This window comes from Polyodon spathula, chromosome 23 (assembly GCF_017654505.1).
Source record: "Polyodon spathula isolate WHYD16114869_AA chromosome 23, ASM1765450v1, whole genome shotgun sequence".
In the NCBI taxonomy this organism is placed as follows: domain Eukaryota; kingdom Metazoa; phylum Chordata; class Actinopteri; order Acipenseriformes; family Polyodontidae; genus Polyodon; species Polyodon spathula.
The window spans coordinates 1882900-1954988 of NC_054556.1; the positions used below are offsets into that span (position 1 = coordinate 1882900).

General features: G+C 43.8%; 1 protein-coding gene and 2 non-coding genes across 7 annotated transcripts; all 3 read left to right on the plus strand.

Moving 5' to 3' along the window:
• The first annotated feature begins 7662 nt into the window (after window positions 1-7662).
• LOC121298176 (cyclin-dependent kinase 17-like) lies at window positions 7663-45232 on the plus strand. 5 transcript variants are annotated; one of them, XM_041225095.1, is made up of 18 exons: window positions 7663-8335; window positions 19173-19351; window positions 22461-22622; window positions 31112-31245; window positions 32896-33021; window positions 35475-35531; window positions 36222-36336; window positions 36741-36835; window positions 37255-37317; window positions 39028-39151; window positions 39788-39908; window positions 40986-41083; window positions 41180-41285; window positions 41573-41615; window positions 41832-41922; window positions 42238-42315; window positions 42958-43075; window positions 43839-45232. In XM_041225095.1, exons 2-17 carry the CDS (start codon window positions 19222-19224, stop codon window positions 43056-43058), a joined length of 1644 nt encoding a protein of 547 aa, XP_041081029.1. In that variant the 5' UTR covers window positions 7663-8335; window positions 19173-19221; the 3' UTR covers window positions 43059-43075; window positions 43839-45232. The 5 variants fall into 5 exon arrangements, with proteins under 5 accessions (XP_041081029.1, XP_041081032.1, XP_041081031.1 ...); XM_041225098.1 differs by lacking the exon at window positions 22461-22622 and having other exon boundaries at window positions 7676-8335; XM_041225097.1 differs by lacking the exon at window positions 42958-43075 and having other exon boundaries at window positions 7678-8335.
• LOC121298505 lies at window positions 38718-38859 on the plus strand. Its single transcript, XR_005947286.1, has one exon. It is a non-coding gene; the product is annotated as a small nucleolar RNA SNORA57 (small nucleolar RNA).
• Window positions 40247-40384, plus strand: LOC121298516. The gene has a single exon (XR_005947295.1). It is a non-coding gene; the product is annotated as a small nucleolar RNA SNORA57 (small nucleolar RNA).
• Window positions 45233-72089: the final 26857 nt, after the last annotated feature.

The following is a 72089-nucleotide window of genomic DNA, read 5'->3' on the forward strand; positions in this document are numbered from 1 at the left end:
TACCTGTTATGCTTTCTGTTTCAGGTTCAACATTGCCAGATCCTGCATGGAAATCCTGCTGAACTTTATAACCATCCCAGTGCAATGTCAATGGTCCCTTCTCCACTCCTCTCTTCTCCTCTGCTCCCATCTCCTCTCCTCCACTCTTCTCTCCTCACCTCCTCCTTTCCTCTCCTCTCCTCTCCTCTCCTTTCCTCTCCACTGTGTTCTATGGCTTTTTATTCCTATCTGATGGTAATGTGGATTCATATAGGGATGGAAGCCATGCAACACGCTGGGTGATGCTCAGCCAGGATTCTCTGAGAAGAATGGCTCAAGATCCTTGAGAAGAAAGTCATGGGATCCAGTGCCACTCTGTGCCGATGACACTCAATCTTTTGTGTTCATTTAAACTGACACACTGCTGCAGATATTCTGTCTGAAACAGTCCTTTTCCCAGCCCTGTTTACAGTCAGTTTTCTGAAGCAAACTCTGTGCAGCTGGCCAGTTTCGGGGTGATGGGATCGAAAATCCAACAGACCTGGGAACAGTATTAGAGATAGAAATGCATGGAATAATATTTCTATTGTAATATAAATAAATGCATAAATGGTGACCTCTCTTTCATGATGGCTTGGTTAAACCAAATGATGGGAAACAAGTTTCTAGGACTGCCGCCATGGGCCTGGCATGCAGCTGGCACCTATGAGAAGAGTCATGGCGTTAGTTGCATTGAAAAGGCCCCGCTTGTCTCAGAGAAGGGTTCCATTGCTGAACTGAACAGCAGGATGCTGCTCTTTCTCAGGGACGCACCACACTTCTTGTCTGACCGCATCCTTCAAATTGGTTTTGACATGTTTATTTCTTTCCACAGCATCATTGCAATGTAGCAAACTGACCTCCTGGTCACCCTGTCCTGCAGACAGTAACCCTTTACGAGGGTACAGGGTTTAATCCCTTGTGGAGCGCAGCACAGCAGCTGCATTCTTACCACTTTCCACTGTGCGTAACGACAAGGCATGACTTACTTAATAAGATTGAAATATAATGCTGCTGTGCATTCACAATTTCTGCAACTGCACCTGTTTTCAAAAGTTCCCTTAGCCCTTTAATTACATTTATTTTCATAATGCACCTCCCTTAAACTTTTATCTTAAATGAAGGGGCATTTTTTTTTTTTTTTATATTATTAACACCACATTCACATACTTTATATTCAAACTAAGCATTTGTAAGAAGAGCATAGAGCCCCCACGCACATTGTGATGAGGTGCTGATAGAATGAGGTCATCACTAAATCAAACAGCGCCGTGCCCACTCACATCATACCCTTCTCTGTCTTCTGCGCATCTCATTCGCTTGGGTTTTCTTATGGCATTTTATGTGCATGTTCAGCTGATCCTACTAATAACAATAATAATAATAAAAACATTGTTGTACATTTTGTTACCGTTATGGAAATGTGATGCGTTTCAATGTTTCCTTAAGGCTCTTGATATAAGAAAAGTACGAATCGGAGCCACATGTAAGCTTCCAGTGCTGCACTGATCCTAGAAGGATGCAGGTTTCAGAGGAGAGGTAAACCTGCATGAAGCTTCAATAATTCACCTGCACATCAGTCAGTCAATTTCACTGTTTTGTGGTGGTGGTGGTTTTTGGTGTTTCAGCAACCCTACAGCTTTCGGTAATGTAAACCAACTTAACAGTCAACGACACATACTTTCCATTAGCTAACCTATAGAATCCCAAAGTAATCGGACACCAGTGGTTTATATTTCAATATAGTGGAGAGATTGTGCAGCTTTAAACACAACTTGGCTACATCTTGTTAAAGTTTACCATAGCCGAGTCTAGTAATAGTAAAAGCATAGTTGATCATGGGTAAGCACTGTCAAGCCCAGAGAGGTATACTAAAGCATATTAAAGATCAATGACAAACCCTGCTAAATGTAGAAACAGGGTGAACACCTGGGTACCTGCAGATTTACTGTGTTCAGCTTCACAAGGGACATCCTTTCTCTTTGTCATTGTCACTTCAGCACCTTCTCTCTAATCCCTTCACACTTCTTATGCTGATTGCTCACTGTGGAAACAGGCTGTGTGAAAACCAGATACAAACAGCAACCTCTGATCACACACCAGATACAAGCAGCAGCCTCTGATCACACAACAAACAGCAACCTCTCATCACACACCAGATACAAACAGCAGCCTCTGATCACACACCAGATACAAACAGCAGCCTCTGATCACACACCAGATACAAACAGCAGCCTCTGATCACACACCAGATACAAACAGCAGCCTCTGATCACACACCAAATACAAACAGCAGCCTCTGATCACACACCAGATACAAACAGCAGCCTCTGATCACACACCAGATACAAACAGCAGCTCTGATCACACACCAGATACAAACAGCAGCCTCTGATCACACACCAGATACAAACAGCAGCCTCTGATCACACACCAGATACAAACAGCCTCTGATCACACACCAGATACAAACAGCAGCCTCTGATCACACAACAAACAGCAGCCTCTGATCACACACCAGATACAAACAGCAGCCTCTGATCACACACCAGATACAAACAGCAACCTCTGATCACACACCAGATACAAACAGCAACCTCTGATCACACAACAAACAGCAGCCTCTGATCACACACCAGATACAAACAGCAACCTCTGATCACACAACAAACAGCAGCCTCTGATCACACACCAGATACAAACAGCAGCCTCTGACCACACACCAGATACAAACAGCAGCCTCTGATCACACAACAAACAGCAACCTCTGATCACACACCAGATACAAACAGCAGCCTCTGATCACACACCAGATACAAACAGCAGCCTCTGATCACACACCAGATACAAACAGCAACCTCTGATCACACAACAAACAGCAGCCTCTGATCACACACCAGATACAAACAGCAACCTCTGATCACACAACAAACAGCAGCCTCTGATCACACAACAAACAGCAACCTCTCATCACACACCAGATACAAACAGCAGCCTCTGATCACACACCAGATACAAACAGCAGCCTCTGATCACACACCAGATACAAACAGCAGCCTCTGATCACACACCAGATACAAACAGCAGCCTCTGATCACACACCAGATACAAACAGCAGCCTCTGATCACACACCAGATACAAACAGCAACCTCTGATCACACAACAAACAGCAGCCTCTGATCACACACCAGATACAAACAGCAGCCTCTGATCACACAACAAACAGCAGCCTCTGATCACACACCAGATACAAACAGCAGCCTCTGATCACACACCAGATACAAACAGCAGCCTCTGATCACACACCAGATACAAACAGCAGCCTCTGATCACACACCAGATACAAACAGCAGCCTCTGATCACACACCAGATACAAACAGCAGCCTCTGATCACACACCAGATACAAACAGCAGCCTCTGATCACACACCAGATACAAACAGCAACCTCTGATCACACACCAGATACAAACAGCAGCCTCTGATCACACACCAGATACAAACAGCAGCCTCTGATCACACACCAGATACAAACAGCAGCCTCTGATCACACACCAGATACAAACAGCAGCCTCTGATCACACACCAGATACAAACAGCAGCCTCTGATCACACACCAGATACAAACAGCAGCCTCTGATCACACACCAGATACAAACAACAGCCTCTGATCACACACCAGATACAAACAGCAGCCTCTGATCACACAAATGCCATCTGAAAACAGTAATCGTCTACTGCTGGCAAGAACATAGCCGTTGAATCTGATGAAGTTTTTGTCTTTACATCTTCACTGAGTAAAGATCTGGAACACCTGTTAATCTTAACTGATTAAGCCAATAACTGGCTCAAAGAAGTAACTGAGCACTCAGTTGAAATGAATACCAGAAGACCCAGTAGCTCTCTGGGACCAGGGTTGCAGACCCCTGCAGTAGGCAATGGTAGTTTTTATATTTTGGAAACCACGGTGTTTTTAACATTGTTTACATCAGTTTAATAGCATGAATGGTACAGAGCTCTGTGAAGCTGGGCTGCACCGTCCTCTTTGCAACAGCCTCGTTCAGCCTGCTTGTGTCTGGAAACCGGGTATAACAGCCCCACAGCGGTTCAGCTAAAGGGGTACTCACACTCAAACAGAGAATGAGCGCATCTTCGTTTACTGCATCGCCACGCCTACAGCTAACAAGCTGGGAGAAAATGGCTGGCTGCAGTGAGAAGCTGATTGGCTGAGATATTTTGTGTGAGGTTTGTGTAATAAAGGATTAAAAAGAAATGCATGGGATGACCAGGGGTTTGTATTGAATATTTTAGCTTGCACTGCCCTCTAGTGGCCAAGGTTTCTGTACAGTTTTCAATGACTGATCTGTAAATGATAGTTGGGGGCTCTGTTACAGTGTAGAGGGGTACAGATTGAGGGAGAGTTGGGGGCTCTGTTACAGTACAGAGGGGTACAGATTGAGGGAGAGTTGGGAGCTCTTTTACAGTACAGAGGAGTACAGATTGAGGGAGAGTTGGGGGCTCTGTTACAGTACAGAGGGGTACAGATTGAGGGAGAGTTGGGGGCTCTGTTACAGTATAGAGGGGTACAGATTGAGGGAGAGTTGGGAGCTCTGTTACAGTATAGAGGGGTACAGATTGAGAGAGTTTTACACAGATTAAGAGGGGTATTTGTATTCATATTTAGTTGGGGGCTCTGTTACAGTATAGAGGGGTACAGATTGAGGGAGAGTTGGGGGCTCTGTTACAGTATAGAGGGGTACAGATTGAGGGAGAGTTGGGGGCTGTGTTACAGTATAGAGGGGTACAGATTGAGGGAGAGTTGGGGGCTCTGTTACAGTATAGAGGGGTACAGATTGAGGGAGAGTTGGGGGCTCTGTTACAGTATAGAGGGGTACAGATTGAGGGAGAGTTGGGGGCTCTGTTACAGTATAGAGGGGTACAGATTGAGGGAGAGTTGGGGGCTCTGTTACAGTATAGAGGGGTACAGATTGAGGGAGAGTTGGGGGCTCTGTTACAGTATAGAGGGGTACAGATTGAGGGAGAGTTGGGGGCTCTGTTACAGTATAGAGGGGTACAGATTGAGGGAGAGTTGGGGGCTCTGTTACAGTATAGAGGGGTACAGATTGAGGGAGAGTTGGGGGCTGTGTTACAGTATAGAGGGGTACAGACAGGGTGAGTTGGGGGCTCTGTTACAGTATAGAGGGGTACAGACAGGGAGAGTTGGGGGCTCTGTTACAGTATAGAGGGGTACAGACAGGGTGAGTTGGGGGCTCTGTTACAGTATAGAGGGGTACAGATAGAGGGGTACAGACAGGGTGAGTTGGGGGCTCTGTTACAGTATAGAGGGGTACAGACAGGGTGAGTTGGGGGCTCTGTTACAGTATAGAGGGGTACAGACAGGGTGAGTTGGGGGCTCTGTTACAGTATAGAGGGGTACAGACAGGGTGAGTTGGGGGCTCTGTTACAGTATAGAGGGGTACAGACAGGGTGAGTTGGGGGCTCTGTTACAGTATAGAGGGGTACAGACAGGGTGAGTTGGGGGCTCTGTTACACTATAGAGGGGTACAGACAGGGTGAGTTGGGGGCTCTGTTACAGTATAGAGGGGTACAGACAGGGGGCTCTGTTACAGTATAGAGGGGTACAGACAGGGTGAGTTGGGGGCTCTGTTACAGTATAGAGGGGTACAGACAGGGTGAGTTGGGGGCTCTGTTACAGTATAGAGGGGTACAGACAGGGTGAGTTGGGGGCTCTGTTACACTATAGAGGGGTACAGACAGGGTGAGTTGGGGGCTCTGTTACAGTATAGAGGGGTACAGACAGGGTTAGTTGGGGGCTCTGTTACAGTATAGAGGGGTACAGACAGGGTGAGTTGGGGGCTCTGTTACAGTATAGAGGGGTACAGACAGGGTGAGTTGGGAGCTCTGTTACAGTATAGAGGGGTACAGACAGGGTGAGTTGGGAGCTCTGTTACAGTATAGAGGGGTACAGACAGGGTGAGTTGGGGGCTCTGTTACAGTATAGAGGGGTACAGACAGGGTGAGTTGGGAGCTCTCATAGGTGCTCCGTATAGAGGGGTACAGACAGGGTGAGTTGGGGGCTCTGTTACAGTATAGAGGGGTACAGACAGGGTGAGTTGGGGGCTCTGTTACAGTATAGAGGGGTACAGACAGGGTGAGTTGGGAGCTCTGTTACAGTATAGAGGGGTACAGACAGGGTGAGTTGGGAGCTCTGCTATATTGAAAAAAGAGGAAGGCCTCAGTAATTTGCTGTGCAAATTCTACTTTGGAGACTGCAGTTCACAGATTGCAGGGCAGGTGGCAGCGAAGGCTTAAAGAAGGACGTGATTCTGCAGGGAAATTCATTTAACACTGTTAACATTGGGCTGTGCTGAGCTGCTGTGGGCTCTGAATTGGGTGTGAAATGTGGACCGACAGCAACCCGTTAGGGGAGCATTGATTAAATCTACCTTTACTTACGTCAAATCAAGTAAAGTGAATCTAAATACACCCCATCATCTGTGTCTGCTTACATATCATCACAATGAATGAACCAGCTGGACCTGTATCTTTGATGTACCTGCCTGCTTGGGAGTGCATAACCATACTGTAAAGCTGACAGCAGCGATGTAAATAAGACTCCCATCGCATAGCTAGTTCAGTCCATTCCTGGTTTCACTATGAGTTCAATAAAAACACCTGAGCTTGTTGCCTATATACACCGTGGCTAATCAAGCTTGCAGTAAAACCTGGAACAAGAGAGGCTGCTATGCAACAGGAGTCTTGTTTCTATCCATGACTGACTCCCTTGAATACATACTGTATATAAATGAGTGCCCAATCCAATCTGCTTAATCTGTGCCTCTGTCTGTTTTCCAGGGATTTAGTTAATCCGTCTATCTGTAGCCGTGTAATCTCTGTGCAGCATCTCAGATGATACCTCCAATTTCTTTTATTTGCCAGCAAGCTCATTTTTCTTCCCTCCTTTTCTTCCATTCTCAAGAAGTTTAGTTGGCAATCAGGTTGCCAAAGCACAGTATGTTTTGTGGGTCCAGGCGGTTTACAAATAGGATTGCTTTGCCATAAATAGGATTGCTTTGCCATAAATAGGATTGCTTTGGGATCACTTTAGGCAGCCAGTTTGGCTGTGAGTTTTCTTTAAAACAAAACGTGTTCCAGTTTTCAAATGGGCTCAGATTGGTTTATGTAATGTGGTATGTTTTATACATAGCTTAATAGGCTTGGCGCACAGTAGTGAACAGATGCGTTCCTTGGAATACAAACCAGAGAATCTGTTTTTAATCAAGGCCCCGTCACAACTTCCCACACACAAACCCTCTCTCCTGTGTGTGTGTGTGTGTGTGTGGGGGGTGGGTCATGTGAGTAGTCCAGACCCGCTGAGAAACTATCAGAATCATCTAAGGAATACAATAAAACAAACATGTAAAAATTAAACAGTGGTGCCATTGCAAAACACGAGAGCCAAGATATTCCAGCGTGGGATGGACCTTCAGTCTGGTGGCCTGACTGACACAGCTGACAGGTCACTGTCTGTTTCCCTGGCCAGGAAAACCTCAGCTTCGGTCTGATTACGGTGCTAAACTAACACACAGCGGCATGCATTGCGATTGCACGCCGTGGGTGTGTGACTGTGATATATACACCAGTGACAGCCGCGACACTTTGTGTACAAGCGCGATGGGGCTTCTTTCCTGTACCCTGTCCTGTTCAACACCGGCCGGGCAGTACCGCCTCCAGGCTCCACTCTAGTGTCTGAGTGAAGAAACTTTGTGGTGTTGCGCTTTGTCTCTGTTTCCACCCCGCCACTGGGATTGCTGTGCAAAGATCGGTTACAGGAATGTTCCTACCTGCAATGCCGTGCTGGTAGAGGCGGGGAAGCATACTATACAGCCTTGCTGTGCTGATTTCCAGGAACCCTAACTGGAACAGAACGGAGATCCTGCTTGCAAGCTCTCGCCCGAGTACGACCCGTCTGGAGTTTGACACGCGTTGAAGCTGTCTGTCCTGCCAAGCACTGACTCGGCTCCACTGCTGATCGGTGCATGACAATTGAAAATAATTATATTTTTTTTTTTTTATTGGCCGCGGCGATAGATGGGTTTCGTGCAGACTACTGTGTCTTGAGTTATGTGTAGTCCGTGTTTTCCGGGATCATGACGCTGCCAGCCTCCTGAGTTTTATTAGTCGTAATAACACGGCAATTTACTGGTAGTGGAACCAGCCCGAACAGCAGAAGCGAATTATTCCAAGCAGCGCGACCCGAGATCCGATTCCGCCATCTCTCACAGTTTGCACGCTGGTAAGTGGTACCTGTGAAGTCTGGGTGCCTTTTTAAAAAAACAAATGCATTTCATTGGTATGTTTGTAGGCTACTCTCCTGGTTTTATTTATTTATTTTTTTAATTTCATTATTATTATTATTATTTATTTACAAATAATGCTGTTTTGCAAATGTCCTTTGTTTTTTCTGGTTTCATTCCAAAACATAAAGATTAAAGCCGGACTTGTTAAGCTTTGCTGTGCAGTGTATGCATGTTCACAGCGCGGTGCGTTGCTTGCAGGATTGCTCGGGGTTTGTTTTGTTTGGGTTAATTGTTTCTAACATCACGTCCTGATTAAACAGGTAAGCAGTGTGCAAGATGGTATGTGCGGTGAAACTTCAGCACGCAATACCGGGTTACTGCGTGGGAGGGTTCGTAGCCTAAAGTTAGCAAATTAGAAATGACAAAGCGACGGTTTTAAAAATGATATGACGCAGAAATGCTATGTTGTTTTTGGGCACACTTTTTTTAACGCAAGGCCAGGATTGTGAATGCACTGCGCCGTATTGGAGGGAGCGCCGCTGGCTTCTGGGAAGCAGGAAAATCCGATGGAACCCCGAAAAGGGAGGATAGGCCTAGACGGATTTATTTATTTATTTTTGTTTTGTATCCGTGTTTCTTAAACCATCCGATTTTTAACAGTCACGGAATTCCCATTAACACGACCCATTTTTCGGGTTAGGGTATGATGTAGGTTCGTTTCCTTACGCAGTGTGGAGTAACACCACATTCGCCTGTGATTTGTGTACGACTAATAATAAAGACTATTAATGACTAGTTACACACTACAATGAATAGCCCTCCGTTATCCTGGATCATGCAGTACTACCAGTGCGGTATTTAATACATCCTCTTAGTAACTAAAGACGTGTAGCGCGTCGTACATGTACAAGGAGCTGAGGATGCGATGTGCAGCGGTGGTGTGGGGAATTTCAATTCTTGTAGAAAATACTGTGCTACGACATTGAACTACACTAAATAAATACATGCACAAATAAATAACATCTTGGGCATTTTTTTTTTTGTAATGATGCGTTTTCGCTTGTCAAGGTCTCGTTAAATGTGATAGAATAAGCATGTATTTGAGTTGTGTGCATAATATAAAGAACATGTTTAAATAGGTTATTGTGTAAGAGAGTCTCTAGATATATATATATATATATTATATATCATAATATATATATATATATATCTATATATATATGGATATATTACACAGTGTGTGTGTGTATGTGTATATATATGTATGTGTATATAAATATATATAATGTGTGTGTGTGTTGACATGCAGACAGATGTCTCTCTACCCCTGTGTTCTGATGCTCTTAAATATTGTGCTAAATAATCTAGTTTCGTAACAATTCAAAAAGCGCTTCTGTAGAGCTATATAAATACAAGTTTAGGGTGTGGGCTGACACGCTGAAAAGGTGCCTCTGCTTTATTGCCCCCTCCCTCCCCCCGCCACACACACGCACACACACGCACATATAGTTGCAGATTAACTGTAGCTCTAAGCTACAAAAATAACATATGTTTTCAGCAAATTGCTGTTTATGTAGAAGATGTGGCTTGTGGGTGGAAAACAGGATTGTGTGGCTCGGCGAAACCCATGCTCTGACTGTGACTGAATTCCTTATTTATTCCTTCTTAAAAGAAAGTCTGAAGCCACTGGCAGCTTAGCAACCCCAAAATATCAAGATGGTCAATAAGCTGTAGGTGTTCTCTCTTTGTTATTTTTTGATGCACACCATATCTTCTACACAGGAGTGTATCTTGCTGTGATTGAGGTGTGAAGTAAGGGAGTATCACAATGACTAAAATGAAAATCTGTTTTCATACTGTTTAAACTCTTCCAGCCTGGTGGAAATTTACCAGCAATTTTGGTCAGTACTAGAAAGTGTGGATGATAGCTGCTGGAGAAGTGACCCCTTGAATTGTTAGTAATTAGTCCCCGAGTCTGCATGGGCAGTAAAAGTGAAGTGGCTCTACATGACTGTCCTGTGTCCTATTCTGTGCAGTCACAGACCTGTATTGCACACAGCACCTCATGTATGTTGCCGACTAGTACTGTGTGCCTGTCGCTTCTGGTATTTTTGAGAATATGGGCGCCCTGTGAGAGACTGCCTGTATTCTTCAGGATCTCTGCAGTCTTGCTCTCTGCCCCGACGCTTTCCTTTGCCTACTATTGCCGTAAAGAGAGCTGATCTGCTTGAGTGTTTTATGGGCCTGTCTGGTTTATGACACTGTAAAATCTGCACTGTCGTGTTGGAGTGGGTGTGCTGCCACCGGCCATGTGCCAGTGATCTATCTGCAGCTCTGATTAAACCCTGAACTTCTGACACTTCCCGGATCGAAATGTTTCTTGAGTGAAAATGCAGCAGAATTTGCACCAGATTGCATGCTGTCACACACAGAATTTGACAGCAAATTTTTACCAGTAGTGGTCTGGGAGGCAGGGTGGGCTGTGGTTAGAGTGGAGAAATTGGGAGGCAGAGCTGCCTAGTGGTTTGAGCTGAGTTTCAGAGGCATTGCGGCCTAGTAGTTAGAGATGAGGGACTGGGAGGTACAGTTGTCTAGTGGATAAAGCTGATGGATTGGGAGACAGTGTGACCTAGTTGTTAGAGCTTGGTGACAAGGAGGAAGTGTGGCTCTGATTATCCAAAGGAAAATGTGCTTGATATTTGCATTTACTGGTCTGTGTGTGCCTTACTAGTTAGAGCCGAGGGACTGGAAAGCTTGCCTAGTATTTAATGCTGGTAATGGGCTTGGTGGTAGGATGGCCTGGTGGTGTAGTTTCTTCCTGCTGGCGGTCCCAGTGGGCAGAGGGGCTGGAAGAGCAGTGGCAGTGATCCCAGATGGAACCTGAGCCAGCCTCGAACAGCTTGACTTGCAGACCGGGACTCTGGTACCAGTTCAACAGAGCAGAATGCAATAATACTGTCTAATAGACATTCACAGTATAAATGCTATGGATTTTTTGTAATGTAATTATCTCTTTCAGCTGTGCTTAACCCTTTACCTGCTGGGCAGCCTTCCCAGAAAGCATGGCCAGATTCCAGAGCATTGCTTTTAGTTCCATATGCTTTTTTTTTTTTTTAACACATTCTTTTCTTAAGTAAAACCAACCATCAGTGCAATAGTCAACTATAACAAAAGTGCTTAATATAAAGTGATTTCAGTTTTTGCTATGGATACACCCCGAAAACACACAACACTGCCATGTTAGAATTGGCAAACGTTTTCAGATTTATTTTTTTGTTATATACTTTTCAGGAAGGCTTGTTGTTTTAAGAATTCCTTGAAGTTTTGGTCCCAGAGTAAGAATACGTAATGGCTGATTTCTTTTAAATTGCTGTTATGTTTTTATATAGAGGCATGTAAAATGATATACTGTTGAACAGTCTTTGCCTGAGTTCCCGTGATTGTTTGGCTCATAGTGGAGTAATGCAGCTGTTGCCTCAGTTTGATGAAATATTGCATGTACTGTAAAGGTTACAAGAAGTTCAACATACTGTGAGGGGAGGTCAGGCTCCCCATATCTACTGTAGAACATCATCTACATTCCTTGCATGATGTCCAAACAGGTTAGAATTGAAGAAACAGTCCACATTGTTGAGGTTACCAGCATCTACCTCCCCTACAGTACTAGCAGCATGCGTGATAGTTAGATTTTGATTTGTTTAATGAAGGCTGTGTCTCAGGAACTGCTTCGTCCAGCATTGATAATTAGTTCCAAGCAGGTATTTGACCATGCAGTGCATTCAGTACGACTTGTATTACAGTAAAGCATCTATTTTTATGCTTGTACTTGTATACGAGGCATGTCGTGGCTTATGGTGTGATTCTAGAAATGCTGGTCTGCATCTGTGTGAGGTGACTGTAGCCTCTAGCATGGCGAATCCAGTACCTTAAGTCATCCGGAGCTTAACAGATACACAGTGGGCCTTGTAGGTTTGATTTGGGCAAAATCATGCTGTAAGCTATAACAGTAGAGTACCATGCTATTAAAGATGAAGAGCGTTTGAGGTAAAGATGCTGGGAGCCGTACCATCGTGCCACATACAGTGACGGTGAAACAGATTGCATCCAGGGATAGAATGTAATTTACTGTAGCAGGAATCCGAAGAGTGTGTGTGTCTGTGTGAGTGTTATTAACAGTTCCAAACTTCTAGAACATCCTAGTGTTCCGGAACGGTGAGATCAGTAGATGAGGTAAGGCTTCAGGCAACACAGCAGCATTGCACAGTCTTCAAAAACAAACCTGTCTTGTTATCTGCAGTGCTCCAGAATCCAGCTAGCAGTGTACCACATGCTAATCACCTGAAGCTGCCTGCACTGCACTGTAACTAATGTTGCATATTCAGCTGTGGTTTTTTTATTATTGCTCCTTATAAGGGTTAGCAGCAGGCTCCCAGTCTACACACGCAAGCCACCACTACCCTTCCTCATTAGCCAGATGAAACAAACAGCTTCATTAGGGAGGAAGTGTGCTGCTTTCTTTCCTGGAGATGCACTGCGCAGGCCGTTTCTCTCTGGGGACGGATGCTTTCTGTCAGCATGATTTAACCAGCTGCAGGCAGTCCTCCGTCTCCTTTTTGCAGTGGTTCAAACTCGGGCTTTAATGCCTGTTTTATTGGATGTAGTTTTATGTTCAGTTTGTGTTTCCCTGTCGGGGCAAAGCTTGGTTTTATTTCATTGGAGTAGTCTCGGTGGTGTCTTCAGCAGTTAGCTGTAGCTTAGGCATATGCTAACTGGTCATGGTTACTATCATGCTTAGTATGGACCTCTCAGCCTGACTCCCTCTTGTACAGCTGAGTGGCTAAACTGATCTGAGTCTGCAGGGAATACTGCAACCTCTTAATCCAGGAGACGTACATAATACAGCTTTATAGGAGGTGGATGAAGGAGCCCCAACTAAAGCTGCATTTGGAAACTGTTCTCTGTGGTGCTCTTCTAAAGATTGTCGTCCTCTCTCTCTCTCTGTCTGTCTGTCTCTCTGTCTGTCTCTCTCTCTGTCTCAGCAAGTTCATTCAGTTCTCATAAGCAGTTAAGAGTCTTTAAACTGCAGTCTCAGTAAAGACTTTTTCTTTACTGCTGGTAGAAGCACTGTTTTAGTTTTGGTTGTCTCTGCATGTACTGTACCAGCGCAAGGCAGCTCTGAACCTAATCGAAAGGCATTCTTTCTCAACATTGAAAACTGGCTTTGCCATGCTCTGTGTGAGTTGAGAATTTAAAAGCCATTGGCATGTAGTTAAGATGATAAATGATTTGATTCAAAGCAGTAATAAACACACAGTAATGTGCTTGTTTGCATCAGTAAATCAGCACGCTAATTAGAGGTAGCCTCTGCATTACTGTTTTTATAAGATGATGCATTGTTTAATCCTGGATTCTCTGTGGTTGTAGTTGGAGGATACATTGAGGTCAGAGAGGGAGTTGATGACTTGCTGCAGATTACAATCACTGTTTGTGCAGATCCATTCTGCATGTGGAGTTTTAGTTGGTCACTCAGGGGTGGGCAATTCCAGCACTCCTCCCTCCTGATGTTTATTCCAACTGACCAATGAAGCTTCTAAAAGGCACTTAATTGGTCCAGTTAAGTAATTTAGGTTACAGTTGGAACGAAAACCAGGAGGGACACCGGCCCTCAATGACCAGAATTGCCCACCCCTGCTCCGATGGTGTTTGACTGTTATCTGTGTGCAACAGTGTACAGATTAAAAATAATAAAGGGTTACTAAACTATTGGAGTCCCACTATCAGTCCACAGTTTAACAGCACTGTTTTAAATGGTATGGTAACACCTGCACAGACATGGATAAAACAGTGGGGCTGACTCAGAGTTTCCTTCTCAACTGTAATGTGTTTGTAGTCTGCTTTTTGATTCTTTTGCATTAATGGAGATGTTGTCTTTTGGTTCCTTTTGTTGTGTTTTATAGTATGGTGATGAAGAGACAAATGATAGGGCATGCCAGGGGAGAAGTGTGTGCTGTAGCACGATGAAACTTGGCAGGCAGCATCTGTATTCCATTGGGACAGCTGACCCTCTGCAGTCCTGCAGTGAGATGTGCTGTACAGTTACAGTGCTCTGGCTCCCTGCCTACCTGCTTGTTGTGTGGAGGAGAAGCAGGGACTGCAGCTCCCCACAGACACACAGCTCTGGTTGGGCCACCGTGGGGAGGAGAGGGACAGAATTTGAACTGCAATGTGTGAAGCTGCCTCACCGTGCCTGCTTGAATGAGTCATAACAATTAGAATGATTGAATCAGCATTTACATAAGAACCCTACCTCTTGATGGATGGTGTCCTTCAAATATGTTAATATTGTGTGTGTTTTATTATATAGCATAAACTGGCCAGTTCTCTCTCTAGCCACCCTGGATGGACATTAACCCTTGCACCTCTGTGCCTCACTGTTATTGCTAGCAGTGTTTGTTTCTGTCTGCTGATCCCTTTAAAACTAGTTATTCCTTGCTGTCATTCATCTGTACAGTAGATGCAGGGAGTGCATCTTACCTGTTTGTTCTGGACAGACTAGAAGAAATGAAGGCGATTCAGGTTACCCTACACGCTCCCAGTGGTCGGTCTTGCAGCTCCTGTCCTCGAGATTGCTAAGCTGTTCATACAGCTGTACTGTAGTTAATGTGCTTGGTCCCCTGAGGTGCAGGGCAGAGTCCAAGCTCGTTCCATCTATTAGTCAGAGCTGCACTTTTCAACTAAAAGCCACGGCTTGAGTTTCCAAATCGATGCTCTCTGCAACAACTGCATGTTTTATAGCCTTCCGCTAATTGCAGTACTGCAAAACCCTCCATTTCAGACGCCTCCTTCTCCAAATCCCAGCTACTTGAAGGTATTTTTAGCACAACTACTGTACTACCCTCATTTTGAATCTCTGATGGAAGGCTGCAGCTACTGTCTGTCCCACACCTGCACTCTCTGGCTCTGTGCTGTAACACTGTCTCTGATTTATCATGCTGATTCACTCATCCAGTCCCTGGCTCTGCTAACGATTCTGCTTTTATTTATTTTTTTGTGGCTCTTAGCTATATTGAGTGCAAAGCTGATTACATGCAGAAAACTAATCAGATTCAGAAGATTCTATGCACTTGTACCGCTGTCTCAGATTACAGTGCTCCTTTTGTATTTCCTGTCTGACTCGTCCGATTTTGACAATGTGGAATTAGTAAAGGGCCCTTATGCAGTGGAATATAGAACCTGTACAGTTCACTGTCAGCAGGACTCCATGTTAATGTGCATACCCTTATAAAAGTGTACCATAGTAAAAGCACAGCAAAGTGTAATAAAACATGGTGAAGAATAGCGAGTAAAGGTATTGCATATGAATAAACATGGCAAACCAAGGTAAAATGTGGTAAATAGTGTAACCATGGGAAAACTGTAAAAATACCCTGGCCAATTTTATAAGGGATCGACTGACGCAATTTGAATGACATGCTTCTCTCTGCAGCCGTCATCTTCCGGCTCCTCCCGATGGGTCACCAGCATCACATCAGCAGAACTGCAGTTGCCTTAAATGCGACGTGTGCAGTGCATTAGACGTGGAACTCTGGTCCTTGATTTCCCGTTGCAATTAGTCTGGGAATACTGGAGAGGCCACTTGGAGCCCATTATCATGTCCATAAATCTTTGCTGCTGCCCACCTACAAAAATGAACCGCTAGCTGACCTTCAACACTGTATAATACTGTATATCCTGTAGTAGATCAAGCTCTTTTGAATATCATCCCCCCACCCCACCCCCCAAATATAGTTTCCACACCCTGCAGGATACTATAAACTTGCCTCCCACTCTCAATGTGATTTTCGCTGCTTTAAAAGCTTACATTTGCTGCTGTAGCAAATGGAAACCGATGCTCTTCACAGCACTGCAAGTGCCTGTTTGCTAGACGTGCAAAGCGAAAGCCTCGACTCGGGTTGAAGGGTGTTTGAAAGCATTCCTCTCTGACACTGCAGTGGGGTTGATGATGCTTCTCTGCCCACCGCGAGATCAGGGGTCTGAATCTCAGCAGCTCCACACTGTGCATATTAAATAGAGAGAGGACCGCCCTCGGGTAAGAACGACATTCAGAAGTTTTTAGGAGCTGGTGTGCAGTTAAGTGTGCTGTTTAGGTATCTTGTTATTGCAACAGGCAGGGAGGTTCCAGGGATTTGAGTAGTCGGGGGGGCCCAGACTGTTAACCCCAAAGTGATTGACTGGAATGAATTATTGCTGGATGAGTAAGTCTGTAGGTTTACTAATAGGAGTTATTCATGTCGCTATAGAGTTAAAGCATGCGCCTGATTTGCTCTGTCCTGGCTCATGACCATTTTAAATAGGCTAATACACAGCTCTGAAAGCCAGGACTGGGTGCAGGACCAGTGGGGTTTTTCAAACCCTGTTCAACAGTGCCGCTTCTTTTTCTGATGAATCCCTGGGAGCTTCTATTGTTTTTTTTCTATCAATTATTCAACCAAGTGTCCTGTGGTTGTACCTCCAGATTCACAGTTCACAGTTTTACTATTGCACTAGAACAGTAGGGCACACCCTCAATCTGCAGGTGGGTGGTTCTCCTGTGCCTGAAAAACCACATTGCTGGGTGAGCACAGCGGATGTTTCCAGCCCCCCTGCTGCTCGGCTGTTCAGCCTGGGGGTGTATCTGAGGTGAGCTCAGCAGGGCTGAAGGGTACATGTGGTGCGCTCGTTCAGACAGGTTTCCATGGAAATGAGATCTGAATCAACACCAGCCTTATCTGACTCGCCACCTCTTTGAGGTGGGACTGCAGTGTGGGAAGTGCCAGGGGAGGAAAATGGAAAGTGAAAGTGGTGGGGGAGGGTATAAAGATGTAAACAAAATTGGGGCTTGTGTCTTTATATTTCATAGGTGGAATGTGGTTGCCTTATATTTCTCTAAAACTAACACACATGACATCATGCTTTATTGCAGCTGATGATGAGTGTGATTAGGAAACGTGACTGGAATGGAATGCTAGTGATTGCTGTCATTCTATTAACCCACGACTTCCCACAAAGTTTCACAGCAGAGGCACTTGGCTTCTTTCACTTTCCTGTTGTATTCAGCTGTTCATCATGGCGGATCTACAGACGTCTAGTGCTTAGATCGTTTAAGTCAGGGATCGCTTTGTGTGCCAAGGGTAGGAAAAGGAAAGGTCCAACAGGACAAGTATGAGCCTCTCTTAGTGTGTATGTGTCTGAATGTCATAGAGGCCCTGCTTTAAAACTATGAAGGTTAATTAGATCAAATTGATTGATCTGTTGAACTCTGCAACTCTCATCTCTATGTCTGTCTAAGCAGCAGACGTTATGCAGGAGAGAGAGAGAGACTTTACCCATACAGTTGTCCTAGAATAGACTGCAGAGAGAAAGCTAATGTATTCACCCACAGCACCGCCCAAACCGCTGAGAAACAGTAACCCAGTTTGTTGCAATACATGATTCTAAAAAGGAAAGCAGAACACTTTTGTTTGTGTGGTGTCAGGGCTGTGCCTAAGCTAAGCTGGAGTTTATCTTCTAGACCCATAATGTGCAGATCACAGAGCTGTTATCTGTTAGAGCAGCCAGGCTGGGGCAGTCTGGGGTTGATCAATACCTAGCCTCCCTCATAGTGCTCGTATACTGGGACTTGTGGGATCCTTGGGGAGGTCCGTGTGTCTGTCTGGGATCTCCTCTTCAAACTAGCTGGCGTTTCTGGGGAAGCTTGCCGGTCTAGTAAATGTATGTGTGCTTTTTTTTTATTTTTCAGGATTTTGCTGTAAATGTGCAACACCTATTATAATTTATAAGTCTAGTGGCATGATACTGTACCTTGGCACACGTATGTTAATGACACCGCCTGTCCTTATATTTAGTACTTTTATTGTTTTTGTATTAGGAGGTTATACTAGTATGTATGTATGTATGTATATATATGTATGTATGTATATATATATATATATATATATATATATATATATATATATATATATATATATATATATTAACAGTATAAGTAACAGAAATTGTGTGAGCTAGCTGGAGGAATATATGTAAGGGAAATACAGGTCAGCCACACAAAGTTCATTGCAATGCAGGTTAGTCAAACAGCTCTCACAAAGCAGATCTCCTCCAGGATCTACAGCACAGCACAAGAGACGCCCAAAGAACAATCTAATGTTGAAATATTCCTCTTGCTGGGTCATAATTGGAACCCAGCTGGAGGTCAGATTGAAGTAAAGCATCTTGTGACTTTGAAAGCTGTTGAAGCCGTGTCTGTTCTATCTGTTCTGTCGCTGCGTCGGGGGATTGTCAGTGTCTAGTGTGGTCCCGGTGCTGATGGAGCTGTTCTATTTGGCCTGAAGGCTGAGAGTCCTGTGTCTCTGTGTGCTTCTGCTCTCCAGCTCTGGGATTCTCTGCCTCCTGACAGACTCTTCACATTGATTCTGTGCTGAAGCTCACTCTGTGTACCCAGGGGAACTGACGAAATTTGGAACTTGGCTTTGTGAGGAGGGGCAGCCTCCCTCATGCACGCTACATATGTCTCTCCTAATTAACCAGTAACCTGCTAGAAGTATAATCCTCTTGCAGTGTGTGTTTGTAAACCCTTGTAAGATCTCCTTGTAAAATTTCTGTAAACCCCAGAACCCACAATTTATAGGTAACAAGCTCAGGAGTGTCTTATTAAGCTCATAAGGCCAGGAATGGATTCAACTACTATGCAATGGGAGCCTTCCATTCCTGCTGCTGTACTGTACAGCATGCATCCTATGGTGTGTTGAGATTGGTATTTCACCTCTTTCTGCTCTCTATCTGCCCCTTCAGGCACTTCCACCACCCCCCCACCCCTCCCCCCGAGTGAGGCTCTGACTGGATGGATAGGATGAAGATAATCAAGCGTCGCCTGTCAATGTCTCTGCGCAGCGCCCGTCCCGTTGACGACTCGCTGTCCGAGCTGGCAGAGCAGATCACTCTGGACGAGCCCAACGGTGCCCACGACAACGGTAAGAACCACAACACCGCCCCAAACCCCAACCCAACCCCCCAAAATCCATACAGTACGAACCATCTGTGCTCGCCGCTGCCAGAATGCTAACCATTGCAACCACTGGCCAGGGAAAAGCATGTCAAGGGTGTAATGTCCCATAGACATTTCAATTGTTACAATCACAATCCACATGTTTTATCATATCATCTCTTTGAAAGGGTAAGATTTTTCCTTTTTATTTTTTTATTTTTTGTGTTTTACTTCCTTAAAGGTTGCATTATATAACCTGCTGTTGCTGCAAGTTGTAACAGAAAAGCGGCTGATTGGTTCAAATACAGAGGGACAGGAAGGCTTTAGATGGGTTAAAGGATTGTAAACAAGCTGGAAAGTCAATAGAATCTGGTTTCAGTACAACACACACAGATAATCTAAGGGTAGCAAGCTCGCCAGCCATTATATAATAATAATAATAATGATAATAATAATAATGATTGAATGTTGTGGTACACTTCAGCTTCAAGCTTTTTTGTGCTTCACTCTGGACAGTCGCAGACCTTTATGCTGTGCCTGTGTCCAGTGAATCAGTCAGTGAGTAATAATTGCACGGATCTTGCTGTCCCAAGGTTTTCTTCCCTCTTGTCTGTGCCAAGAATAACATCTTGAGTTTTCTATCACTGCAATGTCAGGTTTGTCACATCTGCAGTAATTCCTGGCAAGTTCCCTTTCAGTTGAGGAGTTCAGATCTGTACTTGAGCAATACAAGGGAGAGCGGAGGGGATGGGTGTGCGTGGGGTGAGCAATGCAAGGGAGAGCGGAGGGGATGGGCGTGCGTGGGGTGAGCAATGCAAGGGAGAGTGGAGGGGATGGGCATGCGTGGGGTGAGCAATGCAAGGGAGAGTGGAGGGGATGGGCGTGCGTGGGGTGAGCAATGCAAGGGAGAGCAGAGGGGATGGTGTGCGTGGGGTGAGCAATGCAAGGGAGAGCGGAGGGGATGGGTGTGCGTGGGGTGAGCAATGCAAGGTGGAGGGTGTGTGTGGGGTGAGCAGAGGCAAGTCTGGTGAGATGAGTTCTGTAGCAAGAACTGTGTCTCTTTTCCTTTTGGGAATGGGTCCCTTTCTGGAGTGAGAGAAATGAGTCTTAGTAACACTGAAGGTCTAATTTCAGCTGAGCTGAGATGTTATGGGCTGCCCTCTAGTGTATAAGTGTCTGGACAGCTGAGCAGTGGGAAGGTTCACAATGGGAAAACAAAACACGCTCATGCAGTGATTGTATACCTACAGGATAAAGGAAGTCCAAGGAGATTTCCGTGATACACATGGCGATGCTTTGCATCTTTATTTTTTTTCTGTGACAGTCCCCCCCCCCCCCCCCCAGTACTGTGGGGTCAAATCAGAGGTTTCTTTAAAAGTCTACTATAAAAATGTTAACAGATTATACTTGCATGAATGCGCAATCAATAGCGTGAGGCACTAGTAGTACACTAGGGCCATTCCATGAAATCATTTGTTGGCTGGGGAAGATTATAAATACCAGGCAACTGGTAAACCCAGTTTGGTGATGAAACATCTTTGGATATATGCATCGCCACAGAAATCTTGCCATTTTGTCTGGTTTTATGAAGGTTGTAACAAATGTACTGTTTTCATGGAAAAAGACCAGCATGTGCCTTCTTTGGTAAAGTGTGAACATCTGCGATCAAAATAAGACTCCTATTGCATAGCAGTTTCACCCATTCCACGTTTTATTGTGAGCTGGATTAGCCACAGTGTACAGGTAACAAGCTTGGGTGCATCTTTTATTAAACTCTGTGAAACCAGGAACGGATCAAGCTGCAATGCAAGGGGAGTCTCATTTCCACCCTTAAACTTATATAACTAGCAAGGAAGGCCTTTGACTTGGTAGAGTGCCTTGGCATTGTGGTGGTTAAGAGACACTTATGTTAACATGTTTTTTTTTTTATTGTTGAATTCTAAAAAAAACTATCTGAAAAACTTCCCAATGTTTTACCTTTTTTTTTTTTTTTTTTTTTTTTGTTTGTTATTATTTGCTGGTCCATGCCAAGTAGCCCCATTGGTGTTCTTTGATCTCGGTGACCTCGTTCTGTATTCATGTTCTGAATGGTGGTTAAAGGGTAATGTGCCGCTGTGTGGTTTGTGTGTTTGTTCCTTAGTTCTAATGTAACTTTGTAGTTTAGTTATTGTACAGCACTTTTTAGTGATGTGTGTTTGGGCATTTCTTTGATGTGCCTGTCTGTTTTTGAAGGGGTTAACTGCAGCCACATATACTGGAGTTTCACTTCTTTAGTTTGGCACAATATGTATTTAAAACTCTACTAGTAGGTGCAGAGTACAGTGTAACAATTTGTCAGATCAGACCAATTTTGACAAGGAGTCTTTCTCGATGTCATTTAATTTCTTGTTGCAGCTTTCTAATGAGACAAGCAGTCAAATTAGGATTAGTTTTTGTTTTGAGCATCCAGTCTGTCTGTTAGCTTGCTAACCTAAATATGTCCATTAAAGCGCTTGCTGTTAGCTTCAGTTTTGTGTCAGTCATCAGCATCGCATGGTTCCATTGCCTGTCACCATGGATTAATGCACACATTCATATACTGGTATAGCAGGGATGGAAATAAGACTCCTATTGCATAGCGGTTTCACCCATTGGAGGTTTTACTATGAGCTTGAATAGCCACGTGTGTAGGTGCTGTAGCAAGCTCGGGTGTGTTTTATTCAACTCATAGTAAAACCAGGAATGGACCAAACTGCTGTGCAGTGGGAGTCTGCTATCCATCCCTGATATTACCTCATTCTGTTCTGGCCACGTCTTGCCTCTTCCTCCTCTGACCTTGACTGTTGTGTTTTGTTTCAATGTTGTCTTGTCTGTGTGATTATGGTGGGGGGTGGGGGGGTGCTCCATCTTGATTTGAACCTGGATCCCTTGGCCGAAAAGACCCCTTCCTGTATAATTGGAGCCCCCAGTGTTTAAAGAGCCAGTACAGGCCTAGAAAGCCTTCAGTACACATTGTTTTTGTTTTGTTTGTATTTCATTTGTTTGTGTTGGGTTTTTCCTCTCTCTCTCTCTTTCTTTCTCTGTCGTTTTTCTGGCCACGCCCCCCTCTTGAGCAGAGCCGATGGTTCGTGTGGCGCACCCCCCCGCCTCTCGCAGCGCCCCCTCTTTCCTGCGGCAGTACGCTGGCTCGTTGGGGCGCGCAGCCCTGCTTAGGGACCCGGGATCCGGCCGGCTGGGCGAGCGGCCCTACCTCTCCCTCGAAAGGACAAGCTCGCTCGGTGAATCTCTTTCTCTCCTTTTTTTCTCTTTTATACGCAGGGCTTGAAACTCCCACAAACCCTGGGCCCAGTCGTGGGTGTAAGAATTTTACTTGTTTTAGGTTCTGTATTGAAAGGACCATGGAAACTGGAAACAAGACTCCTATTGCATTGCAGTTTCACCCATTCCAGGTTTTAATATGAGCTTGATTAGCCACAGTGTATAGGTAACATGTTCAGGTGTGTCATATTAAACCCATAGAGAAACCAGGACTGGATCAAACTGCTATGCAATTAGTATTATTTCCATTCCTGTAGTAGGAGTTGCTCATGCGTCCATAGGGAGAAACCATTCGTTTCACATCAAAGCTGTGTCTCCTGATTGTTTTAATGTACTTTGTTTAGTTATGAAACTCAGGGCAGGGTGCAGCAGGCCAGGGCTAGTTAGTTTCAAGCTGTGTATATGCATGGTGACAGTCGCTTTGTGTCTATCTTTTACCCGCATGCACACAACACTGTTTATCAAATGGGACACATTCATCATGCTTTTATCACCATTGAGACAAAGAATAGTATTAGTTGCACTTTGGTTTAAAGTCCTGAACACAGCTAGCCATTGTCCCTGTTTCTGTATGCTATATATCCATGGAGTACGCTGTTTACAATACTATAAAATGGCTATTGAATCTACTGAATAATTGACAGTGATTGCACCCTGAACATTACAGTACAGTGTTACTGAGATGAGCAGCTGGTTAATCAATCTCACCAGGCTATGGGGGTTTTTAGTTGATTAGCTTTATTGTGAATGTCCCGTTGTCAAGCAGGGTGTCCATTGCTGTGTGCTTGCACTGCTGAAGTACAGTTCAGTAGAGTAATTGCACGCCGTGGCTCTTGTAGCAACACCAAATGTATGACTATGAATTTGGATATAGAGACACTGCAGTTTGTGTTGGATGTGCTTTGGGTTTGCCATGGTTTTTTTTTTTCTTCTTGACATGCAGCACCATTAAAGCAGTGGTGGTAAAGCCGGCCTTTCCACTCCTGTTCAAAATAGTTTAATTGAACCAGTTCAACACCCATCCAGACCCTGAAGAAGTAGTTAGTTGATTGATGAGCTAATTTGACCTGGAGTGGAATGGGCCTCCAGGACTGTGATTGGACACCCTAGTCTTAAAGATTAACTTCCGCTCAAGTAGACCAGATTTCTAGGTCTGTGGTTGGTGATTTTATGAATGATTTTATGACCTGTCAGGGTAAAGCTGGTGTAGTGGTTCAAGGGGATGGGTGACTGAGTGGAGAATGGGTTAGAATTCCCAGCTGGTTAAAGTATCTCTGTGGCAGTCTGTGGATAATGCTTTAATTGATTGCGTACTTAAGAGAGTTGTACAGCATTGGGTAATCCTAATTAACCATGAAGATTAGGGCTCTGTTGCAAATAAAAACACAAGTACAACATCAAGTCAAGCAGATTTAGTAAAGAGAGTCACTTTCACAGTAATGGCCCTATTTTATTAAAAATACGACTTGCATTGTCGAATAAATCTCCAGTTGGGTTGCATGCAGGCTGAGTGTGTGATCAGGAAGAGAGTGACTTGTCATTTCATTTCTGTTTGGTAAATATCATTACTTATTTCTAGTAGCAACAAGGCTGCTTCTTTTGGGTTTCCAGTACGACAAGCTCTGTAGGAAAGTTGTTTTTATACACAGTGGCCGGCGTGTTGGAGCAAGGGATGCTATTGTGACCCAGGTGATTGCTATGAACTCTGGAATTGCATCATGCTCTATTGATTTTATTTTTTCTTAGAATGTGTGTTGCAGAACCTGAACCTTGGTTATTAGTTAACGAGATTATTAATCCATAGAGAGTAGGTTTCGAAGGTTATCCTCTTGAAGCAGTGAGTCTTTGCTCAGCTCATCAAAGCGTGCAGGCGGACCAGCAAGGTACAAATCCCATCTTTTTCTCCATATAAGTGATGAAGGTATCTGTTTACAGTGGAGTTGATTCTCGTTGGCTGTCCACTGTAAAATGCTGGTCCAGCTATGTCTAGTAAATTATTATAAGGTTGTGTTCACAATAAGATACGTTTTGAATGTATTTTCTTGTCATCTTGTATAGTAATATTGCACAATTGTATAATCCAGGAAATCAATCCAATGCATTGCTGTATCTGACTGACGCTGTACTTAAAGATCACATGGCTTCCATGTTGGAACCCATACTGAAGACACAAGAAGATAAGACAGAGGAGAGTACTTAAAGGGTTAAGAGCGACTGGAGTGCCCTGCCTGTCATACGAAGCATACTTACATCTTATGCACCTCTGGGTGCTGAATAGACTTGTGGGAATGGGAACTTGCATTTAGTTTGTTCTGTGTGAACAGAATGCTGCAGCTGCTTGCCTCTACCTGCTGAGGGTGCTGCAGAGCTGGCGCTGTCAGCCAGGCAGACATGGTGCTTATTAAGAGGAAGTAAGCCCCTTATGCTGTATCATTTTAACATTTGTTTCCAGCGGAATTAAGTTAGGATTAGTACTGCTAAATCGCTGTAGAGCGGAGGAGACGCTAATCAGACTCGCTCCGTGCTGAGGACATCCGTGGAGATTTATTATAGAGCTGCTGGAAAATGGGATCATCGCACAAAGAGCCACTTGTTCTGGCGGAATGGAGTAGGCGTGATGCTCTTAACTGGTCTCGCTGACTCCCCGCCCTCAATCCCTACTGGAACTTCAGAGACAGCCTCCAGCATCACAGGCATTCACATACGCTGCACTGCAAGCTGCTACAGTCATTTTTCCACTCATTACTGAAGCATACAGGAAGCCGTCCTCCTCAGACAGGTCCTCCACGTGGTCTTAAACTTCCAAACCGGAGTTTCTGTGTGACCAGGGTTCTATTGGGGCTGTATCTAAAACCACTTGTCATTTTAAGACAATAGTGATTTTCTTAGAAACGCTGATTGCAAAGTACGTTCACGTGAACATAGCTGTTCACGCTAAAAAAAACCCATTTATCGTCAGTTCAGTGGGATTCAGTAGGAAAGTTTACGCTGCTTATCATAAAGTCCTTGAGTATAAAACGGGAATTACTAAGAAAAGCATGCAGATTACAAACGTGGCGCGGCTGCACTCCCTCCCCCTGACACCCTCTGAGATTCCTGAAGCTCCTGCCAGCACCCCTGCTAATTTGGTTTGTAATTAGTAGTTAGGGCAGAGTAGCAAGAGAAAGAGACAAGAAAGTGACAAACAGACTGAAGCTTGCACACAGGGAACCCCAATGAGCTCCTGGATGGTCTACAAAAGGTCTTGCAGGACAGTTGTTTATGCTCTAGTCTATTGATTTCCGGTAACTGGACACCATGGTAGCTCAGTAACTTGACCCTGTGTGAGTTGTTGTGCTGTGCTGTGAAGCTCGGTGACGGCCGAGTTCATTGATTGGCATTACTGCTCCAGCGCTGTGGAAACTCTCTCCCCTCCAGAGCTGAATTCAGCTGAGGCAGCACAGCTCACAGGAGCTGCCTCTTTCAAAACGGGCCTCTGGTTGGAGGAGAGTCGTCACAATGGTTTTGCCTGGAGGGGCTTCCTGACTCTATTGAGGCTGGCGAGGGACAGTGCGCACACACACACACACACACTGAACACACTGTAGTTCAGGCCCCTTGCTCGGCTAATGCAACGAATTGTGTCTGGGAGCAGGGCAGCTGTGTCTCTGCCTTTTGATAAGCCAATCCACCGCCGCTAGGTCTGGACTAGACTGCCAGTAGGGGAGTGAAGGAGAAAAGGACAGCAGCTGTGCAGTCTGTAAAGTCTTGTTTTTTTTGGTTTACCTGCTTCCTTACATCCCTCCTCCCTCCCTCTATCCCTCACTCCCTCCTCTGCTTGTTCCCGTCTCCCCCCTGCGTTGTTGCCTGAAACTTCTCCTTGTTGTTTCTGTCTGCCTGACTGTGAGTTTACAGAAGGCGGCGAGTGTTTCAGGGTAATTGTTGCACAGGTCTCACACGTAATTATCCCAGTCTCTGAGTTCCTGTAATTGTTGCTGATAAATAAATATTTGCAATAACTGACAGTTCTGCTCAAATTAATTGTGCCAATACACGCCAGTTCTGCGTGCAGAGTTCCAGCCATCACTGACTAAAGGCTGGAACTTAAGCATTTGATTTTGAAGTGCTTCATTAAAAATTGCCTTGCGAATACAATTTAATAAGCCTCTTTCTAAGCTGCATGGGGGAAAGTGTCAGATTTGGGTATGAAAGTGTCATTTAAAATCTGCAAATGAAAATACTGCATGAAGGCATGCAAGTCAGCATTGCAGTGCACCCCCTTTGCAAGGCAGCCCTTTCACACTGCGTTCCATTTGCACTTTCATTCTCACTTTAAGGCAGAACACAACTGGCAAGGTCTTGTAGCGATTACTCCTGATTTATAGCATTGTAAAGGGGCGACTGTGTACGCAACAAAAATCACTTGGTGCACTACAATTCCACACTTTGTCATCTTCACTCTGCCGCCACTTAGCTGTGTCATTGAAATCTGGGGAACAGCAACTGGTTTACATCTTTACACTGTTAAGAACACACTGATCTGAAAGCAGTTTCAATAAATCGGCGAGCTGTGAACACCACCACAAATAGGTCAGCTCATAGTAACCTTTTTGTTATATTTTAATTTGTTTTGCTTTGTGCTGTTAACTGGGAAGAAAAACAGTAACCCATAGTGACCAGTTTGGTCAATAGAGTATTGAAAGCTGTATTGCTATAAAGTAACTGTTAATGACACTGTCTGTGCGTGGTGCTACCCTAAGAAACCTCTGTGCACTGTACCGTGTTCGTTTCCCGATCGTGCAATCCCCATGTAATACAGCAACCATAATAACGTTGTGAACCCATTTCTCTCGGCAGAAGTAAACTTTGAATAGGGGAGGAGACTGTCACATCCTGCATCCAAGAGTTTCTCAAGGGGCATGCAGATTAGGTCTCCACATCGAGTCATTCATGACCCATTACATCACGCTAACATGCGGAACACTGCACATGGAAGAGAATTAGTGGCATGTCCTACTCTCTGATGCATTAGGTACATGTTTCTATTACAGTTGGCTGAATGAGTGTTTTTAGTTATACGTGGCGAGTGATCTGTTAAATGTCTGAATTTGCAGTCTTCTTTACTTTGTCTGGGAGAGTATTAAGTCAAGTAATGCTAATATAATACAGCTGGCTTTAGAAGTACTGTTCGATTTTTAAAGCGCTAAACAAAGGGAGCTCATTTGTGTTTGTGGCAATAGTTTTGCTTGTCAGTTCACATCTATTGTATTTTGTGAGCTTGTTTTGTTGTTTACCCTCCAATACAATTCTTGATTGTTCACATTGGTATTGTTATGGTGGACAATGCACATATTTCCAATGTGTTTGGTGTGTTTTTGCGCTCTCTCTGAATACTTAATAGTGAATTATCCTACATATTCCTAATACAGTAGCAAGGAGTGTCTGTACAGTTGTGTGCTTGTTCTAGGTTGCACCCAGCTGTACACTTTTGGTGGTGCTTTATCATTTCTGCACAGGCTGGAAGGCAGGGTGGGTTAACTCTGTTTTGGGTCTCCCTCTTTCCAGGGAGCTTCTGTCTGATAAATAATGCCTGTGCCAGGGCTGTCCCTGGGGTGGAGTGCAGCTCAAACACAGACCGGTGCGGCTGCTGCTGCCGCTGGGAGACAAGGGCTGCTTTGACCCCAGTGCTTTACACTGAGAGACAGCAGAGGACTAGAGAGTGTTCTCGTAGAGATCAGGCTTGGCTTGTCTGCTTTATTTGGGAGAGGGAACCTGAGACTAGATTTGTCCTCTGTTCAGGAGAGGGAGGAGGAGAGGGAGGGACCTAAAGAGCAGATCTGTATTTACTTCTTTATTTGGGGAGAGGGGGTGGGAAGAGGAGGGAGGGAGAGACCACTGCTGGCATTTCTATACGAGGACAGGCAGTGTAGACAAAAGAGGAGAGAGAGTGTGATGGAGAACAACAAACACAGGCAAGCACACACAGAGGGAGAAAGAGAAAGAAAACAAACAGGAAATTGAAAAGACAGACACAGAGAGAGAGAGAGAGAGAGAGAGAGAGAGAGAGAGAGAGAGAGAGAGAGACGTGAATACATTACTCAGAGAAAGGGAACGGGAAAGCAGAGTAGACTGAGAGCAATAGAAACTGAGAGCCTGTGCAGATCCAAAATAATATTGTGATGTTATGATAGGAATCACTACATGGAGCACTTGGGACTCATTGCCAGCCTGTCCCCCTTCAGAGATGCAGAGAGCATTACAGGGCCTCTTGTGGGTACACTCGGCTGCATTGCGTACCTAAGGCTCTGATCAAAGGCCTCTCCGCTACTCAGAAGGAAGAATCGGCATCTTGTCGTCGATTGATTGCTGGGATCCTGTGTAAGAAAGTGAGAGAGGAGGGAAGTAGGAAAGGAAGAGGCTTTTAGTTGCGTGCTCCTCTGTCTCGTGGCCGTGGCGCTCTCCCCTCTAAACTAGTTCCAGGGGTCCCCCCCGTGGGGTCAGGATGGGGGACGCTGGCAGGGAGCCCCAGCGCCTCTCCCCGTTTAGGATGCTTAAGTTACTGGAGACATGCCGGCCAGCCGCCTACCGCATCGGTGAGTCACGGAGAAGGGGGAAGTGGAAAGGGGGAGGGGGTTGTAGGTCAGTGGCACAGAGAAGGGTAAGTGGAAAGAGGGAGGGGGTTGTAGGTCGGTGGCACAGAGAAGGGTAAGTGGAAAGAAGGTCGGTGGCACAGAGAAGGGTGGGTCAGTGGCACAGAGAAGGGTAAGTGGAAAGGTTGTAGGTCAGTGGCACAGAGAAGGGGAAAGAAGTGGAAAGGGGGAGGGGGTTGTAGGTCAGTGGCACAGAGAAGGGGGAAGTGGAAAGGGGGAGGGGGTTGTAGGTCAGTGGCACAGAGAAGGGGGAAGTGGAAAGAGGGAGGGGGTTGTTGGTCAGTGGTCCCCAATTCTGTTGCTCTGGGACCAAACAGCATAACTCAGATTTTACACTAATACACATGGGTCTTTGAGACACTGAATCTGGCTGGCTTGGGTCACTAAACTGCAGGTAAATTCATTGCAGCTTGTAACAAGACTGTCGACGAGAACCTGGTTGTTTTGATAAGCCGAACATATTAAGCTTTCTCAGCTGGATATTTGTGATTTGTAGCAGAGCTCTGATGCTAGAAATACATTCCGGTGTCTCAGGAGGGCTGGGGTTCTGGTCAGTTGCTGGGCTCGCTTACTTTTTTTTTTCCCCCCTCTTGCTGTTTTGTTGTGATGTTATAGTGTATCACTAACGGATCCTCCTGCATCTATCTTTATCAGATTAAGAGAGTGGGCGTTAGTTGAAGTTGGGGGGTTTTCACAGGGACCTGTGTGCAGCACTGTATTATTCTCGGAACAGACAGCTTCTCAAACAGTTTGATGCTTCCCCCACCTCCTTCCAGTGTGGTTTGGAGGCAGGCAGTCTGCAAGGAGGTAGGTTATTAGTCGGATCCCCTGTTGTCCTGGCAGTGTCTTCAGGACCAGCTCGCTCACTGCGCTCATTGGATTAACTGGATGAATTGAAAGCAAACGCAGTCCAAGTCCCTTCCTTTTTAAACCAAACGAATTAAACTGTGGTGCAACGAACAAAAATGCAGAACGAATACGCACAAAATGCAGCTCAATGTAAAACACATATTGGTTTTGTTGAACTATCGCTGTGTGCTGTTTTAAGTTGATGTCCAAAATTTAAATAGCTTTGTCCTTTGCATATTCTGCTGTGATGCAGAAAGCACTGTGTGTAAATGGCGTTTGCTTGTTCTCTACAAACTTGCATTTTGTATCTCGGGCCAGTATGTCTCCTAAGCTAGCCGTTGTGTCACAGATAGCTGTGGAAACCTCCTGCCGCACCGTAGCTTCTCCTCCAGTCTGCATTAACAAATAAATATGGCTTGTGCTCTCTGTTCACTGATCTATGTATGCTGCCGATTTAAATTTGCACCAGACATGTTTTTTATTGTGTTGTTTAGTACATGTCTTTTTTTTATAAATGAGGCCTTGGTCTCTATGGCTGAACTCCTAGTTACATAAATAAATACAAAAAATAAATACAAACTGAAAAGGGCAGCTTGGAGAAACTGAGATTTGATGCATTTGTGTCTGCATTCATATTTCATACACTGTGTATATACAGTACACACTGGGAAGCAGGAATCTGTCGTTGATCGGCTATGCTTTGATTGTTTTCTTGCAAGCTCCCCAAGCTGTTTAAAAAAAAAAAAAAAAAAAAACTGGTAGATTGTCTTCCCTAAGGAAATAGAGGCAGGGAAGGGGAGCGCTTGCGGCTTCCTATTACCCAATAATAGGTGTAGCTCAAAACCTGAATCGGAATCTGATACAATAAACAGACACAACTGTATTTACAGTCAAAGCTGCTGAAATTCGCATTAAAAGTGATGCAACAAAATGCACTTGTTTTGACAGCTCTCTGCTCTCTCTCTCTGCAGGCATCGTCCATGAGAATGTGAAGATGGGCTCCGACGGGGAGAGTGACCAGGCCTCCGGGACCTCCTCCGACGAGGTGCAGTCCCCGGTGCGAGTGCGCATGAGGAACCACCACAACCGGCGCATCTCCACCGAGGTACGGCACGGCAAGCTCTGCAGAAAAAATACATTCCACTTCTTACTAGCCTACATGACCTGCTGTATCAAGCACCATTCACACACATGCAATCTCGGATACATGCAAAACCCGCACCCGTGCCACCTTCTCAGTGAGAGCCTTGACACTGCGAGGGTATCACAAAAACCCACACCCGTGCCACCTTCTCAGTGAGAGCCTTGACACTGCGAGGGTATCACAAAACCCACACCCGTGCCACCTTCTCAATGAGAGCCTTGACACTGCGAGGGTATCACAAAAACCCACACCCGTGCCACCTTCTCAGTGAGAGCCTTGACACTGCGGGGGTATCACAAAAACCCACACCCGTGCCACCTTCTCAGTGAGAGCCTTGACACTGCGAGGGTATCACAAAACCCACACCCGTGCCACCTTCTCAATGAGAGCCTTGACACTGCGAGGGTATCACAAAAACCCACACCGGTGCCACCTTCTCAGTGAGAGCCTTGACACTGCGGGGGTATCACAAAAACCCACACCCGTGCCACCTTCTCAGTGAGAGCCTTGACACTGCGAGGGTATCACAAAAACCCACACCCGTGCCACCTTCTCAGTGAGAGCCTTGACACTGCGAGGGTATCACAAAAACCCACACCCGTGCCACCTTCTCAGTGAGAGCCTTGACACTGCGAGGGTATCACAAAACCCACACCCGTGCCACCTTCTCAATGAGAGCCTTGACACTGCGAGGGTATCACAAAAACCCACACCGGTGCCACCTTCTCAGTGAGAGCCTTGACACTGCGAGGGTATCACAAAAACCCACACCCGTGCCACCTTCTCAGTGAGAGCCTTGACACTGCGAGGGTATCACAAAAACCCACACCCGTGCCACCTTCTCAGTGAGAGCCTTGACACTGCGAGGGTATCACAAAAACCCACACCGGTGCCACCTTCTCAGTGAGAGCCTTGACACTGCGAGGGTATCACAAAAACCCACACCCGTGCCACCTTCTCAGTGAGAGCCTTGACACTGCGAGGGTATCACAAAACCCACACCCGTGCCACCTTCTCAGTGAGAGCCTTGACACTGCGAGGGTATCACAAAAACCCACACCCGTGCCACCTTCTCAGTGAGAGCCTTGACACTGCGGGGGTATCACAAAAACCCACACCCGTGCCACCTTCTCAGTGAGAGCCTTGACACTGCGGGGGTATCACAAAAACCCACACCCGTGCCACCTTCTCAGTGAGAGCCTTGACACTGCGAGGGTATCACAAAAACCAACACCCGTGCCACCTTCTCAGTGAGAGCCTTGACACTGCGAGGGTATCACAAAAACCCACACCCGTGCCACCTTCTCAATGAGAGCCTTGACACTGCGAGGGTATCACAAAAACCCACACCCGTGCCACCTTCTCAGTGAGAGCCTTGACCCTGCGGGTACATGTACATGCACATTAAACAATGTATATATATATGTACATACATACACATAAGGAAAATCTCTAATAGCTTGCATGGACAACCAAAATTTGATAAACTATGTACGGTTTATGTATTAAAGTATTTCGCTAAAAGCAAAATCATTAAATGCATATGTGCATGCGTGCTTGCATACAAGAAGATGTGGAACTAACGATAACATGTTTGTGTCTCTGTTGCAGGACATTAACAAGCGCCTGTCCCTGCCTGCGGATATCCGGCTACCGGAGGGCTACCTGGAGAAGTTTGCCATGAACAGCCCGCCCTTCGACAAGCCCATGAGCCGGCGACTGCGGCGCGCATCCCTGGTGAGTGAGGAGGGGGGCGTGCCTGCGGGCGCGAGGAGGGGGGCGTGCCTGTGGGCGAGATTGCAGCAATTGCTAATGCAATGGGTCCTATTGACAGAAATTTAAGGACTGTTTTTTTTTCTTTTGGCTGCACAGTGCTTCACAAAAAGTAACACCCTTCTAAAGATTTGATGAACAGCAACTTCAATTTGAGTTTGGGGGGGGGGGGGGGGGGGGTTAACCCTTTGATAAGAGGTACGTTAACAGAGGTAACACTCCCCAAATCTCTGCACTTTCGAGGTGCGGCGCCTCTGCTTCATTGCAGCACATCTATTATGTCCCTCGCTGCACTTACTGCTGGGAATCAAAAGATAGATGTGACAGTGGGAAGAAGAGAAGAGATCGGGAGGGGAGTGCTGTGAATCCCTGATCCCTTTCACTCCTCTGAGTGAGTAAAGCTAACTAGAGAGTAGTAGATAATGTCGCCTCCATCGATAATTCAGCTCATCTGTCAATGAGTCGGAGTGGGGAGTGTCACCCAGTTGGAATTTCAAACTTTGAGGGCCCCATTGATTCGAAGTGACTTTGCTGTAATGCAATCTGAAGGCTTGCATGAGGTGGGGGTGCCGGACTGTCAGCCTCTGGGGCTTATGTGTTGTATTGGTACTGCTTTTTTTGTATTGCTGCCCCGGCGCTTGTTTGTGAGCCCTGGTGGTGTGGGGGTTAATCTGAGCGCTGCTCTCGTGGAATGGAGCTGGCCTAGTTGCCCTCAAGTAATAATAGCTTTCACACAATTCAATAAAGAACAGAAAATAGGCCTGCGAGGGAATGGGTGGATTTGCAGTGAATTTACTCCAGCACTTGTCACGAAAGGACGCTTTTGTGTGCGTCGTCTTTTCAGTGGTGTTTGTGTGCCTTTGCGCCCTCTCCTGAGTGTTGGCCTGTATTTGTACCACTCATGAACATGCCCGTAAATACTGTACATAATACTTGATTGTCCAAGTTCTTAACCAAAAGATGTGAAGCATTTAAAAAAAAAAAAAATTGACCCTGTCTCTCATGGAAGTATCTTCTCATGAGCATAATACATGATCAGTGCTTTATCAGTTTTTTTGTGAATCATCAGTCTAGCATGCAGGAGATGACACCAGGGTTGGGGTCAGTTCCTCTTTTTCAATCAATTCAATCTCTTTGATCAAAATTGCAATTGGTTTATTTTGTTAATTTGCTTCCCATACAGTGACAATAAATTACTTACATTGAAGTCCCTGTCAGTCAATTAAATTGTCTTAAAATGAAAGCAGTTGAACAATCGCAACAGTTGTTTGCTAAAATATCAATTTCAATTCCTTTCAGAGGAACTGGAATTAGCAGTTGATTTTGAAAAGGGATTGGAATTGAAAAACAGGAACTGACCCTAACTCTGGACAACACTGGTTCCTAAAATGTGTCTCTTTGATTGGCTTACTGTAGAGTTGCTTTGTGATCTATAACTGGCATTGTAAACCTATGGGCGAGTGTTTATCTATGTGTGTGAAAATACATGTGCGACCGTCCGTGTGTGTGTTGATGGTGTGTTTGGGGCGGTGGGAGGGGAGGGTGCTCTGACATGTGTAGGGGGTTGCTACACCCCAAGCCCACCCCTGCCCCCGCCCCTGCCCCGAGCAGATTGCTGACAGGAAGGTGGATAGTTTCAGAAGATGAAAGTGAATCGCCACTGACCTTTCCCTGATTCCTCGGCTCAGCGAGCAGCACAGAGCTCCAGGCCCCCAGCTTTCACAACAGATGTGTTCCAATTACACTGCCTCTCTTCAGAAGCTGTTGGCTTGCATTGAATCAGGAGCAGCAATAAGAAGAAGAATAATGAATACGTCTGCAGAGAGCTTGTGTTCTCACAGCCCTCATACCCGCTGCATCACACAACCCTCTTCTCTGTTGCTGATTTTAGGAATACAGTAGGAAGGGTATAGAAATGTCATCCAAATAAACTGAGAGATAGCATGTTGCACAGTGAAGCATTGTTGTGATTCCCAGAAGTGTAATGACATGCAGTGTATACTCATGGTCAGAGCAAAATTACTGAGGGACTGGTGAGGAAGTGTGGCCTAGAGCAGAGGTTCCAAATATTTATTTAATTTGTTCAGCTGGGGATAATGACCCCCTCACCCCTTTTTTTTTTTTTTTAAAGTTTGAAACCCCTTTCTTGGTCGATTTTATAAAATATGTGTGCAGATTTCTGTGCCGACCCCCTGGGCATTGTCGGTGTGTTTTGTTCTCTGTTTAAGAGCCACTAATCTAGTTGTTAGAGCTGATGGACTGGGAGCCTGGGTGAGGTACAGAGGAGTAAAGTGTGAACTGGTGGGTGGAGCTAAGGGAATTGGAGGTAAGCAGAGTGGCCTAACGGTGGGAGCTACTGTGAAGGGACAAGGAGCTGTGATGTCCACTGACTGTTTGCCTGTTTGTTTTTCATGCAGTCGGAGATTGGCTTCGGGAAGCTAGAAACTTACATCAAGCTGGACAAGCTGGGAGAGGTAAGAGGAACACTTCTGTATTAGGGGCACCATGTCCTGAAAAAATTGCCAGTAAATATATTTTATGTAAATATTTATTCCCTTTCTCCTTGGTATTTGGTGATTTTCATGCACATTTTTATATGACTGAATTGTCCATTTTTGAGTTTGGCTCAGTTGACCAATTTTTTTTTTGGAAAATGTAATAGTTTATACACCTTCTTAATTTTCAATCACTGTTGCTAGAAGAGGTGTGAAATTGTGGACTGCGAAGCACTTAAACAAATAGTACTGTGGATGTGTCGCGCAGATTTTAATTGCAGTGGTCTTGCTCTGTATCTAGGCAGCACGTACGGCATGGATGAATTTTGTTTTTTATAACCCATAGGCTTATTTTGTCTTCAGCTGTATAAGTGACTTGGAAATCGCACACACAAGCATGAACAAATGAATAGCATAAGTTTGTATTCAGGGACTGCAATTAAACATAATGTTCATTCTCTTGTTAAAATTGCACAACGTCTTTTATACAGTAAGAGAAACACATACACAACGTAATCACTTAACGCAGATAGTTCACATTGCAGTAATAAAAACAAAATGAGTTATTTGCTTGGACAACATCCCCCCCCTTTCCACCCAGTCTGTAATCATGCTGCTGATGCCTAGTCTCTGTGTCTCTCTCTCGCTCTCTCTCTCTCCCCCTCACAGGGGACCTACGCCACAGTGTTCAAGGGCAGAAGCAAATTGACAGACAACCTGGTGGCGCTGAAGGAGATCAGACTGGAGCATGAGGAGGGGGCTCCCTGCACAGCTATCAGAGAGGGTAGGGGTGCACTCTGACCGCGTGAATACACAGGGGCAGGCAGTGTCAGGCGTGCAGCTCCGATGCATGTGGCAGGACTCAGGGTGGCTAATTGGCCCTTCTATATCGACCTGCTTTCGTTAAGGTTAAATGTGACAGGCTGCTTTTTGTGTGGTGTGTATTAAGGTGAAGTGAGCACTAATGGTAAAACTTAAATGAGATCCGGATAAACATGACGCGAGTCATCATTCAAGAAACATTTGGTGACCTACATTAGCTGTTTAGTGCTATGTAGGTCATGTAAGGAATAATGTTATGGTAACAAGCTCAGCTGTGTCTTATTAAACCGGAATGGATCAAACCGCTATGCAATGGGGGGTCTTATTTCTGTCCCTGGTCGTGTGCCTCTCCCATCTTCCTTGCAGTGTCTCTGCTGAAAGACCTGAAGCATGCCAACATCGTCACTCTGCACGACATTATCCACACGGACAAGTCGCTCACCCTCGTCTTCGAGTACCTGGTAAGGGACCTTTTCAAATTCCCAGTCTTTTCCAGTCTAGTTCAATAGTACTGAACCAAAAGCAGCAGATCCCAGCCACTGAAACAAGCTTGACTGCACGGTACTGCTTTGGCTCAATACCAGTCCTGTGTGGGTTCAAACTGTACTGGGTATTGTTCAAACCCTGGAGCACACTGCAAAATAAACAAGAGGTGTTTTTTGTCTCTCTTTTTTTTTTTTTGGCTGTTGATGTTATAATGTTATTTCTTGCCATATTCTCTTGCTGGAAGCCCCTTGAAAAATAAGATGTGTATCACAAGAGTTCTGTTCTGGTTAAATACATTTGCAATTTGAAATACTGTGTTGGCTCATAACGTTTGTTTGTTGCTGATCAAGGGTTTTCTTTCTCTTTCCCCCGACCATCCCATCCCATCCCATAGGAGAAGGACCTGAAGCAGTACATGGATGACTGCGGGAACATCATGAGTGTGCACAATGCCAAGGTGAGAACGCACACCTCCAACACTGTGCTGCTGGGGAGCGGGACATGCGCTGCCCGTTTCACCCAACCCAGACTGCTTCTTAACAAATATCTTGCTATCCTTGAGTAGATAATAGCCCGATCTTCAAATATGTGTATTTTAGAGACTTAATAATGGTTGTTATTGTTCAACTGTTTTTGCTTGAAGCCAGTTTAATTGACTGACAGCGACTTCACTTGAAGTAATTTGTTGCCGCTGTGAAGTTAATTTTAACAGAATACTGCTAATTGCGATTTTGAGCAATGATGTGTTGGAATTGGGAATTGATTTTAAAAAGAAATTGGAATTGAAAAACAGGAGTTGACCCCGACCCTGCAGGTGACTCGTCCAACCATTTAAAAAAGAAAAGGAAATGCTTGATTCAAAACAAACAAAACAGCAAACAGTATCAGAAGGGCCCTTCAGATCAGTCAACACAGCTGTACTGAGGCCATGGTGTTTGTTCGGTTCAAATCTGTTTACCCACCGTACACCCAATCATATCTGTTTGCGTTGCACAATGCTGTTCTTTTGTGTTTTGTTAGGCAGAGAGGGGGTGGGGTGACAGTTTTAAAAATGATCTTTTCTTTATCCTGATTTTGATTTATGAAAGTTAATGTTTTCCCATTAATAACCCATCATATCTAGTCATGGTTGGAAGCAAGACTCCCACTGCATAGCACTTTGATCCATTCTTGGTTTTACCGTGAATTAAGAGACACCCCAGAACTTGTTACCTGTACACTGGGGCTAATAAAGTAGACATTAAAATCTGGAGGTTGTGAAGCTATGATGCAATAGGAGTCTTGTGTCAATCCTGGCTTGTAGCACTGAAACCGATGGGCTTCAGTCAATCAAGAGCAAGTTGCTTCTAATGTAATGAATTGCTTTCTTGCATTCCTGGCACTAGTTTATGGTGTTTGCAGAGAAAAATGGTTATAAGTCAGACCACATCCACTGGAGCTACAGAACCAAGAGCCACTCTGAATGATTGCTAACACTGCAGAATGGTAAAGGGAATATAAACAGCTAAAGCATAATGACACTGTCACTATTTCAGAACAAGAGCCTGCAACAAGAAAAGTAGGCTTGTTAATTTTGAGTGTCAGCATGGAGTTTAAATATCACTAGACAAGCAGGCAGTCTGTAAGGTTTGTATTGGCTTGTCCTTTTAATAGGCTGATCTGCAAGATATTGTTTGAACAACAAAAAAAAAAAAACACGAGGTGACTCATGGACCTTTGGCTCCCTCCAGTGGTTGCTTGGAGAACATCCTCTGTCACAGTTGTTTTTAATGTGTAGTAACCAAAGTCTAAAGATATATTTTCTTCCTTCCTTGATTAGATCAATTTAGTTCAACTTTTCTGTTGTAATAAGTTTAACCTCCAGTTGTTGGCGTGCATGTAGTCGTGTCAGTGCTGTTTGTGTCAGTGTTTTATCTGGAGGGACAGTAACGGTCGGTGCCATGTCTTCAGTGCCAGCGAGCCCGTATCTCTGGTTCTATCCTCAATCACTGACACACCCCTGTAAAACCTTATCGATTGGAGGTTAAAAGTGTACAAAGTCAAAGCGCTCTTATTGAAGAGAAGTTAACGTCCCGGGTGCTTTTCTGAACTGTAGGGAGTTTTTCAGTAGGGTTACCAGGTAGTCTGTGTGTTCCACTCAGGTTTTCAATGCGTTCTGCCCCGACAGATCTTCCTGTTCCAGCTGCTTCGCGGGCTCTCCTACTGTCACAGGCGGAAGGTGCTGCACCGGGACCTCAAGCCGCAGAACCTGCTCATCAACGACAAGGGGGAGCTCAAGCTGGCTGACTTCGGTAAGTCCCTGGAGCAGGGATAGTGAGGGAAACGCTTCTCCGCACTGCGTGGCGCTCTGCCTGGAAGAGACCCAGAGCTGCAGTGCAATCCAGTTAGCGGGTGGCGAGGCATTTCAGCTTTGTCCGTCTCTCACAAGGACTGCACTTTGGAAATTACATTTCCATTTCCATTGGTAGCTTTTGTTGAGTATAGCATTCAAATTGGCCAGTTTCCAAGGCATTACAAAGGGTACCATTTAAAGCAGTTTTCTAACTGCAGTTTTGTCTCCTCTTGTGGATAGAGCATAACCAGGCGTCTCGTGGAGCTGCACAAACCGATTTATTGGGATTGTGACCTCCACAGAAATCAAGTGGAGGTCATTGGTGTTGATTGGGATCATTTATCATTCACAGTGAAACAGCTGCTTGGATTTGTGTGGATTGCTGTTCTCCACAGTTTAAGAGAAGCAGCATCTTCACTTGTTTTGCTTTGGTAAGTTAGCCCAGTCAACACCAAAGACCCTCGCCTGGTTGTCAGTGCCTGATTTCTGTGGGGAGCTCAATCTGAACAATCAGTTTGTGCAGCACTAGTCTAATGTAATCTAATGTAACTCCCCACCCCCTGCCTGCCTGCCCTGTGTTGCTGTTGTGTTCCAGGTCTGGCTCGGGCCAAGTCTGTCCCCACCAAGACGTACTCCAATGAGGTGGTGACACTGTGGTACCGGCCCCCCGACGTGCTGCTGGGCACTACAGAGTACTCCACCCCCATCGACATGTGGTGAGCATCTCCAGCCAGACTGTTAGCACTGACGTCACCGCTGTGTGTGTGTGATTGTCTTTGAGTTTAGTTCTGTGGAAATAAGACTCCTATCGCATAGCAGTTTACGAAGCTCAGATTTGTCTTATTAAAAGTAGGAATGGATGCAGTTGGGGTCTTATTTCCATCCCTACGTTTTTTTTGTGTGTTTTTTGTTTTTAATAAGAGTAATACACTGTTGAAACTGCGTGTGTGTGTCCTGTTTTAAATGTCTTCAACTTTATTCCGGACGCCTGTTAAATGTAACTGAGCTCTGCCTCCAGTTCTTGGCATGCGTGTAGTTGTGTATCTGAGCTCTGCCTCCAGTTCTTGGCATGCGTGTAGTTGTGCCAGTACTCGTGTGTGTTTAATGTACAGAGGGACAGTAGCTGTCAGTGCCTTGTCTTCGGTGCCAGCGAGCCCCAATCTCCTGGTCCCATCCTCCCTCACTGACAGGAGTATGAATGTCGCTCGTATATGAATTGATTGGAACACACACACCTCCGTCTCAGTGGACTATTTTCTTGAAAGAAAGAAGAAAAAAGGCATAAAACTGTGCTTTTCAGTTTCAATATTTGGCTTGTACTGTACCTCCTCTCCATCAAAACAAAACCATAAAACAGTACAGATTTTTAATCTTGTCTTAGTTTTTTTTTATTTTTTTTTTTTACTGTTTCTCATTTACGTTTCTGATTCACTTGAGTTGGAGTGCCTGACGTTCTGCGGGGAAGCAGACTGGCATATCTAGAGGAAAGGATGTCTTTGTATTTGGTCAGTAGTCCCATGCCCACGTGTATTAGCCTATTTGTAAGGAAAAATTCAGATACAATTGCAGCATTACAAGGACAGTCTTGGTGTATTTTGATTCATTATAAAACAAATTTTACAAAATAAACAATTTTACAGACAAACTAAGTTATGGTTCTGAGTCTTTATAAGGCTGATGAACGTTTGAGAAAATCAGAGTTCGCCGGTTATTATAAACTGACACCCCAACGCTTCTGTTTCTCCGAAGAGCTGTCGTTCCTGTGTTATTGTTAACCCCCTCTCTGCCTGCAGGGGCGTGGGGTGCATATTCTACGAGATGGTGACGGGGCGCCCTCTCTTCCCCGGCTCCACAGTAGAAGATGAACTCCATTTGATATTCAGGATACTGGGTAAGAGACGGCTGCATTGCCCAGCTAGGGGGTGGGTGAAATACACGGAAGCCGGGGACCTTGAGTGACATGGTTTTTCCCGTTTTGTGTTTCCAGGGACGCCCACGGAGGAGACGTGGCCAGGGGTCGCCACCAGTGAAGAGTTCAAGACATATAAATTCCCCCGCTACCGAGCAGAGCCGCTCGTGAACCATGCCCCCAGGTGCGTCCCAGCTAACCACTGCTTTGAAAACCACGACCACCCCTCTCCCCATAACCCTGCCTTTTACTGAGCTGAGAATCTTCTGGTTCTTCACTTGGTAGTTCAAGAAGAGCAGATATTGTGGAGATAGCACTGTCGAGAAACTGCTTCCCGATAACCTGTAGGAGGTCACTTAGTCTGATGGAGTTTGAACCGGTACACGTGAAAGGACCCTGGAAGCATCATTGGCAACTGTTGTGTGAGAAAAGTAACTCTGCTAACGGAGCTTGTCCTTCCTCTGCCTGCAGGATAGACAGCGACGGTCTGGATCTGCTGTCTAAGCTTCTACAGGTAATTTGTTTCCAGCAGTCAGGCTGTTCATTCATCACGTACGCAAATGCATGGTAGCCTCATATAAGGATGCTACCCCCCCCCCATATAAAGCCATGGGGAAAAAATTGAAAAAAACCGCTATTGGTTAATGTGGTGTTTTGGTTTTTTTTTGCGTATTGTTGCTGACCCCGTCACACTCGGGTCCCTCTTGTCTCTTCTCACCTCTTTCTCTAGTTTGAAGCCAAGAGGCGCATGTCTGCGGAGGAGGCCCTTCGGCACCCGTACTTCAAAAGCTTTGGAGAGGCGGTGCAGACGCTCCCTGACAGTAAGTGTGCCCCATTGCAGATGCACTACCGAGGGGCTGAGCACTTTGAAACATGGGTTACATTACAGATACGCTTCCAGACCAAAAAAGTAAACGATGAATTAATATACAGTGAATGAATGTATTCAGCTAGGTGCCTGTAGAACATATTTGTAATGATGGTATCTATTTAAATGGATGTATGGTAATATTTTGCAGTACAGTTGCAGACATGCTCCTGCATCACTCCCTCTTGTGGTGGTGCAGCAGGAGGGATCTAGAGCTCCCTCTGCTCTTCCACTCTCTGACTCGCTGCTGTATTTGATTTACCTGCAGCTGCGTCCATCTTCTCTGTGAAAGAGATCCAGCTGCAGAGAGACCCAGGGAAGCGATCGTTGGGACACCCTGAAGCAGGTGGGCGAGGGGCAGGCAGAGCACTGTGTTGAGAGGGCAGTCGACAGCACTCTGCAACATCAGTGTCTGGTGCAGTTGTGTTGCATGACGGTACTTTGTGTTGGTTTGGTTATCCCCCCACTAGGGACGGGAATCTTGACTTGGATAAAGTGTAAAAACGTCTCCTGTACAAGCAAAGCTTACAGGGCTTTACATCTAGAGTCGCTAATCTAGTTGTGATGCAACTTGTTCAACACATTCTCTCGCACAAGCTGTTGAAGGTATCATGGTTTATTGCTGTAAGGATGTGCCTGCCTCCCTCTGTCTTTTTACTTTTTGTCATACTACACTTGTATCTAATGAAGTAGTTTTCCAATTCTGGTGCAGCATGTCTAAATATAAAGTCAAGTGTTTTCTTCAATGCCAGCTTTGCTCCTTTGTGGAGTGTATTTGCTGCTCGTGCATCTTGCAGGAGTAGTATTGGTTTTGTGTTCTGTGCCTCTCTCCTGCGTCACGATCCCCGCTCCTGATCTGAAGTGTTTTCACGTGTCCCTTTCTCTGTGTCAATACTGTCTTCTCCTTCCTCCTTTTCTGGTGTTCACTCGTTCTCTTGCTTTCTTTCTTTCTCGCCGTCCCTGTGTCTGTCTCTCTTTCTCTCGTTAGCGTCTCGTAAACTTGGCTCTGCCTCCTCGGAATATTTCCAGAAAGACGGAGCGAAACCACGGACACATTGTCACGTTCTCACCTCCCCCTCCACCAGCTGAACTCTCGTCCCACTCTGGTAAATACTGCCTAGCTCTGTCTGTCCATGCTTTATCTGTCTGCTTTTCCATTGCTTTTCTGCAGAGGGAGCGGGTGTGACTGGTATGCAAAGTTAATACAGAAGCATCGGGTCACCAGGTGTATATAGTGACCCCCATATAGTGCTTGGGTTTTGCCAGGTGGAGTTCAGGAATGGATGAAGACTCCTGCTGCATAGCAGTTTCACCCATTCCAGGTTTTCCAAGCTTGATTATCCATGTAAACTCATTAAACTGTTAAACAGTAACTGCTATGGATCAAAGTGCTATACAGTGGGAGTCTTATTTCCATCCCTGGAGTTGGTCCAGGATATCCCTGGATTGTTGAAGACTCTAACAGTATGTAAAATAACAATTTCTCCATTTAACTTCTAGCATGCTCTGCATTTGATAGTCTCCGTTTTGAAATTGAGATTTTGCATGGGTGTCCCAAGTCATGATGTTTTATTCAGGTCCTGAAGCAGGCAGTACCATGTCAGCTAGGTCATGGTCAGAGCCCAGTGTTGAATATAATTTAAATCAGCCTTCAAAGCATCAGGTTTGAATGCAGGAATGGTAATAAGACCCCCATTGCATAGCAGTGTGATCCATTCTTTATTTTACTGTGAGTTTAATGAGACACACCCAAGCTTGTTACCTATACACTGTGGCTTATCAAGCGGTGAAACTGCAGTGCAATAGGAGCCTTATTTCCCTCACTGCGGTGCTTCCACCCCTTCACTCTCCCTCTCTGTTTCCCCACAGCCCAGGGAAAGAACCGACGGCAGAGCATGCTATTTTAGTGCGTTGGTGGCGAGGCCAGCGCTGCATTGGAAGAGAGCCGGCTGTCTGGAGGACTAGAAAGAAACCAAATCTGTGCTGCTGAGGACATTTTTTTGGGAGTGCCTTTCCATCCCCCACACCACCCCCCATCATCCATCCTACCCCCCTACCCCTACCTCTAACCCGCCTCTACCCCACGCTTGAGGGGGAACCAGAGAACCGCTGAGCTCCTGAGAAGCACCAAGGAGCCTTCTGTAAATAGAACAATAGAACAGACCCTCCCACTGCCGCCAATGATGGACTTTCCAGAGAACATCCCCGATCGGGCAAAATCCCACCAACTCCTGTGCCAGTGGGGGTGCCAACTCGCAGATAGATTTTTGTTTAGTTTTATTGAATTTTAGTGCTGGAGGAAATCATGTAGGAAGATTGGAAATTCAAGGGGGGTCGGGGGGGAATCTGAGCTTCCCTTATACCTCTGATTCCTTCAGATTTCAGGAGAGAGGGGTGTGTGCGAGAGGGAGGGAGTGGTTTTGCAGCCAAATCAAGTTTTTCGGGTACGGACAAATATATTTGGATTTCACATCCCCTACATATGTATGTATAACTCGTTTGCAGTTTAATTGACTGAAACAAATATTTATATTGTATATTCAGATTAGTTAAAAAAATGAAGCATGCCTGGGCTGTTAGCAAATGAGCATTTGGAGAACAGGGAAAAATTGAGCCTTTGCAATGTGCATCCAGCAGAGGGCGGCCATGCAGTTTTAAAAAATCAATTGCAATTCAAACAAAATTATTCATTTCCAATTTAAAGGGGATGTGAAATTAACCCCACTTCCCCCCTCTCTCCAGCCTGCTTTCTTGTACCAGCACACAGGGTAATGAAAAGGTCGTTACTGGCATGCTGTGTCCCCAGTATTGTCTTCCACTCCCTGTACTGGGATTAGTGCTGTCTCTCATTCTGTATACTAAGACCCCCCACCCTTCCCCAAACTTGAACCAATCATGATCGCCATGATGAGGCCATTGCATTGTCTTCCACTATATACTGTATGATAACTTGTATCGACTCCCAGTCCAGTCTCCGTTTAGGATCCAGTCTCCCAGTTTCTTCACCGGGGCCAGCCCACTTCTCTCTTTTTTTGCATCTGGGACCAGTCAAGTAACAGACAAGGAAAGCTGGAATCTGGAGGAGCTGTGTGAAGTCACATGAGAATTTTAACTGACCGGATTTCTCAATAGGCAGGCACTATAGAATACCTGTCAATTATTTTTAGAAGCGTAAGATTTTTTTTAAATTTATTATTTTAGGATGACAAACCATGCTGTGATCTGACACCCCCTCCCCCTAAACAGTAAAACAGAAACAAAACAAAATAATTGTTTCCTGCATTTTAGCAGGATTGGGTTTTATTTTTTAATTTAAAATTTGGTTTGTGTGTGTGTGTGTGTGTGTGTGTGTGTGTGTGTGTGTGTGTGTATATATATATATATATATATATATATATATATATATATATATATATATATATATATATATATATGAACTAGAATAAAAAGGGAAAAAACTTGATACTAGACGCGGTTATAAAAGTCCAGATTGAAATGTGAAATTTATGTATTTCCTGAACTTCAAGACGGGGGTGGGGGGAAAACAAGAAATTAACTGGTGGGTAATCTAGGGTAAGTCATGTACACTCTGTAGGGCTGAGGTCCAGGGAGGTGAAACCGATGAAGCCTGGCTTTGAGGGGTGCAGATCTGCTTGGCGTCACACCAGTTGAATAGGACTCAGGCACTGGCAGAGCTAAGTGTATTTAACACATTGACTGCTGGGAAAAGTAAACTGTTGATATCAATTAAATTATGCTGCCCTGCCCTTGAGGTCTGGCACACTGTTTCCCCTCCACAACTCCAATCGCTCCGGGTCCTGCTTGTCGGTGTCGGATAAGTGAGGTGGCCAGGACCCCCTTGGTAATGTCAGTGTGTATCTCAAGACCCACCCATCTCTATCATTTTGTACATCGCTGCTACCAATAAACTGGAAATGAACAATCTTACTTTGTGTGTGATGTTTATCCTTTTGTCTCCAAAAAACAAAAAATGAACAGATTTATTGGATTTAAAATGTCCTCAGCGGAAAAAAAAACAAAAAACCAAAAACGCAGTGAAGTTTAGCACTTCGCTTTCAGAGGGCTGTTCATGGCATGTGACATACTGGCGGGAAAAAAGCACAAGTAAAGCTTTTGACAGGTTTATTTCTATACCTTTACAACAGAGTGTTTTAGAGGGATGGGTAAAGTGATATGAAACGGTAGAACAACCTGCACATTTACAAGTGCCTGTCTTTTTGTTTCTTTTTTTGTTTTTTTGGATCCAAACATCACTCTTTGTAACTGCCTGCCACCTGTCTGCTCTCAGTGTGTTGGACCGGGTATTATTGTAGCTGGGTCAGTAACCACAAACTGAATAAATCACCTTGCATTCTTCTGCCAACTACTGTATTACTTGCACTGCCTTGACAGGTGAATTGTCCTGGCAAGGGTGCATTAGACCCGTTAGATGAACCCATGTGTGCAAGGTTTTCCATTTTCTGCCCCGCTGAGAGGGGAGTTATTATAGTTGTGGATTGCTCTGGGTCAGAGAGGTGGATACTGTGTTTAATGTTACAGTTGTGGATTGTTCTGGGTCAGAGAGGTGGATACTGTGTTTAATATTGCAGTTGTGGATTGTTCTGGGTCAGAGAGGTGGATACTGTGTTTAATATTACAGTTGTGGATTGTTCTGGGTCAGAGAGGTGGATACTGTGTTTAATATTACAGTTGAGAGAGGTGGATACTGTGTTTAATATTACAGTTGTGGATTGCTCTGTTTTGGAGAGGTGGATACTGTGTTTAATGTTACAGTTGTGGATTGTTCTGGGTCAGAGAGAGGTGGATACTGTGTTTAATATTACAGTTGTGGATTGTTCTGTTTTGGAGAGGTGGATACTGTGTTTAATATTACAGTTGTGGATTGCTCTGTTTTGGAGAGGTGGATACTGTGTTTAATGTTACAGTTGTGGATTGCTCTGTTTTGGAGAGGTGGATACTGTGTTTAATGTTACAGTTGTGGATTGCTCTGTTTTGGAGAGGTGGATACTGTGTTTAATGTTACAGTTGTGGATTGTTCTGGGTCAGAGAGGTGGATACTGTGTTTAATATTACAGTTGTGGATTGCTCTGGTTTGGAGAGGTGGATACTGTGTTTAATATTACAGTTGTGGATTGTTCTGGGTTGGAGAGGTGGATACTGTGTTTAATATTACAGTTGTGGATTGTTCTGGGTTGGAGAGGTGGATACTGTGTTTAATATTACAGTTGTGGATTGTTCTGGGTCAGGAGAGGTGGATACTGTGTTTAATATTACAGTTGTGGATTGCTCTGGGTTGGAGAGGTGGATACTGTGTTTAATATTACAGTTGTGGATTGTTCTGGTTTGGAGAGGTGGATACTGTGTTTAATGTTACAGTTGTGGATTGTTCTGGGTTGGAGAGGTGGATACTGTGTTTAATATTACAGTTGTGGATTGCTCTGTTTTGGAGAGGTGGATACTGTGTTTAATATTACAGTTGTGGATTGCTCTGTTTTGGAGAGGTGGATACTGTGTTTAATGTTACAGTTGTGGATTGCTCTGTTTTGGAGAGGTGGATACTGTGTTTAATGTTACAGTTGTGGATTGCTCTGGTTTGGAGAGGTGGATACTGTGTTTAATGTTACAGTTGTGGATTGTTCTGGGTCAGAGAGGTGGATACTGTGTTTAATATTACAGTTTTGGATTGCTCTGGTTTGGAGAGGTGGATACTGTGTTTAATGTTACAGTTGTGGATTGCTCTGGTTTGGAGAGGTGGATACTGTGTTTAATATTACAGTTGTGGATTGCTCTGGTTTGGAGAGGTGGATACTGTGTTTAATATTACAGTTGTGGATTGTTCTGGGTCAGAGAGGTGGATACTGTGTTTAATATTACAGTTGTGGATTGTTCTGGGTCAGAGAGGTGGATACTGTGTTTAATATTACAGTTGTGGATTGTTCTGGGTCAGAGAGGTGGATACTGTGTTTAATATTACAGTTGTGGATTGTTCTGGGTCAGAGAGGTGGATACTGTGTTTAATATTACAGGGTTCCAAAATGTGTGAGTTTTACTCTAATACCACATCCAAACTACTATAGAAACGAGATTGTGAATGGCAACCACATGGTTTCAGCATGTGAACTGAACCCATTTGTATTATTTAGTATGGAAAGGATAAATTAGCGAGACTTGGTTGGCAAGTATGTTAAGCAACAAGCAAGGTCAAAGACGTGTTCAGAAATGAATAAAGCAAGTGAACTTCATGAGGCTTACAGAATTTCTCTCAACAAAAATTCCACCTGCTCCTAGCTGCAAGCGTTATTATAATCAGAAAACTTTCTTTGGGCCACTTGCTAAATGTTGACCCTTTTTAAGTGTTAATGGTGTTTATTTTTAACAGGACTTATTTTTCCAAGTGTTTTTTTGCTCTTGATTGACATAATGAAAATCAGATGTTTTAAAATCAGTACTCTCACACTGTCCATCCCCAGAGTTACTTCCAGGCCTCAGACAAATGGCAAGCCTTTAGCAGAGACTGAACTGTGCATTCTTCTGGGAGGAGTACAGAAAGGTCATCCAGTTGCCGGGGGAAGCCGTTTGAAATCTGACCGAAGGAGAATAACTGGAAAGAAATTAGCGATTTTCATAACGACCACACATTTCATTAAAACGCAGACCTGACAACAAAAGCATTTCTGAATCACCCCATACTTTTTCAATGGCGTATTATGAAGAGGAACAGAAAACGCCATTGTGTCCTAATAGCCCTGTTTCTTTCACAGGCTTACAAACTATCATAATCCTTTTGAGAAACGCACACACACTCATAAAAAAAATAAACAGTTTCAATTCTTCAAACCCCCCCCCCCATTTAAAGGTCTATGAAGTCATACCCAGACTCCAGCCTTCTGTTAAAGCCTTTCTTTCTGTGTCCTCTGCCCTCCCTCACCATTCACACCAGCCCCCAGTAATCTTAACTTTTATGCAGGACAGAGTCACTCTGCCTTTGAAACACACAAAGGCCTATTGAGGGTCTGATTTAGGTAATAGCTCATTTCCTTTGTTAGGCAAAGTTAATGCCCGCACTGACAATGGCAGAGCCAGTCCTTCACCCTGGCACACTGGACTGCAGAGCGAGGTTCAATCCAAGCATGGAGAATTTGTTTTCAGCTCCTTTAACTCTGCTTAATGTAACAGAGAGAGCTTCAGTTCTCATAGTCTGTAAAAGTAGCACAACAGGGCCAGCTCAGGGATGGATTTAGAAGAGGGTTTATAGCTCTCAACATGCTCCTTTATTTTAATTCGATTTCTTCTGCTTGCAGTCCCACACGTTGCCTCAAAATCCCCCCGCTTCATCCTCTATGTCACACTTCCTCCCAAATTCCCCAGTCTCTCGCAGCTCATCACTGCAACGTCCTGCACATGATGCCCGCAGGCAGTCTAGCTGGACAGCTGTGCCTCTGCAGTCTGGTTGTGTTTCCACTTCTCCCGTCTCGGTACGTTGTTACAGTCTTGAAAGCAGCTGATTTGAAAAGTAAACGTCTGAGGGTAGCCACTCTGAACCAAGACATTACCGAACAGTAGCGTTGCACCCGTGATCGTTTATCCATGAACCCGACATGAGAAAACTGGAGCGTGTTTAGTGGTGGCAGCAGCAGGGGCGCAGTTTATATCATTGTTTAACTTGCAAGAGTTAGCATGCCTTCCTGGCATAGGAACTGCCTCAATGCAATATAACTGAAAAGCTATGCAGAGGAGACTATCAATCAATCAGGTGTCAAGGAGGGTAATTCCACATTCAAACTCTGGTAGTTGAATGGTCTCCTTTTGTGTTAGGCATGTCTATTAATAAGCAACAAGCTCAGTGTTAATTACACCCACCGGTTCACGTTGATTCTGAAGAAGAACTTTCCCCGCTGTTTGACTGCTTTAATTTCCCTACAGCTTGCCAAGTTCCCTTCCTCTATAGACCACAGAGCTCTCTCCAATTACTGTACAGGCACTGACTGACTCCTCGCTTTTCACTCACATTGGCAGCGCCTTGTCTCCAGAAGCAGCATGTATACCACAGCATGCGGAGAGTGGACCTTCACACCTGAAAACTCTCCATTCAGCAGATTGCGAAGAGCAGGGCATGCTGAAAAGACAACGAGAAAGGTTTGGTTCAGAGGGTGGGTGAATTTTGTTTGAAGAGAATCTCTGCACAGGCCACTGTGTCTGTGTGTCCTGTGTGGTTTGTATGTTTGTTGTTTGTCGTCTTTCTTTTATTGAGCAGCAAGAGTTTTTTTTTTTTTTTTTCTAATCACTCAGCACTACCGGATTTGACGGATAATTAGAGACCCCCCCCCCCCCCCCCCCCCCCCAGTTTCAAAACATGCTAAACAAAAGCTTACTTTTATTTTGGTGTTTTTTTTCCACTCCTAAAATCCACGATTCTTTCCAATATTTGTGCGGAATAACAGAATGAATGTAGTTGCTGATTGCTTGAAGTAAAATTTGGTTAAGCGTATAGTATGTGCGCAGTGGAGCAGGTGTTCCTGCTAGTAATGGGGGGGTTACAGGGAACGCTACTGACCGAAGAACTGGAAACAAGCTTTTGGACATTGCTGCATAGCGATAGCAAAGCAAGCTGAATTATGAATTGCAATTTTTCAGTCTTAAGAGTTTAGAAGCCCGTTTTTTTTTTTAAATGTGGCTTATTCTCATTTTGAGAGAATGTAGAATTACAGTGAGTCTGGTGAGTTTTTATTAACTTTATAAGCTTCAGCATCCCCTGCAGTCATCCGCATTCACTGCTACCAATAGCAGTGACTCTCTCCAGTCACATGTGTCTGTTTTAATCTGATTCTACTGGATCTGTGAAATAAATACTGGTTGAGATCTGGAAGTAACAAATACATTGTTTTGCTACTTGGCCAGGTAACCATTGACAAAAAGATCTTTCTGTAAACATCAATATGTTTTTTTTTATCTTGCTTCAAGAAGTTGGTTCACGGTTTATATAATGGGTTTCACCTCTGGAGGCTTGGGTTCCAGTTGTGTTAAATAGAAGTCTGAGTGCTGGGACAAATAGTCAACAAACACTCTCAGTGAAAAACATGACCATATGCAGTTGTTCATGTAACAGAATTTGTAAATAACTATGAAAAAAATATATTGTGCGAAGGAACACATGGCTGATGTCTTGAAAGAAATAAAACACATTCTACTGGACAGGACAGCGGTTCTTTCCTTCAATAGTTTACTCCCAATAGATTTGTTCTACTGTAATATGGTACGAATTTGACTTTTGTTTCCAAGCTAATTCGAAATAATATAAAAATATATATGTTCAAATGTTTGCTCTGGAGATAAGCCCTGCTCTATTACATAGAATTAGTTGCCACTGCCTCCACACCTTTGCCAGCTGCTGTTCTTCTGAATGGGGTAGGTGTGGCCCCAGCTTTCTAATGGGAAAGCTCTCTAATGATTAGTGGAGGACTGCACTGGCCTCAGCCTGTGCTTAAGAAGCTGGTGGAAGCTGTGCTGTCTGGGGGAGGCAGTACAGTAGCTTGATTATCTGCTGAGGAGCCAGCACTCTCTGGGCATGCACTGTCTTTAATGTTATGTTAGCAGGGAGTACTTTCGGGAAAGATGTCAAGTAGAAATCGCATGCTGCTGCTTCTGCTGTTTTAATATTTGCTGAGGCAATCAGGGGGCATGTCCTTAATGAAATCCTTTCATTTTTAAGTGCTGAGATTAGGGTTTTGATTCTGGGTCACAGTTCAAGCTCTTGCAAGGTAAGCAGAAGCTGGGAGTTTATACATGACGCAGGCTGTTTTCTACAGCAGAATGTTTGGAATGGAATGTATCACAGAGCAGATCAAATCACAGACTTTGCACTGGCCATTGCTTTATTCTTACAGCTATTCCTCCACTGTCTGTGAACCTGTGCCCCTGCATTCTACAATAAACCCTAAACACTCCATTCTCCACTCTCCAGCACCTGCTGCAAACAACCACCTCCTAACAAATCCCTACCTGCACAGAGAGGAGTGAGAAAATGCAGTCAGCTCTCCCAAACTTCACTGTAATGCTGTGTCAAAACTAAAAGAAGAAACTGTTTCTTTGATGTAGGGGTGATTCACAAGCACGAGATGGAAGGGGAAACATCCTGCGTGGTATTAACAGGATATAATAGAATTCATTTCAGCCCCGGAAAGATTGCACAGGCATTTGAAACAGAGTGCTGTGTCACCCAGGCTAAATGGAGGACAGCATTAGGATGCTATCTGTGTCTGCGTCTCATTTCCTATTCACCATGAACTCACAAGTACATTTTAAAAAATAATCTACAAAGAAAATTGGAAGAGTAGTGAGATCAGATGTCATTCTGTGTCCCTCTCTTTGTTATTTACATTTCTCATTTCCTAAAAAAGTGTGTGTGTGTGTGTGTAAAATGTGATGTTATGATGACGTGTCTTTCTCTCCTCTCTATCTTGTTCCTCTTATGCTCCTTCCATTTCTTTCTCTCTCTCTCTTTATGTATTTATTTTGTAGCAAACATTCCAAGACTGCAAAGCTAATAACACAATCCCTTGGAGCCCATCTCTGCACATTGCTTTGTTTAATGCTGCTGTCAGATTTTCCTACTGACACACAAGGAGTACTGAACCCCTCCAATGTTCCTCTCAGTTGTAGAGCTCCCTGACTATTTGTTCCAGTTAAACGAGGTGACACAGAAATAAACAGAAGGGTCAGTTTCTGTGTCAAACTCGTGGGTCTCTTCTTCCCTGGACGTTGTATTTTCAATACCAGTACGGACATTGGGTGAATACTCAGTTATCCAGCTAATCTGAAGATTAACGATGCATGTTGGTAATGTGTGACTTTTAACGACTAGTTTGAATGGCCTTTTTATGGCTAAAGTTTACAGACATGGTCAGTTGTAGGTGGCTTAAATATAAAACAGAATGTATTGCACTGTGCAGAAATGAAGCAGTATAGAACTGTATCAATCCAGAGCAGGACTTGTGATGTTACAGTAACAGCCCACATTGTTTGTCAGTTGTAACAAACACACTTAGAACGGCTTTCTGATGTTTACAGACAGCCCGGTTTTGTTTGCAAGCCGTTGCATCTTTGAATCTCCAGGGCTGTTTATAAACGCTGGAGCTGGTTGAGAACTGAACAATGTACAATAGGGAGCCATCTGTATATCTGTCTGAACCGTGATTCACACAGCGCTGCTGCTGCTGCTGCCATTCTAGAAACACACTCCTTCCATTCACAACTTACTGTATAGGGGACAGATTCGAATTGTTAAAACCCAGATCGGTAAAGTTAAGATTTCCTGTTAATGTTGTTTTTCATGTTTCAGAACAGAATATGGAGCAAAACAGTATGTAACTACATGCGTTATTGGTTACATTTATTTGGAAATATTTTTGCATATTACCCCTTTCTACAATTGTGTGCTTACATCTATCGTGCAGAAAGATTTACACATTAAGTACATTGTAACTATGCATAATAACATTGATTGTGTAAATACACGTGTATTTACAAAGTAACTACTATGGAGATACAATGTAGCAGCACCTGTTTTTTTCCCCCTAAAGACCCTTGGTACGGATGGAGCTGGAGAGAGGATCAGACAGTGATTTCATCATGAAAAACACTCAGCCATTCTGGGTCAGTGTGCGTCCTGTGAGTTTTTGACTTTCAAGCCTGTCCACACCATTCCTTTCACAATAAGGGAAGGTCCTTGTGTCCACGCAGGCTTTGCAAAGAGCAGCCAGCGTTTGAATAGCTGTGTTGTGCTGAATGTGCTGTGGTGGGCTGGGATGGAATGCTTGGCTTTTCACTTGGATGTCAGTGTGTGTGCGGTGCGGTGGGGGGGTGTTCTGTCTCTGGATCAGCAGTCTGAAGTATTGTGGTTTAGAACCGGATCTGCAGACTTGGCAGGACTGTAGGTCACGGGTTCAGAACTCACGCACGACCTGCAACAAGGTAACATGATTTAATCTGACAGAGCTGCATGAGTGCTTTGAGAAGATTAGGTCATTTTTATGAGGAGTATGTTGTTTCTTTACTGTTAGCTGCTTTGTTGCGGAAGATGCAATACCAAACACCCGGTATCCTGTAAATTAAACGAAAATACAGAAATATCACTTCAAGCGACAAAGTGACTTTGAGCTGTGCTCTTTAGTCATTAAGACCTTCAAAATCTTGTCAACCTAACAGGCTGTTTCAGCTTAGAGTGTCTAATTACCTAATAAACTCACAGCATCATGTGTGCAAATGGGTATCCATGATGCACCGAGTTAAGTTGGAGCTAATGCCAGGGCTGTAATTATATCTGCCTGGAAACAGATGTCCCGCTAATGCACTGTGTACCAATGTACAAACCAAATGTTATGGCACCGTGGCAGCTGCAGATGGGTGAAGCCCCCACTCCCCACCTCCTGCGAAACACTGGATTATGAATTCCTCTTCCTTACAGAACAATCCCTTTCTGAGCAGCAGTTCCAGCTCTCCATCTGCCACACCTGATAGTCCAAGATCCATCTACAAATTCAATGTGATGTTTTTTGCAATCTGATTTGTGAAGCTAAATTTGTTATCAGTAGCTGGATCAAATGTCCTTAATCTATAAACATGGGCATACTGTACACAAAGAACCAACTATACCAAGTTCTGAATTCCTTGCCATTGCAAGATATCTTTGTTCTATTTTAGGAAGGAATAAGATTTGCTCCTTCAGATATATGTCAAGGCAATCATTTTTGTTTCCTTACACACTGTCAAGGCGTATCAGGGTTTCTCATTGCATTGGCACAAGGAGGCAACACAAAACTAGCAGGATGAGATTCCTCACTTGGCATGCAGTCCTGTCCGAACTGAAGAAAGAGTGACTGCAGGGCAGGGCAGAGCCGGGAGCCGGAGAGCGCTCACCTCAAAGGCTCTTGCATTATTTGAAACGGGAAGCAGGAGTCTGTCATGTAGCCCCTTGTGGACTTTCCAAAGCAGTCCTGTCGTGTGATTTCTTAATGTCTCCAGAGCAGACCAGGAGTGTTGCTTCAGCACACGAGGGAGGAACAAATCGCTGGGAGCTGGCCAACTGCACGTCCTCTGTCAGCAGTTTATCATTGGCAAAGGAACCTCCCTGCATATCTGAGATTCGTTTCAGTTTTAGAAACTGTTATGCTTTGAAACCGATGAGCACGCTTGTATGAAACCTCTGTTCCCTGGAAATGTTTTGCAAGCTGGATTAGAAAGTTTGCAACCGCAGGAGACACCCTCTCTCTCTCTCTATTGTTAGGAGTCCAGTAATCTATTGAGTCTCTACAATGTGTTCAATAAAGTGTTTGAAATTACTGTTTGCGGGATGGGGGATCGTGGTATGAAAATCCTTGGAACCCCACTGGCTAGCATTATTACTCTTTGGTGAGATTGACAGGATTGTGTTGGCTTCTTCAGACTCACTTAGACAGATTTCTTTGTTGTGTTAAGCCACTGAATACATTTGGAGGCAGCAAGAGAATTCAAGCCTTGATAAGCCAATTAAGTGTTTGATTGTGTCGGCCAGCTTGACATCACCCTCAATCAATGTGATGTTCGGTTGAGCCACCTTTAAGATAAATAAGATAAGATGTTTTAGCATGCCATCATGGTTGTTGCTTGGCAACCAAGTGGACCCCTCGGCTGTGTCCACATGCTGTCCATTGTGGACGCCAGAAAAAATAAAAAACTGCGTCAATATGCTGTTTATTGAGCCATATCTGGCTGACTTGGCAGCCTGTATCACCAAACTTTTCAAAGCATCCCTCGGCACCAGCAGCTTCCAAATTGATAGTCAAATGTTTTCCTGGGAAAGGAAAGCTCTTTCCTGCATTGCAGCTAACTCTTTCTGTATGTGTGTTTTTTTTGTTTTTTTTATTTTATTTCAAGCCTTATTTTCTTTGTTGATTTAATATAAAATTGCTGGATTTTCTGAAAGACCAGGACAAAGTAATTGAAAGTCATGCCGCTGCTTTGTTTAGTATTTGAACCTCATTCTTCACTGTTTAATTATTTGTTTCTCTTCACTGCCTAAAACACGCACAGTTAGAAATGAAGTAGTTATAAAGAGGAGACAGACAGTAGACGACACCTTTACACTGAGATTACTGAGGGGATGGAAAGGGTTGATGAAGCTGAATCATAAAGTAACTATGGTAAACCACAGTAAAAGTAGGCTGATAAAATGCCTAAGTGATAGAAACTGCGATGCAGATTTTGAAATAGAGCAAAATATCCTCAGGGCTGTAGAGACAAGTTCTAAAAATCTGACAAACATTTGCTGCAGAAACTCAAACTCACAGCTCTGGAACACTCTAACTGCTGTCAATACTGCATGCTTGATTTGTTCCACTACTCCTTGTGAAGCACGCGTGGGGCCTCTTTTTGCTTTTAAAATTTTCATCTGGTCTTGAACACATGAAGAGATCTCCCTTTCAGATTTCAGACATTTTTTTTTGGTTTTAATTTCACCCTCTAGTGTTTTTTTTTAAAACATTGATGAAAGATTAATCTGATAAACACGAGAGGCAGAGAGAGAGAGAGAGAGGCAGGTTACAGGTCGTTCAGTCCAGAAGGCAGTAAGCAGTTGCCTCCAGCCATACCTCACAGAATCAGCTTGATCTTGTGTGAGGTGAGAGCAAAGCTGGGCTGTCTGAAGAGTTACTGGATGGGATGCCACATGCTGAAGGCTTTTCCTGTTCCTTGTTAACATGCTGCAAATCTATTACTCTATCTCTGACTATAACTTTTACCTTCCCCTCTGTCTGTCCCTCCATCAGTCTCCATAAACCTCCTCTTAGGAACTGTTCACAGCTTGTGCTTCCTGGGGTCAAATCCCTCTTGTGTTCTGGAATAGTAACTTTGCATGGTGAAGGTTCTCAGTGACTGATTCTGAATTGTGTCAACTGTAAGAGAACGCTGTCAATGGGATGCTGGAGCAGAGAATTAACTAAGGCTGTCTGGGAATTGTATAAACATTTAAAAAAAAAAAACTGTCAAAATTATTTTAGAAACCTTTAGACTGTTAGACGTATAATAGTTATGCACAGCAATGCCATTATAAAAACATAATTTATTAACTTGTTTTTTTTAAGCAAAATCAAAAATGCAACATACTGTGCTAGTGAATTAATGAAGCCTGGCCGCTCCGATCCAGCTTCTGCTAGAGGTGTTTACAGCATGCCAGGGGGTCCCTTGATAAGGTCTAGAATGGGAAGTGTCATTCCATTTTAAAAAGACGGAGCTGCTATGTTTAATACTGTAACGCTTGTTGACCTGAGATATACAGCCGGGCTCTTCAGAACAATAGCGTTACCTCCAGCCTGTGAGGACCAGCCTGCTCCGAGTTTCAAGAGGTATAATTAAATAATTAACCACTTCAGGACCTTTCTGCTGGCTAAATAATTGAGGATACGGTTAGTACAAAGACCTGGACTGGAGGGCCTCTTGGAGCTGGAGTTGCCTATCTCCTACATTACAGCAAAGCCAATGTTCACAGTTTCCCTTTGTATTCTATCTTGTGTTATAGCTCTGCATCCTGCACACATCTTATATCATGGGGTATCTGTGTAATAGTTAGACCATAGGTTTGCACAAAGATTCATTCCAGTTTTATTGCTGTAATAATGCTAACAAGCAGTTTCATTGTTTAGTTTTGCTGTAGCATTTGTCTTTATTTGTCCATTAACGAGTTGAAACCAATTCAACAAATACAAAATTCAGTAGGAATTCATAACATGTCAGAGTTGTGCAAAGTTTTGATTCTGAGTAAATGTTGACATTCCAGAATAGTTCTGCAACAGATTTTATTGAATTATATATATATATATGAGGAAGGTTAAGATTCTCTCTTTAAAAAAAAAAAACTATATATTTATATTTTAGAAGGTATGACAGTCTTAAAGGGTAAGTGACTTTAGCCACAGCATTAAGGCTCTTTTCTGTGCATCTCTAATTACTGCACTAACAAATCCTAAAAAATCCTCTGCACAAGCGCCCCAGCTCTTGTGTAATCACCCCTCTTGTCAAAATCTAAATCAAGTTAGAAAGGATAACAAGCACTGGCTTTAATAAAAGTGTCAGAAAGGGTGTCTGTTTTCAGGCAACGAGTCAGGACCTGACTTTGTTCCTGGCTGCAGGCTCATGAGTGGCAGCTGAGCCCAGGGAGGTAAAGACTCTGAGAGATCATTGAAAAAGATAAGAAGGAACAAGAAGACAGCAAAGGAGTAAAGATTCTACATTCAGTACATATGTAACAAGAAAACATGAAACATGAATTAATCTGCAGTGACCAAAGCTACTGCTCATTCAAGGCAACCCCAGCATGCACTTGTGTAGGAGGGTAACCCTGTCCTGGGGTATAAGCGAGGACTCCTTCATATATTTATTTATTTTGTTTAATTTGATGTTTTACCCCTGATTTTCTCACCAATTTTGTCCAATTATGTTCCCTCGGCACAGCAGTTCCCCGCACAGCTCAAGAAATCCTCAGATCCTCCAATCCCATGACCAAACCAAACCAGTTTCTTCTTTTACACCCAGGAACTGGGGAGCAGATGGATAAACAGTTCCTGACCGTTTTACACCAATGCAAGGCTCCCACTGGAACCCCCAGCAAAGACCGGCAAGTTTGCACAGCCAGGACTAGAAGCCATTCTAACTGCTTATTTACATGTATCAGAATGACCACTGCAGTGTTGTATCACAGTACAGCAAGATGCATGGGCCTATGCGTTGTTTGTGTAGATGCAAATACAGAAAATTGAAAAGCCTATATATAATATATAGGGTATAGAGACAGAATGTCTTTCTGGAATGAGGAAATACATTATTCTGGGTAGTTAGAATTCTTCTCCGACACGGAATTTAACTGAATGAGTTACTAGGGGAGTAACTCCCTCACGATGCCATATTCCAGTGTGCTATAAACAGGTGGCATCATGGCCCTTCCTATGATAGGCATGCAAGATATACTATATGACTTGATTTGATTTATTTCTTTTTATGGTGTTTTTCTCCTGTCAGATTTTCCTCATGTGAAGTGACTGGCTTGCTCCAGCTTGGAAGAAGCTTTCCCCAGGTGCTGAGTAGACGGACGACTTGTTCAAACAAAAGCAACAGTTTGAAGAGACTTCCACTGGTTTGTCATGTCTTCTTGATGAATATCCGCATGGTTCAGTCATGTTCAGAAACGCTCCGAGGGGTTTCTCAGCATTGTTCCCTTAAACCGCAGTGTTATTGATACAGCGCTTTGGGGAGAAAAAAGAACATTAAAACTACTGTTTATCAAAAAAAAAAAAAAAAAAAAGGATCAAGTAACTAATGTTAGTGAAAAGGCCGCCTATGGTTATTAAATTGGTCTATGCTCAGTGAATTTTGACCTGGAAAGTAACCAAAAAAAAACTACAACCCTCAGTGGATGCCTGTGTTTTCTATCTCGCTGTGGTTAATAGTCAATGGGATTGGCAATCATTCCACTGGACGTTCACCCACTGAAGTTGTAGAATCTGACACATTAAAAAACTTGATTGTCTTTGTTCTAGGTTAAAATCTTCCCACATGTCAGCCCATCAGTGGAGACTGGGTAGACAAGCCCAGCTTTGATCCAATCCACTCTGGATAGATCAGAGTTGGCCAGAAGCAGTTCATAATGCTGTAAAGGTACTAAAAGTTATTGCAAGTGAACAGCACAGCAAAGTCCAATACAATCTACAGGTATTGTTATAACGTGCATGGACGTGACACTGGCTCTTTAAATAAAGTTCTAAACACATCTATCTCTGTCGAGGAGTTCAAGGTGTGAAAGGGTTCCTCAAAGCTCACTGCCAAGCCCTGGCCCACCCTCGTTCCCAGGAGCTGTGTGGCAGACAGAGTCCCAGCCGCTCATACCAGTGCAGTGGTGTGTCGGGAGCCCACCCTGCCTCGCCGTGGCTTTAAGAGAGTGTTTTAATTCATGTTTCACATAGGCCTGAGCTCCCTGAGAAACTGCCAGTCTGGACTCCTCTCCAGGATCACTAAACTGTGAGCTGAGGTGACGAGATCTCTTGGCTTCAGTCATTTTTCTTTTCTTGGTTTGTTAGAAACGGGAATTACAGTATCTGTCTCTCTTGGAACTAGAACACACACTGTTGTGGGAACTGGAGCACACAATGCACAATGCAGAGATTTCTTGCTGTAGCAATGGTATTTAAAGCTGCTACTGTCATAGCTCTCTTTAACTGCTGTACCGAGTGCCGTGTGTAAATTTATATTGTCACAAATTTCTTTTTAGACTCAAATCGGTGATTGTTTTGATATTTTTTTATAAGTCCTGGATGCCCATCACTCAACAGAACAGAATTATTTTGTCTTCATAATATCATATGGCTTCTGTCTAAATAAATGAACCTACTCAAACTGTGTTGGCTTTATTCTGTGTTTCTACACAGTGCCCATAATGTGTTCAAAATGAAGGTGTTGCGAAGGCAGTAGAGGTAGTGATTGAGTACTTGGATAACACTTTGCTGGCTCTCATTGAGTTTACTCCTTTGTTTTTGCTTGCAAATCCTAAATCGATGCTCAAAAAAAGTCTGTTCCGCTTTCTGAAGGTACAGAAGCCTATGTGACGGTCGTCCAATGCTAATTTTTATACATTTTTTCCCTGTTTGTTATTAGATGCAAACAGCTGTTGCTGCATTGCCTGGGTGGCATCCATAGAGACTGAATAGATGAGAGGTACTAACAATGTAGACAGGCATGGAGATGTGATGATAACAGATGGATGGTGCTCTCACTCTTGTTCTTCCTCACTGCGCAGAAACACAGTGCTGTCACAAACACACCTTTTTTTGTTGCCGTTTGTAAGCCATGTTTGCCAGTTATTCTCACAATCATATACAAGTTAAAACTGTGACAAGAGCTTGGTCTCTTGATAAGAGAAGAACTATTTATTGAAATTGCATATTGGAAATACTGCAAATGTTGTACCCATCTACTACCAACGGGGCTATATTTTTAAACCTTGTGTTAATCGTTTATTATTTTCTTCTTAAAAGTCTTCTTCAGGTAAAGGATCTTCAGGAACAAAGCAAATCCAACGATAGTGCAGGACACAATTGCAACAGCACTGCAAGCACACTTACAGGTCTCAGAAGATGGAAACTGAGCAACGAAATAATATAGTGTACGTACTGTAGCAGCTGCAGGTAGTAGTGTTATTGTGCTATTATACTGCTGAAGCAATGGAATATGCGAGAACAGGGGTGTCCAACCACGTTCTAGAGGGCAAATTAAATAGCAAGCTACTTTATGGGCTGGACAGAGGTTTAGTGGGATCAATTAAATATTTCAGAACTGGGATGGAACATAGACTAGGACTAGAAGGTCCAACTTTGGTCACCCCTGAGCAAGAGGTATACGAGACAGATGATTCAAGACAAAGAGATTAAAACAGCTAAATGATCGTGCCAGACCGACACAAAATCAGGTTTAGAAAGAAAATATGTTGGCTTAAAAAAATGTTGTTAAATCTGCTGACATAAGTAGTTGGCTGGATTTCATAAAGTAGAATGAGCAATTTTTCTTGTGTTCTGATTGGTTCTGCCTGCTCCTGCGTGTTTTTGAGTTAACTGGAACATGCCTCTGTCTGTCTTTGTGCTCCGATACACTTCTGCACTTCCAGAAACACATTTTTAAAACCTAAAACTATAACACAAAGTCCAGCCAAGACTTGGTTTGGAACAATCTTCAGTAGAATTAGTGGTATATAACAATTAATTCTTTCTTTCTAGGAATTCTTTCTAGTCTACTGTGGGAGACCAAACCCTTCCTACCTCTTCACTGGCAACATCAAACACAGCTACTCAGAAGCAAACCACCTCGACAGCTTTTGACAGCCAAGGCATTACAGGGTGATCACTAAACTTGAATTGCATGACAACAGCCTGGGATGCGTAGTTTCCCATGATATTACACACTTATTTTAATAGTAGCTACCTTGCATCAGCAGGAACCATTGGCAGTTCTTCTGCTACTATCATCTTAATACCATCTTACAGTGTACCTCCTCCCGCTGATTATCTGTCTGTTTCTTGGATTTAAACCCAGGTTTGAGAGGCATAACACACTGTGCCACCTTGAACCCCTTGGCATTGCATAGATTGAGATCAACCAGACCCGATCCTGAACCACAAGTCTTCGCCATTCTATTGATCATGGCTCCCGGCTATATAATGTGAGAAGCTGTCGATTCTGTAGGACTAGCCACTGCAGCTCAAGCCATAACAGAAGAGATGTGAACTCACACGCAGGAGGTCCCCCAAACAGAACAGAGCCTTGATTATCAACCCAGACACAATGCTTTAACTAGTTAAAAGGCTCTGGCTGTAATTTCTTTAGAAAACTCTATTGTGCTGTATTTACCAGTCAGGGGCTGCTTGTTCTTCAGCATATCTGTGAGGTGTGTGCGGTTTCTGAAGTTAATGTTGCAAAAACCGAAGGACGTTTTGCAACAATCTTTTTGCTTTTGTAGCATTAAATGTTTGAGAGATTGATTGCTGGATTTAAGAAATCAGGTACTGTACCCATGAAGAATGCTTTGTAAATGTTTAGCATGGTATGTTTGATGGTAATTTTGCAGTCTACTGTGGTTCTACAATGCATTTATCTCCCAGTTATTACAATGCAGTTACTGCACCTTGCTATCAGTGCCCTGTAATCTAACATGCTACCACACATTTTATTAATAAATGCACACTTTAAAATCAAGATCAGCAATAGATGTAGGCAGTGAATTTTGAATAGAGGGTAACTGAATCCTGCTGGCATCATCATCCAGAATCGAGGCACTGTGCCGGCTGTGTCAGGCTGGTGGGGTGTGTGCCCTGTGCTTTGCTAAGCTGGATTTCGTTAGGTGTCTCACACAGCTGTTTGTTGAGGAGCGCGAGGGCGTGTGGATAGAGTGCCGTCCTCTGTCCTGGTCAAGCTGTATTCAGAACTGGGGCCAGCATGTTCTTTTGTACATAATGTAACTGGGGTCAGCGTGTTCTTTTGTACATAATGTAACCATTAGAAATTAGCATCAAAACAAATCATTTGTCTGTCTGCTTGTTTATTGTTTTTTCATGTTATTCAGTTAAAGTTGGAGTAGTTCTTTTTTACAGGAAAGTAAACGCCCTGGGACACAAACATCTTAACCTAAGTCAAGCTGACAGCAAAGCATCTGTCACTGTAAACCCCTTTATATCAGCTTTCTCAGGAAACTAATACAATTAAAGAAAACAGTAAATGCATTTAAAAGGTAAATGGGGAGATTATAAGTTTATATAGATTATATAGTAAATTTGAACAAAGTATAAAAATCTACATAAACAGCTCCCGTATTTATTTCTAAAAACAAAATAATACAAAATTCCTCATTTCAGTGTACTTTAATCAAGCAGCTCATACACCATGGTGATGACATCACAATATCAAGTCGAGAGAAGACAAGCACAAGTACATGCAGATGCAGCAGATGTGGATTTGACAGTCTCCTTTTCTTATTGCTGGTTTTTTTAGGTCATTCCCGCTGTGATGTATTTTAATTACAGCTTTTTAAGTTCTTACAACACCAGGAATACCTTGAGTACACCGAGCATGATGGGTATCACTGTGATAAGCAATTCAAAACAAGGGGGCAGGTGAGGATAGCCAGGCTTGATAGGAGAGAATGGAGGAGGAGGGCAAGTGGTGCAGGGGACACAGGAGGCTGAAGCAGACAGTGAAAAAGAGAATTGAGAGGGAAAGGAGAACAGAAGATAAAAATGCAACAAAATATCTGCCATATTTTTTGTACATTCTTATATTTTGTATTGCTTTTTATTAATAAATCCCCCATCACCTCTCTCCTGTCACTTTATTTCATGCTGTATGTTGAAAACACTGCCATTCTGCCAGTCAGCCCGAAGCTGTTAAGTGTAGCTCTTGCAGCAGCATAACTTACCTGAACAGTTTTAGCCAGTCCATTATACAAGCTTTGACGTGTCCAGGTGTACAGCATCTGTCTGTTTATATAGAGGTACAGTAACAGTGATATGCTTTTGCACTGCAACCTAACCTCCCTGTAGCAACGAGACAGTTCAGGGGCTAATGCTGATGCATTTACAAGGTGGTCCTTGTAGGACTATTACACTAATGATTAAATAAAGCTGTTATTAAAAACATAATAACCTGCAAAATACACCATTAAAAACATCTTGTAGTTCTCTTGTCTATGGGGGATATCAATACTTGCACAAAATCCAAAAGTAAATGTAAAACATTAATAGCATGGTATAGATTTGCAATTGAAGGTAGATATTTACTAGGGGCAAAGCCAGGCATGGGACATACATTCTACAAGCAGAAGTGTGCAGCACTTTGTCTGGGTCAGTGTTCTGACAAACACCATGCATGCTAGTACTGGAACTATAGGCAGTTATACACATTACGCGGCAAAACACGTAAAAGTGTAACTGGCACACAGACAAAAATAGTTTACATTTGTTTCCTCTCCCCGAACTGCCAAGTCTTATCGTATGCTGCTAGTAGCATACATATTTTAAAACTACAGGTCTGTTTTTGTGAAGCAAACTCTTAGTCGTGTATTGCACTGTATCTCAACTCAGTAAAATATGCTTGCATTTTATTAAATGTACTTTGCATGCCATTGTTATCCTGTAAGTAAGTGAGGAAAGTAATGGGTTTATTCACAACATCAAGCGCACACCTGTATAACCTTTAGTAATACTGAAGGTAAGTCTGAGTGCTGCTGATCAGTGTAGAGTACTGGACTGAAGTGAGGTTTGAGTAGCACAGCGATTTGGTGTCCTTATATCCTGAAACTGTGAAAATATAATAAAATGTTTACATATTCATTTTTTTAAAACACATGCACATATTAAAACTGATATCTAGAATTTGCTTCAACCCTGAGTTGGATGGCCATTCCTATGCACTCGTCTACAGTTCTAGTGTGTGTTCTGTCCTGGTATGACTCACTTTGTTTTTTATAACTCATTGGGTATGGGTGTGCTGGTACTCGAAATCGCCTTTAAGAAGTATTTATCGGTGGGTAGTAAATAAATCCATTCGTTGATGTTTTTGATTTAAAAATGCAAAGGTTAATTGCCCTTGATGGGTGGTACCTGCCCTGCAGACAGAGCATCAGACAGACAGGATCAGTGGTAGACATCTGGAAGGCTGGCCTGTTTAAAAGCAGGATTACAGTTCGATCGGGACAGGTGAGACGACAGCATGGCCTGTATTTACTTGCAGGGCTGTGGATAATGGAAACACTTCCACAGGTACCGCTCACCCAGAACAAACAGCCTTTCCACCAAGCCCTGTGGCAGGCAGGTGCACCTTCGAGGAAGGTCAGGGCTGATTTCATGTACTGTGTTTCCTCCACGGTTCAGAGAGCAGGCATAACGTCTGCTTCATGCAGAGAGCAGGGAGCTGATGAAACAGGGTTTCTGTTTACAGCAAGTGAGGCAGAAACTAGGGCAGGAGGGGGCCCTTCCTTTTCTGCGGCAAGGAAGGGTAAATTAATCTACACAGCTTCAGTGCATTGTTAGCTCTTTAAAAAGGCACCCTGTGATAATGTAGATTATTTTTTTACCTACTCTCCTAGTTAATAAAGCAAAAGACTGACAATTTAGCTTATTGTGATCAGGCAGAGACGTTAGTCTTATCAGGAGTTCTTGACCACAAAGCTCCTGTCAAACAAAGAAAACTCATAAATGATGTGCTGACCCTTTGCCTCAGGACATTTATTGCAGAGGTATTTCCCTACATGTTGCTGCCATCTTCGTACTTCCCTGCCTGTTAAAGTGACATGAGCGCCACCCCACCACTTTGGTTTTTTTACACTAAAAGCAGTTACAGAAACTTTTCGTCTACTATCATGAGTCTTACGTTTGCCATCTCGACTTCCGTTGTGATTTTACAATGCGTTGCTATGTTTTTAACCATGGGATGCTTCCGAAAAGTTTTTTATAAGAAAAAATACATGAGTATCTCTTTTCTGTGAGAAATCTGTTTAACCAGGTTATACAAGAGCTGTGACAAAAGCCTCACAATGGAGGGAATGAAAGGAACGCAGGATTACAGCTCTGTGGTGAAAGAGAGAAGCGAGATTACTAGCCTGTGAAGGGCAGCAGTGTGTGAAGAAACACACAACAGTTTTAAAAGCCAGCAGGGCACGCATTACAAAGTGAACAATACACGACCGCTCTGTAAACCACGGCGTAAGTGGCGTGGAAAGACGATGACGCAAATGCAACGTTCACGCAATCCTCTGGTAATTAAAACCTGACCTTTTTACCAGAGGCTGCTACCACTGCATTGTTTACACGTGTCACTGCGTAATGAACTGCTATCACTGAGTAACCTTTTAGCAAATGAGTTCCCTACAGGTGGTCCTTTCCTCTTCTAAAATGTACCGAAAAGGGAATTAAGAACCGTCATTATTTCACGCAAATTCTCCCAGCCCCCAATCGCCCCATCTCCCAGCTTCCACTGGCAACTAAACAATAGTTCACAGCAGCAGGTTTGTTCTGAGGAAACTTATTTAATTAAAAAAAAGAAGCTTGCCACAGTAAATTAGCCCAGTAGCTATGGAGTGTACCATGCTTTTAGTGTAAACAACGACACGCTGCTGTGAATCACTACTGCCTTAGGGGTTTTACTTGTACGGTGCACAGTAACATACCTGAAGTGCACACGTACCATGGAATCACTCTATTCTGAGCAGTTCTTAAAAGACAAGAGAACGCTCCCGATGCTCAGCTTCATATGATGCAGGTCACAAAGCGATAGTTTACTGCCCAGTATATAAATGCTTGAGCTGTTTTCTAAAAGGGTTCCTGATGCACATCATTATATCTTTAGTTTTCCTGGAGCAGCCTGACATCTATGCACTTTAAATTATATCATTTTTTTTAGTACCACTGCAGCAGCAGGGAAAGTTGGGCACCGGTCCGGTTTAGTTCAGTCTGGGGGGATGTCGCTTGGAAATGATTCCACTCCGTGCAGCAGTGACAAGGCGAACCTGATACTGTCAGAGGGAGTCTGGACAGACAGGCTTGCATCTGGACCCCAACCAGACCCACACAGTCTAAGTAACTCTGCACCAGAGCCCATGACTTATACCCAGAGAGATTCCCAGAACCTAGGTGGTCTGACTCACACTGGCACCTCCTGCCAGGATTCTTCAGAGAAGCAGGTACTGTATTTGGGAGGTTTCTTTTTCCTGCTCATTGGTGTCGTAAAGAGCAAACACAGTCCCACTTCCAACGTCTGCCCCTTATTGGTTCCATATGAGCTGGAGTCTGGCAGTTAGGTTTATAGACGTGTTGTGATCCTGAACTTTTAAGAGTTTAATAGATTAGGGACTTGGAAGCACTGGGGACTGAATGCATCCGTGAAGCAGTTTGTCTGTGTCAGCCTGGCAGTCCCTGTGAAGGGTAAGGAACGGAACTGACAGCACTGGAGACTGAAGCCTGCAGAGCAGGTGCAAGTCTGGGTTTAATGGCTTTATTTTCCCGATGAGGGTTGAATGAAACAGTTCCTATCCAGTTTTAAATAACTTTAGCATAACTGAGGCAGAAGTGTTAAAGGGACTAGGAGCTCTTAAAATAAACATATCCCCTGGGCCGGATGAGATCCTCCCAGTAGTACTCAAAGAAATGAAAGAAGTAATTTACAAACCGCTAACCAAGATCATGCAGCAGTCTCTTGACACAGGGGTGGTACCGACAGACTGGAAAATTGCAAACGTAATACCGATCCACAAAAAGGGAAACAAAACTGAACCAGGTAACTACAGACCAGTAAGCTTGACTTCTATTATATGCAAACTTACGGAAACTATAATAAGATCCAAAATGGAAAATTACCTATATGGTAACAGGGTACTGGGAGACAGTCAACATGGTTTTAGGAAAGGGAGATCGTGTCTAACTAACTTGCTTGATTTTTTTGAGGATGCAACATCGATAATGGATAATTGCAAAGCATATGACATGGTTTATTTAGATTTCCAGAAAGCTTTTGACAAAGTCCCGCACAAAAGATTAATTCTCAAACTGAATGCAGTTGGGATTCAAGGAAACACATGTACATGGATTAGAGAGTGGTTAACATGTAGAAAACAGAAAGTACTGATTAGAGGAAAAACCTCAGAATGGAGTGTGGTAACCAGCGGTGTACCACAGGGATCAGTATTAGGTCCTCTGCTATTTCTAATCTACATTAATGATTTAGATTCTGGTATAGTAAGCAAACTTGTTAAATTTGCAGACGACACAAAAGTAGGAGGAGTGGCAAACACTGTTGCAGCAGCAAAGGTTATTCAAAATGATCTAGACAAGATTCAGAACTGGGCAGACACATGGCAAATGACATTTAATAGAGAAAAGTGTAAGGTACTGCACGCAGGAAATAAAAATGTGCATTATAAATATCATATAGGAGATACTGAAATTGGAGAAGGAATCTATGAAAAAGACCTAAGAGTTTTTGTTGACTCAGAAATCTTCATGTAGACAAAGCGGGGAAGCTATAAAAAAGGCCAACAAGATGCTCGGATATATTGTGAAAAGTGTTTAATTTAAATCAAGGGAAGTAATGTTAAAACTGTACAATGCAATAGTAAGACCTCATCTTGAATATTGTGTGCAGTTCTGGTCACCTCGCTATAAAAAAGATATTGCTGCTTTAGAAAGAGTGCAAAGAAGAGCGACCAGAATTATTCCGGGCTTAAAAGGCATGTCATATGCAGACAGGCTAAAAGAATTGAATCTGTTCAGTCTTGAACAAAGAAGACTACGTGGCGACCTAATTCAAGCATTCAAAATTCTAAAAGGTATTGACAGTGTCGACCCAAGGGACTTTTTCAGCCTGAAAAAAGAAACAAGGACCAGGGGTCACAAATGGAGTTTAGACAAAGGGGCATTCAGAACAAAAAATAGGAGGCACTTTTTTACACAGAGAATTGTGAGGGTCTGGAATCAACTCCCCAGTAATGTTGTTGAAGCTGACACCCTGGGATCCTTCAAGAAGCTGCTTGATGAGATATTGGGATCAATAAGCTACTAACAACCAAACGAGCAAGATGGGCAGAATGACCTCCTCTCGTTTGTAAACTTTCTTATGTTCTTATGAAAGTGACCTGTACCGTTTACAAACAGGGGTGTTGAATGAAAGTGACCTGTACCGTTTACAAGCAGGGGTGTTGAATGAAAGTGACCTGTACCGTTTACAAGCAGGGGTGTTGAATGAAAGTGACCTGTACCGTTTACAAACAGGGGTGTTGAATGAAAGTGACCTGTACCGTTTACATACAGGGTTGTAGAGAGAGTCCACTTAGAATGGAGTGGAAGTTGGGACTGTGGTCTGCTCAGAGAAGGCAGGAACATCAATAGCCCTGAAACACATGCAGTAATATTTCACTGTCAAGACTGTGAAGCCACGTGCACGCCAGGAATGAGATGAAGTCAGAAGCACACACAGAGCAGTGCAGCAGGGAACAGGATCTAGGGATTAACCACATAGTTACAGTGCAGATTACCAAAGCACCAGCACTGTGCTGACTGTTGTTTTGGGAAATCATCCAGACGCAGCCCTTTGAGTGAAGCCTATTGTTCTGCTGTCAAGCCAATTACAGTCTAGAACAGTTTTGTGAATTTGAAACGATACTGGAGCACCTTTAATTACAGGGAATATACAACCATATAAAAACAAAGTAACTGTTCTACCGATTGCAAGTACCAACTGCTAGTGGAATAAGTGTGTAATTACCTGTAAATGCCCCGTGCTGTGGTTGTAACTACGTCTCTACATCAAGTAACAAGATGTAGCTCACAAGCTCATTGCCATGTTTAGGGTTAGTAGTTACCGTGTATGAGGAGGGATCACTGATAATTAGCCTGTTACATGTCTATTCATGTCCTGAAATCTAATCCAGGGCATGTATTATCTCAAGTTCTTTCTTTTTCAACAAATTGTCTGCTTGCAGAATTAGCAAATTAATATCTTGAACAAACTGCTTCGAAGAGATATGTTTTGAACTTAAATTTACAAAAAAAACTGACAGACTCTGAGTTCTGGATACCAATGTGGAATCGAGTTCCAAAGTGAAGGAGATGTAGTTTCTCTCAGTTCAGTATTACGGAAGATTCAATGGGTGACGCTACTGAAAATACGTCATGTCAAAAATTGCTTCAACTCCCCCCATAATTTGAGTGCTTGGCACAGGACCTGTTTTTTTCCACCAGGACCTGGTTTGCATCATTTTAGGACATCACTCTTTCAGATTGCGTCCTCGGGCCGAAGCTGTTAGAGCCTGCTCCCCCCAGCTCTTAGGAAGAGTTAAGATCTCTCAACACCTCTTACCAGAGGACAGGGCTGAACCGAACTGTGATAGCAAAATCTAGAAAAACTTTTTAATGGATGATATAAAATAAAAGAAAAGTTTGAAATGAACGTGCCAGCTGTTCTCAGAACTGTATTTCAAAACCAAGCACTGAAAGGATCACCATTAACTCAAAACTGTCAAACCACAGTGATACCGCTGCTCAGGTGTGTGGGGGATTGCTTATTGTTTAATATTCTAAATTAGGTAAAAGAGCACCTGTTAATGCAGCTTCGTCATGGTTTATTTGCATTTCATTTTTATTTGCAACTTGTGATTCATGTTCTGAGACATGTGCATCACTGCTTGTGTAAAACTGTATGACTAGTCCACCTCTTTTCATCCTCGATACTCTAAATGGTGTGGTGTGCAGGGGTGAGTCATACAGTCAGGACAGCGTAGGTTCACGTCCTGGTTGTGCAAAGTTGCAGCTCTTCAGTTGTGTCTCATTGGCTCTGGTGCTCCCATAGGATAGGTGGGATAAACCGTCACGGACTAAGTCACCTAATCTTGCTTCTGTGGTTTTCACTGGCCAGGCGCCCAGTGAGCTCAAGCAGAGACCTGCAGGGCTGCCCTTAGACCTCCAGCTAGCTTGTAGACTTCAGTGTCTGTGGAGCTTGTTGGTCTAAAGAGGTGATTGGCTTGCTGGTGGGATCGGAGACACCCACTGACCTTCAGCTCTCCAGAGCTGTTGTGGGGAATTGCTGCAGTGAGGGAAAGTAAATGCTAAATTGTGGAGAAAAATAATTGGGCACACTAAATTCAACAATAAAACTAAACAAATCTTTAATACAGCCTCCCTGTATCCCATATTTAAAGATAATCTTAATTGGCCCAAACAAAAGGTGAAGTGGGAACATACATATCTTATATATCACTAATGCAGTGGCATCCAGGAAAAGAGCAGTTTAAGTGCTGCTGTTTTATTTGATCCTTTTTGAAATATTCATGCTGGATAAATCCACTGAAATGCCCCGTCTCGTTGTAGCAGCAGCAGCAGGCATTGTTTTTTTTATACATGCACAAATCAGCAAAGAAAACTAACAAGCCTTAAAAAAAGCAACATGGGTGAGCTGCAGGCACAGGTGCAGCCATCATTGCACATCTTACACAGGCTGGCATTTGGATTTCTCAGTATGTGAGGCGAAGCTCTGGCAGGGGAAAGAAACTATTATAGTAAAGGTTGGAGGCGGATGTTATTACCTACAGAAAAGCAATTTGTGTTTGGATGCTATAGTTGAACCTCGAGAGAGAGCGAGAGAGTTGCTGTTTTTTAAAAAAAAGTTTTTTAAAAGATGTTAATTCAAGAAAGCCAACCAGTCTTCAGTTATGACTCGTAAACCACACCACGACCCAGTCCCTCAGCTCTAACCAGTAGGCCACAATGCCCCCCTCAAGTCTTCCAGCTCTAACCACTGGGCTACACTACCTCCCAGTCCCTCAGCTCTACCCACTACACCACTCTGCCTACAAGTTTCGTGTCTCTACCCACTAAGACCACACTGCCTCTGTTTCCCTTACTTCTAACCTCAGAGTCCTCCACTCTAAGCAACAGAGCAGGTTGCCCATGTCTTACTCATTGAGCTCTTGGCTTTCTTTCAGGTTTGAATAGCACCAGGACAAGGGTTCATCACGCCCAGGCAGTTCCTTTTAATTTATGCATGATA

Excerpts from the sequence above, each read along its gene's own strand:
- LOC121298176 (XM_041225095.1), top strand. The coding sequence starts at position 19,222 with ATGGATAGGATGAAGATAATCAAGCGTCGCCTGTCAATGTCTCTGCGC. Across the intron at positions 31,246-32,895 it reads ACCGGCGCATCTCCACCGAG|GACATTAACAAGCGCCTGTC; the intron begins GTACGGCACGGC and ends TCTCTGTTGCAG. Across the intron at positions 35,532-36,221 it reads AGCTGGACAAGCTGGGAGAG|GGGACCTACGCCACAGTGTT; the intron begins GTAAGAGGAACA and ends TCCCCCTCACAG.